A 72,089-nucleotide genomic window follows, 5' to 3' on the forward strand; every position below is an offset into this window, starting at 1 on the left:
TGCCCCCCCCCCCCCTCCCCGTGCCCCCGCCCATTGATCCTCCCCTGCTTACTCTCATTTTCTGCATTTTCCTTATCTCTACTACTCTTGACTGCTTTATCCTTCAACCCCTTCTCATTTTTATAACTGAATATATCTTCATATTTTCTCACAACTTAATATCCTGAGTTTTTCCTCTCTCCATCTCTCAGTACAGTTCTTATTGGGCTTTCTTTGACAAGAGGCTTGCCTAACGTAGCAACGATGGATTTAAGCAAAGTGGATTCCATCTAAAGAATACCATCATGCCCAAGTGAATCAAGACGATTTAAGGCGTATCAGGACAGTTACCCCCTGGAAAATTACCCCCCAGAAAATAACCCTCAAAGGACAACCTCCCCCCGCCTCGGAGGACAACTGACTCCCAGGACAATTACCCCCACCCTTAAAATTACCCCTAGGGCAATAAACCCCCCCCCCCTCCCCCTGTTCATTGAAAGCGGAAGTCTACCCTGATTTAAAAAAAATGGTTTTGATCGAAGATTTTTTTTTCCGGGGGTAATTCATTGTCCTCGAGGGGGGGGGGGGGTGTCCAAGGGGGTAATTTTCGGGGGGGGGAATTGTCCTCGGGTGTCAATTGTCATAGGGGGTAATTGTCCTAGGTAATTGTCCTCGGGCTTTAATCGTCATAAGGGGTAATTTTCCTGGGGATAATTGTCCTCGGATGGGGGGGGGGGTAATTGTCATAAGGGGTAATTGTCCTAGGGGGTTGTTCTCAGGGGTAATTGTTCTTGGGGGGTCATTGTCCTCGGAGGGTGGTTGTCCTCGGAGGGTAATTTTCCGGGGAATCATTTTACGGGGGTGGGGTAAATGTCATTGGAGGATAATTGTTCCTCTAGTAATTGGCCAACGGTGATTGCCGAGGGGGTCATTAATCATAAGGACCGTATTGATAACACGAGAAGAGGATCGCTATTCATTTCACGAGTAGAGGGTCGCTATTCATTACACGAGTAGAGGGTCGCTATTTATAATGCGGAACGAGGGTCGCTTTCATAATACGGAATTAGGTTCGCTATTCATGAAAATTAAATAAGCAAACAAAATGATAATAAGAAAAGCACGGCTGTGGTCTAGACATGTGGGGGACGACACAAGGCCCCGAATATGTGTCGGAAAAAATTATTGAAAACATACCTTTCTGAACAAATAAAGAAAAAGGTGTGTCCCAAATAAAGAAAAAGGCGTGCCCCAATCAGTCCTCCCAGCAATATATCCATGGTACATTACCGACAATTTTCGTCAAAGTAGTTCATAGATGGCGTAGCCTGTGTGTGTGTGTGTGGGGGGGGTGTAGCAGCGATGCCATCAAGAGGCTGATCTATCACGTCCCTAACCCTCAGCAAAGGAAGGATGAGACGGAGAGGGGGTTGCAGTGACTTTAGTTATATACCATATTCAACTAGCTTTACGTAAATATACATTATTGCACGATATATTAATTTTAAGTATGTAAGTAAGGAAGTTAGATTTTAAAGATTTAAAGCAAAATAAAATACGATTTTGTGACCGTTAGGCCTCAGGCGATTGATGGCGTCCCCTGTATTTTGTCTTTTGTGAAAGTATATTTTACCTCTTATCTTTGATAATTATATAGAAACATCACCATAACCTAGCCAATATATTTACCCCGCTCTTGTGGTGACGAAAAAAAAGTAAAACATACACATATTATAATCCTATCGTAATTTGTCCCCATTGTCGGAAATATTACCCAACCACCCTGCCCCCGAATGATCTTATCCTGGCTACGCCACTGAGACATTAAGCAGAACAAGCAGGCGTATTATCATAGTCATTTAAGGACTGAGTTTGGTATTTCAGAAACTAGTAATTGTTTATACGACAATATAGGACCTATGGACCTACAAGAATAAAACTATTTTGCAGGCAGAAAAAAACGCAAAAATGATCATGCATTTGCATGTAAGTGTATCATTAGAATTATTCATATTGTTTTATTACATATTGTGAAATAATGTGCATTCAAGCTTTTGGAACGTTTTGTGTGTATTTGTATGAAAGAAATCGTTTGGATCTTATATTGCACATAATGCAATTTACTGTGTTAAACGTCATGTCAAATACTCGAACTCGAGCCAATGACCTCGTTGACTCGTGATTTACATCATGTTAATATCGTCAAAACGGGCGAGAGGTATAGAAAGAAGAAATAAGTAAATGCCTTTGATTTGAACGAATTATACAGAGTGATTGCAAATCTTGCCTAGAAAGCAAATTTATCGGATTTAGTTGGACTGGTCGGATTGGATATGGAGCTCAACGATGATGAAGTCGGTGATGACGAGGAGGATGAATCAGAACTAGTTGGTCTTGATCCCAGGCCACTGACCGCTGATGACCGAGTCAGCGCATTGCATTGCGGCACCGTCTTTTCCCAAGATTCCAGGAGCTACGAGAAAAGATGAAGAGTCGGACATTTATTACCATGGTTACCATTAACACTCTTCTGTCTTTCCATGAAAAGCACGCCCACTCCTCTCTTTCTCTCCCGCTGTAGATTTCTGTTATACAGTAATCATAGTCGGATAATTGGGATTTAGTTTAAACATTATATTGGTATGTTTTTTAAGTAAGGGGTGAATATGTACAATATTCTGGCCAACGCTCTCCGTACTTTGCTCACCCTCATTCCAAATTCGTTTGAACTCGATGGACAGAAACTTCAAAGTGGATATATATCATATCAATAACTATAATAATCTTTATTAGCATTTCATTCTGAATCATATGATTCTTGGCAAAGTTCTGCATACCACAGCTTCTTTGTCAATGCTGAGTTTATGTATGAACTATATATAAATCATTAACGCATATCATTACAAAAGTAGTAAATATAATGTTCAATTTCTTTTTTCTTTTTTCCACATGCTTTATACAGGAACAAAAATCAATGAGCTACATCTCTGCCTTAATTATAACTGTAGATAAATGATACCATCGTTCATGAATAAAGTCAGTCACTTTATCAACATATACATAAGCAATTTAAACGTTTGATGTGCAGAAAATAACACGAGTATGAATAAGTGAAGCAACAAAAGTCAATGAATTTCAGCATGATATAATCAGCCCAATAAAAATGTAACAAAATGTTTTTTTCTCTGCATTGTTTTCCCCTTCATGCCGCAAGCATCAATTTAACACCTATTGCAAGAAGTTCAACTCTAAAATGAGACATAATGCAACCAAACACTTTATTTTATGAAGACCATCTTTATAAGAAGTTCAACAAAATGTTTCCATATGATAAGCATGAGGATTTGTTGACAAGGGGATACAAATTTATGATGAATAAATGCATGGTTCTTGATTTTTTTTTCTTATATGAAAAAATGTGTTATACATCATCATACAATGACCCAAAATTGCATTTTTGGGTAAAAATTAAATGGTAAAATGTATTCATTTATTATTACATCAATAAATGTTTCATGACCATTGTTTTAAAATGCAAAGTAAAGCTGAGCATAGCTGAGTATTGACTCATTGTAACACAACCTACAGGGAGTTTTAACAGACATGTGTCTACATTACAAGTTTACAAAAAAAAACGCATTTGTAGGAACATCATCTTATTCCCACAATGCAGGGGAAAATGTTCCAAGGAGTTTTTGATGAGAAGCATAGAGTACCGAAGCTGTGAGGTCATAAAAATCTATTTTTAGAATTTCTCAGTGTTATATGCTCTGGCTCCTAATGGTTAGGAGCCAGAGCATATAACACTGAGTTCCCATAGGACATATATTCATTCAGATGGTCATATCTCAGCCAATACCTAACATATTCAATTGGTTTTCGATATTTGGAAATTATTTTTGATGTTCTTTTGGAATATGAAGACAAAATTGAGAAATTTTAAAAATAGATTTTTGACGACGTCACACTTCACCACTCTATTGTCCATGTATTCTGATTTCTTTACATGGACGGACATGACCAATTCTGGTTACTTTAATCTAGTACACACATTTCAATAGGTCCTCTTGAATATCAGACACACTTGAACATCTGGCTAGTGACAACAGAAGATAATTGTAACAGATAAATTGGCAAGAAAAAAAAATAGACACTGGCTTATGGGAAGGGGTAGAATCTGACTGAAATTGATCATTGACCATTCACTCTCACCCTAAAAGGCCAGGTAACTTTGGCGTGTGTGTCTCTCAGCCAGAGGGGTTGGATTCCATCATTCAGGGCCATAAAGTAATAACAGCTCGCAGCGCAGAACAAATCGTAATGTAGTGTGTGTACAGGGGTGAATTCCGCCCCCAACCTTCCCCACCCAGGCCCCTGGTCCTTTAAGGAGTAATTTGGCTGTATTTCTTTATGTCTGAAATACTGAATTGACCTTGCTGCTTGGATCTAAGTGACTGCACACAACTTCAACATCTGAAGATATTTCTAAATGATGTGCTTACGGACACAGAGATATAATTTGTCCTCTAATGCATTTACCATAAAACTGCACGCAGCTTATAGATAATATGATCGAGGTAAAAAGAAACAGCTAACCATATATCTGACAATGAGGATCTAGAATTCCCCCTTCTATATCCATACAAAAACTGCTTGAATGTAGATACATACTTAACAAGCAAATAAAAATTACTATAAACAATACTACAGTTAATATAGAGCACTATAGAACACTTTAGAATGAAACTATATCTGCAAGAAAAAAAATAAACCTTTTCAGTGGTAATATACACTATAAAAAAAGAAAATGGAAATGGTTACGAGGTACATTTCAATAAGTGATTTATGCCTGTGTTAGATGGAAGGACAAAAATACTGTGCTCTTTAGTGATTGAAGTAATCATATTCATAGTAGGTGATAATGGACAATATAACAGAAGCGCAATGATGATTACTCTTTACATAAGAAAGAACTAAAAATGAACTTGCTATTGATTTCATGCTTTGCATATTTAACATAAGTAGCAGGTGAAACATATATTTTTGTAATAAATTAATTAATTAAAAAAGATGACATTGATATGTGGATAGTCAAGCAAGAGCTAGTGAAATGAATCGTAAAATGTAATTTAACCAAGATGCCTGCAACTTGAGGCCTTTTCTCTTCATCCTCTATCAGATAAAAACTTGACTACTTTAAAAGGATGGGCCCTACATAATGATTCAATTAAGGCACAGTAAGACAGTTTGTAAATTTGCATAATTATTGAAAGAAACAGAATCAGACAAATGAAGAAGAAAAAAAAAAGGAAAATGTACATGCTACATGTAGATCAGACATGCTAATCTAATCATCAAAGAACCTCTTCCAGCCCACCACATTTACAGCGGTTGTCACACAATCATCTTCAAGGAGTAAAATGATTGATGAGGAAAATTGGCAGTAAACTTTATTCTAATGTTTTTAACGACAGGTGAAAATGTTTGTTTTTAAAAAGATGAATGTATCCATCAATAGTCCTCATCAAACACTTCAATTCTTCCTTCATACAACATCTGACCCTTACATAGGTGAATCTTGGTAGTTCAAATGTAATTAACTTTCATTCTTTAGCTATGAGAAGCCTTTAGATAGGAATGTTAAATTCAGGTATTGAAATTAATATTTTTACAGAATTCAGCCTAGATTGGTAGATTGACCATACAAATAGAGAGAATAAAATAGAGAAAGAAAGAGAGAGAGAGATAGAGAGGAAAGTTTACAAAAAGATCATGCAGGAATGACATATCACAAAAAATAGTTATCTTGATATTTTTTTTAACACGTTCTAATCATATATTCATTTATATTTACAAAACAAATATAATTTCTCTTCAGAGAACACATCAAAGGCTCTTCCTTTTTAAATATACCTTTATTGTTCTAAATATTGCTTTATTTTATGACCTAAATAAATCAATGAAATGGCAGGATGTCATATGTTACTTGACTACACATAAATGTTTTGTATAACTATGAAGCTAGTAACACAGGGAGCATGTACTAAGAAGAGATTGCCTTTATCTTATTTACTAATATGGTGAAACCTGTCTATAAAGACCACCCAAGGGAGACAAGAAAAGTGGTCTTTACAGACAGATGGCCTTTATGTACAGATTTCTTTAGTACAGGTTTCAATGAGACACCTTTTTCATGGGAAACAAAAAATGTGGTCTTTGTAGACAGGTGGTCTTTGTAGACAGGTGGTCTTTCTATGCAGGTGGTCTTTGTAGATAGGTCATCTTTCTATACAGGTGGTTGCTAAAGCAGGTTTGACTATAGCACTTTCCTGGTTCTTCTCTTGAAATACTACAAGAGCATGTAGTGTTCATATTCAGGTGCCATCATGACCAAGATGATGTGTATGTTAATTTGGAGACTATGAGTCACACAGGTGACTGAAAGTAAGTTACTAGATGTAGGACTTCAACCTTGTGTTATCTTAGGTTTGCAAATTAATAACATGAGTCCTGGACATGCATTTATAATAAACACGAATCGCAACTATTTCCAAACATCAACTCAACGGGAATTGTAAGACCCATAGAAAACATTTTTGGATTATGTTTTATGTCATTGTTATGTTCACACACTTCAAAAGGTGACATACAAGGCAAAGTAGTTGCAAATGTTTAAAATAGCCATGTTCAGGCTTGCTTTACTATTAAATGTCAGAAGCAGCAGATCTATTCACATTGAACAACATTTATCAACAAATGTCATGAATATTAATATTGTGATATTTCTCTGTTTCTAAACCTTGGTGAAATTACACTGGACATGTTTTCTGAAGTCATGTATATTTTCATGGGGTGTATTAAATGATAAAATTGTGGTGGGTATAGAACCTGAATTATGAATCTATAAAACCATAAACTACAATGAATCACATGCCATCATGCATTTCTGAAAGGTGCAGAGAGAGAGAGAGAGAGAAAGGGTTCATATTGTTCCTAATCACGAACCCACAACAAATTTTGAACTACAATATCATCACCTTACATTCCTCTTAAGTCCTTAGAAAGTATATCTTGTTCAATTGATACAAAGAACAAGATTATAAACAAGGTTTATCAGTTTAAGGAGGCCAAAGAGAACACATCATCAGGAAAATTCTATATTTCTATATTGCTATATAGGATGTAACTTTGGTTTTCATACTTGTTCTTTGGGCAAGAAACATCCCTATCAGACATTATGCATGCAGTCATGAAGGGCATCTCATGCTGTATGATGAAACATCCCTATCAGACATTATGCATGCAGTCATGAAGGGCATCTCATGCTGTATGATGAAACATCCCTATCAGACATTATGCATGCAGTCATGAAGGGCATCTCATGCTGTATGATGAAACATCCCTATCAGACATTATGCATGCAGTCATGAAGGGCATCTCATGCTGTATGATGAAACATCCCTATCAGACATTATGCATGCAGTCATGAAGGGCATCTCATGCTGTATGATGAAACATCCCTATCAGACATTATGCATGCAGTCATGAAGGGCATCTCATGCTGTATAATCAGTCTATGACCTGCGTTAGGATTCACATGTCAAATATCTTCCTGATCTGGTGTTCAGTGCACTGTAGTCATATAAAAAGTAAATTAAAAATTGCAGGTACATTGCAGTAAGCCTTCCAGTGGGTGAAATCCAATGGGCTACAAATGGAGAGTTGGGCGACTAGTCTGCCAGTTCCCATAAGCAACACCCACTTGGGTCTTCTGTCCAATTGCAAAGATTACAATGCCATAATAATATTGACTTCTACAATTTATATGATATTCAGCAAAATGAGTAAGAAATGTCATTTCTAACCCAAACTCAAATTTTCTTCCCAATCTTGTGACTGGCTTCAGGATTCCTCCTCCCTTTGACTATAAATGGTGGCAGCAGTGGGATATGTACTATCATAATGTAGCTGAGTTTGGTGATGAGGACGGCTTGGAAGGAGAAATGTGCTTCACAACCTTGTCTAGGCTGTCTTGCCATACCTGCAGCAGCTGTACATGGAGAGAAGGTGAATAGATGCAGTAATGATGAGCACACACCAGGGAATGAGTAGGATGGGGGTAATGAATGGTATATAAATAAAAACATTGGATATACATGTACATTGTAAAGTGTGATATGGAAAATCAAGGATAGATGCAGATGTATGCAGATGTATGAGCATACAAGTATGGGTTGTATTTGTTTATGGTCCAATCTTTTCTGACAGTTTGAGGTGGAGTGTATACGGTTTGATAATACACAATTTTCATAATGAATGAATGGTAGAATAACTGAGTTGACTATCAAATGGACATGGCATACATGCTAAATATATATGTTTGGCAGTATAAGGTGTCAGTATCTTTCAAACACCACACCTAGCAATAAAAGCAAGACATATCGTCACAATAGGATTCATAAGCTTTGGGGCATGTTGTTGCAGCTTTAGATAGTTTGAATAACATTGCAGTTACATAGTTCAAAGGTTCATCTTTGGTTCCGCACCAGGGCCCTGTCTTACAAAGATTTGATATCAATCACAACTACCGTATGTACATTAGAGATGGGAGACTGCAAACTTGCAATTGAATCACAACTACCGTATGTACATTAGAGATGGGAGACTGCAAACTTGTGATTGAATCACAACTACCGTATGTACATTAGAGATGGGAGACTGCAAACTTGCGATTGAATCACAACTACCGTATGTAAATTAGAGATGGGAGACTGCAAACTTGCGATTAAATCACAACTACCGTATGTACATTAGAGATGGGAGACTGCAAACTTGCGATTGAATCGCAACCACCGTATGTACATTAGAGATGGGAGACTGCAAACTTGCGATTGAATCACAACTACCGTATGTACATTAGAGATGGGAGACTGCAAACTTGCGATTGAATCACAACTACCGTATGTACATTAGAGATGGGAGACTGCAAACTTGCGATTGAATCACAACTACCGTATGTACATTAGAGATGGGAGACTGCAAACTTGCGATTGAATCACAACTACCGTATGTACATTAGAGATGGGAGACTGCAAACTTGCGATTGAATCACAACTACCGTATGTACATTAGAGATGGGAGACTGCAAACTTGCAATTGAATCACAACTACCGTATGTACATTAGAGATGGGAGACTGCAAACTTGCGATTGATTTGGATCAATATTTACAAGAAGGGGCCAAGGTATTTACAGGAAAATCTGATCATATGTTTTCCCATGGTTCTTCAAAGAAATCATGTCAGCTTGGTGAATAGTGAATTGGTAATAATAAATAAGCAATGATAATGCTATTACAGGGTTACCACAAACTGATATGTAAACATATCAGAAAATAATGATCTTTGAATTTATATGAAGCTTAGTTCACACAGCTCAATACAGATCTAAAAATGGTCCAGCAAAAAAGAAAAATGATATGCTTCACTTATATTTCCAAAAAAGGAAGAGAAGAAAGTGCACTTAAGTGACTTTATTGCATGCAGCCATATGTTACAATGCCATTTGCTATTTTAATTACACATAACATGATTTAAATCTTGCTGCTGTTTCTTTGGGCGGTTTAACAGGTGATATGACATGTAATGTTGCCATGGGTACAATCATCAAAAGTCTGTAAGAGTTTAGACCCGGTTGATCTTGCTCATAATTAATGGCTTAATGACTGTTTAGCAACAAATGGTTATGGAGATGTTCATATGACTCATGTGTTTATAGCTTAAAGGTACTAAATCCCATTTGTAGCCACATCAAATCCTGTAGAACTTTGCAGGAATTATGAATATGTCATGTATGTCCTATCTATGAAACGTTAAAAGTTAGCAGTGTCCTAATATTCAAATTATGCAAGCAAACACATTTACTTTCTAGACTTCACTGTTAGGCACTATTGAGTGACTGACTGGCTTTTTTTTTTTCCTTTGGTAATAACATACATAAAATGAGCTGTAAAGGGTACATGAGCATTTGTCCACATCAATAACTCACTTCTTGTAATGGCCAAAATTAAACTGATTGAATCTTTGCGCAGCACAAATCGTATGACCATTCAGTACAAGGGTCTGAAAATCAGACTATTACTAAATGGATTACCATCACTAAAGTTGATTTGACAACTAATGGACGTTATTTTCCCACTAAAAGACATTTTCAAGCCCTTTCGTTATGAGGGAAGTTCTAAATTAGTATCATCTTTCAAATGCCGTTGGAATTTGGCCTTTTCATTATTTAGGGCCTGCAAATGGACATAGTACCTTTAAAGGAATTGAGCATAAGTGAATGTATAAGTTTTGAGTGTGACTAACCTCTTTCTGACTGTTGACCTCAGCTTCTGCAAAGGTTTGCATGACATCAGCAATGAGAGGCATGTTGGCATGTATTAACTGGGTCTCCATTTGAAGGCAGTGCAGAGAGAAGAAATTCCTGTTCTCCATTGTCATGATCTGACTTTCTTGCTATATATTCAAAAACAAAAATTAGATCACATTTTAAACGAGGACTGAAGTAAACAAGTAAAAAAAAAATTAAAAAATTAAATTCTCACTCGAAATAGAAACCTAGCCCAGATATCATGTTGCTTTGAGGGAGTGTCATAAGACAAAGAATACTAGGATATGATGAGGGACTGTCATTGGACAAAGAATTCATGTATATAAATAGGTTCTACAACAAATCACAGGCATAACACAACGTTAAATCCTAATTTCTTTAACTTTTAAACAAAATCTATAGGGTAATTAGTCTGACTTTTGCTAGTATGTAACATGCAATAATCTGTACATTCTTCTTCTCTTTACTAGATATCCTAACAAAAAAAACATTCATTACTTTGCTTTGATGTGTTAGAGGGATAGTTGAGTTTTGTTGCAGAGGGCGCTACACAAAATATTTTTATGTGATAATGAAAAACTGAGTGTCGAATTTGAAAGAACATACAATTTAAATGACAAAATCATCTTTGTTTGATCAAAATCGGTTCAGAGACGGCTGAAATATCCATAAATATAACGATTTCTAATATTCAATAATTTTAACCAGCAGTTGAAAAACAAAAATAGCGCATTATACGCTTTATACCAGCCAATGCTGACGCTGGCTTTTTAGTGTTGGTTATAATACGCACAACCAGCCGGCCGGTGTATTGTTATTATTAATTAATTAATTAACGGTCACCATATTTTTTAGAGGGTGGAGCTGAATGGGTATGATCGACAGCAGCTGGGATATACGATAGATTCGCCGGAAAAATAACGATGTTTTAATGACGTCGCTATATGGACCAATACTGCCCAAGCAGACAACATCCCATAAAGATTGAACATAATTGCAAAGCTATTATTTGTCAAATATTAATGGCCCGAATTCACAAAGCAAGGTTTGAGCTCAGACCAAGGTTTACGTACGTCATATGACGCGTTTTAGACCTTGGTTCAGACCTTGGTCTGAAATGCATTTCACAAAGCCGGTTTGTCCTCAGCCCAAGGTTTATGTACGTCATATGACGCGTTTCAGGTTTGAGTTCAGACCTTGGTCTGAAATTACATTTCACAAAGCAAGGTTTGTCCTCAGACCAGGTTTATGTACGTCATCAGACCCGAAATTTACAGACTGCTCAGATAGGAGGTTTGTAATTTCTCAAACCTGGTTTGAGAGCTATCAACCAATCAGGATGCAGCACTGGGTGGAGATAATTTATGCTCGATTGATTTTATCCAAATAATTCACCGCCTAAACAATCTGCGATAGTATCTGGTCAGCCCGATTTTAGTGCAATTGAAATCTCTCAATCTCTCGATCCTTTCCTTAAAATCGTAAGTATAAAACCTGTACATGTAGTCGAATCCATACTCTTCACGTTACTGACATTTCAATATGTGATATGCTTTATAACTTTCCATTTTCCATGAAATGTTCGGTGTTTACATATCCGACGGCCTCTCAATTCCAGAGTTCAGGGACTGAGTCCGAGGGAGCTCGAGTCCAACGCCCAAGGCGGCGGGGGAGCTCGCACCCTCTGACCCTGGGCTGGAGTTGGGCCTAGCCGGGCCTACAGTAGGCTATATCTGAGTATGTCAGTATGACTGTCATGTTTAATTTCGTCTTGTTGTCAGCAATGCCATGACACATGCCTATTAGAATAGGCGTAGACCTACACTAGTTATTACAAATTCATGATAATGATAATAATACCAGGCTCTAGCCTAGTATAGGCCTGGCAATGATGTCCATCACTTGACTTGTTTCACTGACACTGGTACCTAAATAAATAGAAATTAAAATGGCATCAGCAATGCCAATGTTCCCCAAAATGAATCACACTGACAGGCATGGACCAAAAGCTTCAGTCTCTCTATATCGCCGGTTGTTCACTGAGACTACGCCTGGCTCCACTAGACCTCCGATTATAGAATGTCAACAAATGTCAGTTTTAATATTATTTTTATTAAAGAAATGACCCATATCACTCAGACGGTTATTTCTGTCTATGACTAGATCTAGTATGAGTCATGACAAGCAAAGCTTAGTTTTATTAAATTTAGATCTGGTTCTGATTGTCTTAATTAACTGGCTTAGTCTCCAGAGCAAGGATCACCCACAAAGTCACAAGCACAAGTAATAACATTTCTTTAATTTAAAAACATTGTTTAAACATTTGTTTAATTTTATTTTCACTCTAGTAAAGATGGTAGAAATGCAGCTGATTCAGCATAATGAGCTGGTGTACCTGGAGGAGGAGCTGGAGCAATATATAGCAGCACAACCGGGCAGAGGCCTCTGAGTCTGAGATTGGGAAAACCCGCTGGATGATGAGCCTTTTGTTTTAGATTGAGGTAGGCTACTTTGAATTCAAATTCTGTATTGGGAAAGTTGCTGAAAACATGGCCAAACTACTTGATGAATATTGTTAACATAGCTATACAAAAAAAGGGCTTCTGTTGTAAAATCCAACCCTAGACTAGTGTCGTTATTAAAATGCAGAAATATTTCAATTCATGTTGACCGCCTAAATTCACTGTTCGTTTGCCCCGCTTCGCTGGTCTGCCTACGACCGTGCAAGCCCCCAATGCAATACACATGTGCATTTACATAAATTTATTCAATTTCTAAGCATTTTCTGTCATATTCGATACATTGATAGATTAGTTATGATATTTATTCTTTTACATGGTACTGTAGGTGATGGGAGCATTAATGTTCATAATTTGTGTGTGGGGCATTTCCCAATACTGTTATTTGGCTTTAATACATGAGGAAATTATTCAGATTATGTGTTGGAAACAGGTTTGTGATTTCTTGTTTTGTGTAAAACTACTTAACTACTTAAACTTATTTTTCAAAAGGTGAAGCCGTGAAGGAGATTAGAAAAGGCATAGACAATTTTGTCTTTTACGTTAAATTGATTCACACCACATCTAGAAATCAGGATTTTTTTTTTTTTAAGTGACAGTGACAGTTGGGGATGTAAAAATATAATAGCATAAACCAGCAAAAAAATGATTTATTTGAATGCTTGTTTTTTTTAATTTTTTTAAAAAGGTAATTCGATCTAAAGGATGCACCGTGAGGAGGTGGCATGCCGTGTCATATTCATCCGTTTGCCGAATGGAGAGTAGTGAGGGATGTTTCCGAAGCTGTTGTCAGAAGAAAGGGACAAGTCATGAAGTTTCCTACAAGTTACAAGGCAAATAGTGACTACTATTTAGAAGCAGTTTTTCCAGTACTGCAGATTTCCAGGAGTTGCTGTTGATGGGACACATGTTTACATCAGGAGCCCTGGTGGGGCAAGAGCCAGGTACTACTTAAATAGGAAGAACAGGTACTCCATCGATGTTCAGGTGAGAATAAATGAATACATCATGACTGGATCCAGCACGGCTTTCCCTTTAGACCTTTTTGTTTGTACCTTGCAAAATTTTCACATTAGATATATACACTCTCCAGTCTTGTGTGTTGTACATCCATGCTAATTCATTGGTGACCAATGCAAGATTTCTAGTGGCCAAATGGATATCATTTCACTGCCTTTGTACACAGTTAAGAATATCCAATGGATAGTTAAACTTAAAAATCCTAACACTCGTTAATATCTTTTTAACGAAAGGGAAATTTGAAAAATCAAAACTTGTTCCATCCTTCTATTGGCAATACGGATATGACCTCTAGATTTCTGATATTTTGTTGATGGCCATGGCAATTGGGCCACTGTTTTTGCCATTGATCAATGAAAGAAAAAACAACAAAGAGAAGCATGTAAATTGATCAATGGCAATTACCACTATATATTTTAAACTATAGAAAAACAAACAGGTTCATTTCCAATAAAAAGATGCGAGAGTGGGTACCCCCTCCCCCCCCCCCCCACACACACACACACAAAGCATTTGTTGTTTTAGGCTCGAAATGTTTTGTTAAAAGTGAGATTATTTTTGTTTACATTGTTACAAGATAAACAATGAAAACATGAGTTAAAAATGAAGAAATACTTCATCAGTCAATAAATATAGGGTAATTAGAATTTTCTTCCAATTTTTGTTGTATGAATAGATATTGAAAAGCAATTATTACATATTCAACTGCATTTGCATTAATTACCATAAATAACAAGTGAAATTTATACATTTCACGGCCTATCTGAAGTGTGAAATGAGTGAGTTTTCATAACTAATGAATGCCAACATGTTATTTCATATTGTCAGGTTGTCTGTGATTATGCTGGGAAAATAACTAGTATCGTTGCAAGGTGGCCTGGACTGGTAGCAGCCACGATGCCAGGATCTTTTCTGAGTGTGCACTGAATTGACAGCTTGATGCTAGGGCATATGAATAACAGTTGATTCTTGGAGATAGACTATAGGGTAGGTACTGTAGATTATTTCTTTATATGAAAACATTTGTTTATTCTTTTTCTTAATCAATCTTGTTTCCTTTTTTGTATTTGGCCAACATGTGACATGTTAGGAATGTTCATTTGGTAATATAGTAACAACTCGCATTAAGTAATTAATTCAAACGAGCTCATGTGCTTTTAAATTTCAGTTCACAAATCACAATTAATGTTTTTGATATCTGGATGCAACTTGATTAGTTTGTTGTCAAGTGGAACCTCATAGTTTTTGTATTAGTGACACAGGATTGAATAATTCCTGATTATGTGTACAATACATTGTATCCTTTCTATAGTATTACCCCCCCCCCCCCACCCCCCTCCAAGAAAAAAAATGAACAAGTCGAAATTAAGAATATTGTTTATGATATTGTTTATTTTGTTCATTCAATTTTGCAGGTATCCATGCCTTCTCTGCCTCATCAGAAGCCATTTCTTCATTCAGAGGGTCGACCACAGATGTGCTTTAAAGGCCATCTGTACTAGTTCAGCCAAAGAGGATTAGACAACCCAGCAAGGTCACTGACGGGAGGCTATCTCATCAATTCAGTTCTCAATTAACATAAGAAAAAGAGGATCATGGGGGATTAACAGGCACAGATTGGGGAAGTTTTCTATATAGAGGGAGCAAGTAGCTAGAAGTAGTACAGTGGGGCTTTAACACTTCACACACAAAAAAGGGAGATGTGTGATTGAGCGCATATTTATTAAATGCAAGGATGAGGACGTTCCATGCCTCATCAATACTAAGAGTATTTCAAAATACGGCCCCTCCCTGGTGTTCCCACAATACTTCGTAGTTATGCAGCATTACATCAAGAACCTGGGTGTTGAATATTTTTGATGTTATGTTTAGTTGATAAGTATTTGTTGTCACTCTGACGGTATTTGTAATTAAGTGTTCTCTATAGATTAAATGCACCCGATTTAACTATAATTAGCATTGTACTGCTGAGTTGAGGGGTGGGTCAATATAAATTATTTGGTTGGCAGCTAGGGGAGAGTATTCGAACAAATATTATTTACTGTACTAAGCGAAGTCAGAATTAAAGAACTTTTATGTGCAAATTTGAATTTTCGTCACCCATTTTGTTGTATTTCTGATTTTCTTTCTGCTAATAGCGCTACAGTGAGACTTTTAATTGGCCTTCCAGAGCCTCTCTTAACCTCTAGTGGGCTATATTTCATATAAGCATGCTACAAAATTTACAAATGTAAACTGCATTGTTTGAACAAACGGTAGATTACTATTGTGTTGTATGCTCAATTATGTAAAACATGAAAATACAAATACAATATTCTTGCTTTCATATATTTACAAAGATAACTGAAATAGATATGTGTCAGATTATCTCTCTCTCTCTTTCTCCCTTTTTTTTTTGGGGGGGGGGGGTGCAGATGTGTGTGTTTGCAGTTTGCATGGTTTTGCATTATGTGTTTCATTGCAAAAAAGAAGAAGAAGAGAGAGAGAGAGAAAGTTGAATAGAGAGAGAGAGGGGACAAAGAAAAAATTAATAGAGAGAGAAAGGGAGGGAGAGAGAGAGAGAGAGGGAGAAAGAAAAAGAATTAATAGAGAGAGCAAAGGAGAGAGAGAGAACAAAAATGGGTATAGAAAGAGAGGAGGGACGGGGACAGAGAAAGAGACAGGGAGGGAGAGAGGGGAGAAAGAAAAAGAATTAATAGAGAAAGGGAGGGAGAGAGAACAAAAATGGGTAGAAAGAGAGAGGGACGGGGACAGAGAAAGAGACAGGGAGGGAGAGAGAAAGAAAAGATGGCCATAGAGGAATTTTTTAAAATTAATATTATATGGAAACAAATCATTTACCAGTTACAATTTTGATGTGAAAAAAATAGCCAGTTGGGGAAACAAACGGGGAACTAGTTAAAATATTAATTGATTGACCATTCTAACAAAATAACTATATAGATGTATAGTAATTAACAATTGCAATCAAATGAATTAATATATTAATCACAATAAAAACTTAATTCATATTAAATCATTATTATTATTATTATTATTAGGTGATTTTATTGATAAGAATTTGTAACCCCCAAAACAATAAGACTCTTACAGTTAATTTAAAAGAACCCTTGACAACCTTAGATGTATTTATCTAACGAAGGTTTTCAGGTGCCGATGTCAATTTGTTCTGGGTCAGATTGAGTCACTGATCTCTACGGAAAAATCCGTAGAGATCAGTGGATTGAGTGCTTCACCAGCACCACACAAATGTGAGTACGTGGGGCACTTTCTGCATCGGCGCGCCAGTTTGGTTCGATTAATTCATGAAAATGCAATTCAAAAGTTTATTTCAGAGATGTTCTAACCATCATCTTTTCAAGATTGCTCATTAAGATGTCCGGATCGTACTAAGAATGCTTAGTTTAACAGTTTTTTCAATTCTTAACATTTAAACCCTAGCCCATAAAAATTATGTTAGAAACCCTATGGCTGAGACTAGTTTTACAAACCTTGGTCGGAGGTTTGGGAATTACAGACCAAGGTTTATACAAACCTTCCTTTGTGGAATGGGTTTGAAAATAAACCAGGTTTGAGCTCAGACCGAGGTTTGTACAAACCTTGGTCTGATCAAACCGGCTTTGTCCTCAGACCTCCGTTGTGAATTCGGGCCAATGAGTTTAGTGTATATACATGTAAATGTAATGGCATGTCAAACCATTCAAAAGGGGATATGACCCAGTTCTGATAACTAAAATCTTTTGCTTGTAAATACACAGGATAGGGGTTAATTAACAATCAAAGAAACCAGACTTTCAAATTGAAAAACCCCCAGAATGATATTAAAGTTGATACTCTAATCAAATAAATGTCCCTTAATTTGTTACCTACGGCAAGTATATGTTATTTTTAAGTTTTTCAATTACTTAGTATATCACAAAAAAATTCTGTCTACTCGAAATCCTCAATTGAAATGTTGAAAATTTCCGCCTCTCTTTGCATAAAAAATCAGTCACGGCGCTGGTCTACTATTTATGACCTCACGTCCGGGAAAGAGTATATTCACGTACCCGGATGTTCCATAGCAAACATGTGCAGAGTGATACGATTTTCTGCATATTTTTGTTTCAAAGGCTGAAAAGTCTAATAAATCATAATTCTATGTACAATTCTTTACCTTCCCCTAGTACTTCATAGTATTAATATCAATTCCCCTTTTATAAATTATGACATATACATGCCAACGATGTGCTATTAGTCGATATTTTCACCATGTAATTTTTGTTTTGGTGTTGAAATCGGCCCAGGCACGGAGTGAACAGTAGCTGTCTACCCATGCACAGTTCATTACCATACACTACAGCGATCTCCCGATGGTTTCTTCTTCCTTTTTCCCATGTCTTTCGCCTTCCTTGGCCCTGAAGATCCTTCATCTACCAATTCTGACACCGGTAGTCAGGAGCAAGTCTTTGTTTGTTTTTTGTCTTAGCTGGCAACGTCGCTTTCATTCTCTTGCAATTGCCGATAAACATATATAACTAGCGCACGTACGTTCCATCACAAGCAAGCAGCGCCTAGAGCAGCGGCTTGGTCTTACCTCCCGATTCTGTTCGCTTCACGAACGTTCATGCAAGAGCCGCATCGATCACTCGCCAAAATATTATAGAGGAAGCGCGCTTGCATGATCTCGTTCAAGTTTGATATTTTACAACATAAAATGTTTAACTGGTACTGTATCCTTTTTTGAGGCAGTCACACACATCTATGATAAGTACTATCATAGTTCTAGACCTATTCGTTTTACAAAACTGCTCCTGTACCTTATCTGATGACAATTATAATGCATCCGCCTATTCATACGTGCACGATTTAACTTTAATTCCTAAGCAGTAAACTCGCCTTAAATCTCTACCAAATAGGTGAATATGAGGATATAAAAAGAAATCAGCGACTGGAAAATGTTGCTTCGTTATTCTTCATTCAAATGAAAACAGAAAATCCATCAAATATACTCCTTAACAACAACAAATCTAAGCTCTGACAGGATAGCATTTACGTAGAGCACTGCCATTCACTCTCACTGAGCCCATGAGTCCCGTTCGTGACGTCACGGATAGAGGCCCGACTCTACGTGCACTTCCGGGTTTCAGACTTAGATATTTTGGTAGAGTTTACTCGAATAAATTCATTATTCTAAACTTGTTTTGTCGGGTGGACACCATTTGGTGTTATTATGGGGGTTAAAAGCTTTCTATTTATGTAATTATCTCAGTATTTGGGATTGTCTTAGAGTATGAACTTTAAGGACAGCATTTGTTCCCTCTTGAAACGCCGAACATACCGCGGTGTGAGCAGCTGAATATACAATGGCGTCTTATTTTGTTTACAAGCGACAGATTCCTTTATTTTTGAATCGCTGCATTTGTCATCAAAATAAAACCATGCGCGGGTTTAGAGTGAGGCAATAGACTATACATTAAGCCTGACGGTAGTGAAGTAAGAAAAAGAACTCAAGAGAAGATGAAAACACAGGCACTGAAAATGTGTGAGATGTCATGGGACATCGACTGCTTGTGCAAATCATGTCCATACTGTGATCTCACACATCTTAGCAGCCATCGGAGAGCTCTTTAGGTTCTATGCCAGGGCTGTATTTAAGCATTTTGTAATTTATAATAATCATTACTTTGAATGTTTCCAAGCATTGAATTTGATAACCTTGTCGAATCAAAGTTTCAACTTTGCAATAATGAAAATAAAGTTAGTTTTTAAAATCAATGAATATCTACTTTAAACAACTTCCTAAAACAAAGGAAAACGCTCTCGGCGGTCTCGCCTGCATAACGCAATTCGATATGATGAAAAATTGAGGTTGGAACATTATTTATAGGCAGGGTCGCCCATTAGCAGGCCCCAAAAAATGAAATCCCTGAATATAATCAGCATTTGGAAGCGAATATTGACTAAGAATCATCAGAAGAATTATTTACTATTAATTGTACCATGATCAATAACTTGAATGAAATATGAACAAATTAATTAAAAAAATTGATTTATCAATTCTGAAAACATAATCAAAGTCTCCTGACCTAAAATGACTGTTGACCTTGTGACCTGTAATTTGTGTCATTAGATCTGTGATACTTGATAACCCTCGGGTACAAGTTTCATGGAATTTGAACAAACAAATTTGAAAATTTTGAAAATATGCTAAAAATTCAAAATCTTGATGTTGATGCCACAACAAAATTCAAGTTAGTTGACCTAAAATGACCTTTGACCTTAACTTAGTGACCTGAAATTCTACTCACATGATTGGGGATACTTGATAAGCCTTAAGTCCAAGTTTCATTGACTAAGAACTTATACTTTCAAAATTATATCAAAAATTCAATAACTTAACCTTAGGTTAAGTTTTTAATGTTGACGCTGTCGCCGTCGCCGTCACCGGATATACGGCGCCTTTCTTTGCTTTTTGCTCCGCAGGCGAGACAAAAACTAAAATTGGAAATTGTAAATTAATGTACAGTAAAAAAAATATATAAAAAGTGTTACAAAAATGAAAATAAAAGAAAGAAATAGTCCTTGAAATGAACTATGTGTTCAATGATTTCCTTCTAAAAAGATTTGTCTTGTTCATAGGGTTAGGGTTAGAGTTACCCTAACCCTAAACCAATATGCATGCTCATATCAATGTCTCTGACTTCAAAGTCATGATGCTTAAATGTCAAAAGATCTTTTGGTTAGGTATCTTCTCACCTCAATAATTCTAGACTCAAGTTGTTCTACTTCATTGACATACTCTCCACCTCTGATCGTGGCAGACATCTTCTTTTTCTTTATAGCAGCCATCTTCTGAAGAGCATTTTGATGATCCCTTAGCACTCCCTTCTCATGTCGCTCACACAGGTCCTGGCAGTTTTTAAAAAAATCATTTAAAAATAGGTAGGAATTATAATAAAGTTTGGACATGTGTCACTCCATGTGCATCTACATACATGCTATTCTTAATTTGAGCATCTAACAATCAGTTATAGCAAACACAATTGCAAAGAATTTCAAAAAATAAACCCAATAGCAATTTCAATACACTTGATGACAATGAGAAATTAATAAGAACAATAGCTACATTTATGCTGCACACATATCCATAAGGGATGATCAAGTCACCTAAAAAGAAGTATTATTACTCTGGCTTTAGCCCATCTGCCCTAAGCCTCTAAAAGCATTCCAGGAATAAATTCATACCAGGTAACCATTTACTACAGCTGGATGGAGAGTAGCAAATTTAGATTAATGTCCTGCCAACGGAAAACAGTACTCGAACCATGAATAATGTGATCCAAAGTCCAGTGACTTATCCACTAGACCATAACGCAGCTTTATATAGCATCATCCATTGAGTTGATTACTTGAAGGTCTATGCAATCATGTCAATAACTTGTTGCCAGTCTTGACTTTCAAATCATTTGGTTTTGACACTGACTATAGGCACAAGGAAAAATAAGATTGGTGGATGTGACATGGTCATGTGGCCTGCTCTCAAGTCCCTTATAATGGTCTTTCCTCAAGATCAAGTCACGGTTTGATCCTGAGTAGCATATTTAATATGATTATTATTATTATTATGAGCAATTCCTAAGATCACATGCAATTAACACTCTCTGCTACCAGTTGAAACTTGCCTTGTATGCCTGCAGAAGATCAAGAAACAGCCAGAATTTCTCGGCCACTCCTTCGTTAAGCCTCTTGCCCTGGAAAATTAAAAGGAGAAGAAAAAGAAACAATTAAGATGTTTGAACAGAAAATAATTACTTGTTTTGTCGAGTAAAGCTCATAGTGCTATAAACAATTCTGTTGAACAGGCATGAAGTTTGCATACAGTTAAACATTCTGTTATCATGCATGCAGGTAAGAAAATGTAATTGTATTCTTCTTTCATCAATATTAATGATATCTGCTCAACTTTTCCCACCAAAATCATTGTGATTATTAAATAAAATGGATATTGTATTACTTTCTCTTACATTGTCAGTGTCTAATTCAATAAAACCTGTCATCCCATGTATATTATAGCCTACATGTACAAACATAGAAATTGAGTAAGTACACTCAAACTTGTATACCTCTTACACTTACCTTTATATCAAACCTCAGTTTAATTTAAATTCAATTTAATACCTTTTACTTCAAATCAGTTTAATTTCAAATTCAATTCAATACTTTTGACTTCAAATCAGTTTAATTTCAAATTCAGTGATCTATTACTCTAGCTGCAAATGTCATACTCAAGAAAAGGAAGTTTTCCAAATCATCACAAAATCACAAGCAAATGTTATAGTCCATGAGGGGGTAATCATTGTAAAAGAAAACCCATCTACATTAATTAATAGCTTTTTTGAGAAACATCTGACTCTATCTTTTTGAAATTTCCTCCATCATGTTTCTCAATAAACTTCTGCTTCAAAGAGAGCAATTGGTTTGCAGCTCCCTGTAATGATGAGGCCCATTACCTGGTTCGTGTATTCTGTACCTACTCAATGATGAGACCCATTACCTGGTTCGTGTATTCTGTACCTACTCAATGATGAGACACATTACCTGGTTCGTGTATTTATCTGAGAGAGAAGCAAACTCTACTGCTACAGACTTGAGACCACTCTTGAGATTCGGCCATGAGTCGTTGTGTCCCATAGCCCAGGCAGAGGCTGGCTGGGAGTCACCACCTAGACTACTCAACTCCTTGGCAAATGATAGGGTATCTGCTGCATTACCTGAATGAAGCAAGTCAAAGAGGATTATCAACTAATTACACTTGTTTTGGTCTTTCATGGCTAGAGGAGGCATGATGGCTCAGTGATAAAGCAGTGGTCTCATAACCACAAGGTCCCCGGTTCGAAACCAAATCAATGCAATCATACCCTTTCATAAAGCATTGGTCCTCATAACCACAAGGTCCCCGGTTCGAAACCAAATCAATGCAATCATACCCTTTCATAAAGCAGTGGTCTCATAACCACAAGGTCCCCGGTTCGAAACCAAATCAATGCAATCATACCCTTTCATAAAGCAGTGGTCTCATAACCACAAGGTCCCCGGTTCGAAACCAAATCAATGCAATCATACCCTTTCATAAAGCATTGGTCCTCATAACCACAAGGTCCCCGGTTCGAAACCAAATCAATGCAATCATACCCTTTCATAAAGCATTGGTCCTCATAACCACAAGGTCCCCGGTTCGAAACCAAATCAATGCAATCATACCCTTTTATAAAGCAGTGGTCTCATAACCACAAGGTCCCCGGTTCGAAACCAAATCAATGCAATCATACCCTTTCATAAAGCAGTGGTCTCATAACCACAAGGTCCCCGGTTCGAAACCAAATCAATGCAATCATACCCTTTCAGTGATAAAGCAGTGGTCTCATAACCACAAGGTCCCCGGTTCGAAACCAAATCAATGCAATCATACCCTTTCATAAAGCATTGGTCCTCATAACCAAGTCCCTCAGAGAGGACTTACAGCGAGCGAGGCATAAAAACTGAAGATCCATCTTTTTCCACAGCTAGTTTTTGTCTTTTTTGTATAGATTGTTTATTGTAAGCACTATGAGACTTTTTTGTACAGCACAGTATGAATTACCATCATTAGTGTTGTAGTAGTAGTAGTAATGCTCGTAGTACTCATTTTTATGATGATGATTATTATTGTTTTTGTTCTTGTTGCTGTTATTATTAATTTCATCATTAGTTATATTATCATTTTCTCTAATATCATTATTATCATTAATATTATTTGTATTAATGTGCCCAGAAGTCAACTTTGATTCAAGACACCAATGGTGAGAGCAAGAAGGATTTTCTTCATTAAAGATAAAGGTAGGTTCTAGTAATGTGATTACATTGTGAAAGAAATGGTGTGGAATGGATCAGAAAAGGTTGATCATGTAGCATGTAAGTATTGGTGTGCACTGCAAGGTTCTGGAGTCATCAGAATCATAATAAATTTGGCCCAGTCTTGGTAAAGTAACACACCCTGTACACAGAAAGATGTATATGGGACTACACAAATGGTGTCGGGGCTAGCTTGCCTTGATTTCCTTATCTTTCTATGCTCATTACTCAGCCAGCATACATTTTCTTCCAAAATTGTTTGGCACATGACATTCATTTGTAATCTTGAACATTCAGTGTAAGTTTCATTTGATTCTGTGAGAATTAATTTTCTTTTTTTTACCAGAACTCAAGTTTACCTTTAATGTCCATTTTACTTACCCATTGCTCTCATTGTAATTTGGTCCACAAATCCCTTAATAAGGTTCATACTGTTGTATAGACTCTTTATCTGTTCTCTACTGTTACCAAACTGCACTTGTGTATCCATTGGAACAAGATCCTGGCAAAGCAAAGGTAAATAAAAGATAACTCACATCCATAGTTATATACTACATCCTAAAATGTAACTCAGTGGGAGGGGGGGGGGGGGGGGAATCTTATAAAAACATGCATGACTTATAAATATTCCATTTAAACCAATAAAATGTAAAGCAATGCTTCTAATCTACACATGTACATTCACTTAATTTACAAGCAACAATTAGATAGAGAATAAGATGATAAAGAAGAACAAGAACAAGAAAATACTATAATAAAGTGAACAATACCTAAGTATATGTATGTGTACAGGCCTTAAATTTCGTCATTTTTAGGGCAAGGCCAGTTTGGCCTCGAGTACCTCATATTTTTAAGGGCACCAAGGCCAAAATATTTTTACAAAAAGGGCATCGAGGCCAAAATATTTTACAAAAAGGGCATCGAGTATGAGGCCAAAAAAATTGTTTCTACTTTTGTTAGATGTCATGTGTATTTTATGAAACTTGTGTGGGATCAATTTCCCATGACTTTTAGCACCAGCTTCTTCACAGAATGTATAGAGGTCTACGGTACATACAAACAAGGCGGCGGCCCACAAGTTAGATTTAGCAGCCAGGAGCAAGGGGCAATTTTTTTTTTAAGTCGCCCTTTGCCACAGGAATTTACCAGAGCAAGGGGCAATTTTCCAAAAACAGATAGGCCCCTTATCTAATCATAAGTTCAAAGAGAGTTGTTAATTTCATAATGTGAATAGATCGAACGATCAATTTAATAACTTTTTAATCTTAACAATATGAACAGGAAAGATTGATTAAGAACATTAAACTTGCACATTAAACAGTATTCTAAAGTAACTAAAAATATTGATGAGCAAATGAATAAATAAATTGTCAATTTCACAAACATCGAAAGTCAGAAGGACTTGGCAAGTTTACCGGGCCGGGTATCCCAAATCAAAATCGCACCTCACACACAAACCTTCCGCCACTCTCTCGGTAGTAGGAGCAAATTTGAAGAAATTATCTTTTTAACTGTTGTATAGAAAGGTCTAGATAGGCCTAACTAATGAAATAAGATGTAAAAATGTCCTTATAGACATTCGACAGCTGAAAATGACACGCTCAGCTCAGTTGCGTAACGTGCATTCACGAAACCAAAATCGTTCCTCGCACACACACTCTCGCCACTTTTGGTGGGAAGCTGTCGGGCTGGAAGTTTGCCAGCGAAACCGATGCACCCTCGGAGACTCGCAGCGCGTAATTTTACCGGGACTCGAAACGTTCGTCTTGGGAGGCTGGCGGGGTAGCTTTTTGAAGCGAGGTCGGCTGGTGGCAAAATGAGAGTAATTACGATCGAGAACATCGTAGGTGTTCTTAACTTATTAATAAGATAATTCTAAATTCTATTTGAGATAAAATAATAAACTAGACCTACAAACAAACCTCGACAGATCTCTAATGACTATTTGAATGCTTGTTTATTTCTCCATTTGACGATTTGTTTTCTTGATCCTGCACCCTGCCTGGCCTTTGATTTGTACGTACGTACGTGCGTGCGTCAACAACATGCACCATATGCATATCATGCGATCGCATGAACGTACGTGCGCTAGCGCATTGCCTATATAATAACAAAGGGCGCATTTTCACGGCACTTGCGCCTTATTAAAGCACTAAATACGAAGCTAGAAGAGAGCTCGTGGGCGGCAAACTGTTCGTGATTCGTGTATTTTTTCTGTTCTAATAATTTATGGGCGCATTTTCACGGAAAACACTTGCGCCTTGCCGTCTAGTTTTAAGCGCAATTGGTGGTTTTATGTGCGCAAATTTAAAAAAAAAGGGCACGTCCAGTTGGAAAAAAGGCACGTCGGCCAGTTTGAAAAAAAGGGCACGGCCTTTTTGGCCGTGAATTTATCTTTTTTTGGGAGGGCACCGCGGCCAGTCATAGGGGCATCGACGGCCTGGCCGTCGATGGCCGTCGATTAATTTAAGGCCTGTGTGTATTCATATTAAGTGGGTAACTGGAAGTTGGGAATCAAGGAGCATGTGGCATATTCATATTGCTGTGATTCAGTCTGAAATAGAGAAACTTAATGCTGAAACATCCTTAAACCATGGTATCAGATCCAACAGTCACTTGATATCAACACAAAGGCAGAGTATGGTATGCCTACCTTAGCCTGAGCAGCTAGCTTGCTGGTAACAAACTCATCAGGTATCCCTCTAAACTGCTCCTTGATTCTATGCTGCATATCCTGTAATATAAAAATGATTAGCCATTAGAAGGTGTCAAGATAGTATGCTCCTCTGTCCCTATCATCACAAGAACTCATATATTAAAGGTAATACAAAGTTTTGGGAAATTTTGAAAATTGGGTGGATAGAGATTCTTTACAATTTTGATGTATTTGGATGCCCCTGTGGATGTATTATAAGCACTAGAAAATTTAGCCCTTAAAACACTTCTGCTTTCGAGAAAAATCGAATATAAAAATTTACCGGTGCTCCCGTTACATTTTGATAAATTTCAAATAGCACCCTACGGCCGTAAAATGGTAGCTGCGACCATGACAATAATAATAAAAATAATAATAGTGGCTACTTGTATAGCGCACAGGTCCACCTTTCGGTGCTCATGGCGCTTAGAAAAGAGTACATGTAACAGGCATAAGAAAGAAAAAACAATAAACCGAAAAACAAATTTGGAATTCTCCTAGACATAGTAAATTAAAATATTGCAATAATTACAACGAAAGAAACAAATAGGTTTTTAGTTGTAATTTGAATGTTTCTGTCGATGACAGTTGACGTAATTTTAGAGGGAGCTTATTCCACAGTTTTGGACCCATGGCTGAGAAAGCCCGTTCACCCCAAGCATGTTTTATTCTGGGTGTATTAAGTAATAGTGTGTCTGATGAGGAGCGAAGACTTCGTGTGGGGTTGTATTTTGAAACAGAGTTGCTCAGGTATGCAGGGGAAGAAAGAGAGTAAACTGAATGATGTACAAGTAACATAATTTTAAAAATAATCCTTTTTTCAACTGGCAACCAATGGAGAGAACTGAGAATTGGTGATATGGAATCAGATTTCTTAGTGAATGTTAATAGGCGGGCTGCAGAATTTTGAAGTCGTTGCAGTTTTGTGACATCTTTTTTTGGAAGATTACAGAACAATGAATTTGCAAAATCTAAACGAGAAGAAATTAAAGCATGAATTAAGATCTCAGCCGCAGGTTTAGATAAACACTTTCTTATGAAACTTAGATTACGTAATTGGTACCTTACACTCTGTTGAACATGTGTTATGTGACTTCGAAAGGACATTTCCTGATCAAATATTACACCCAAATTACGAGCTGTTTTTGATGGAGTGATACACCTTTTTCCAATATGGAGATGACACGATTGATAGTCAACCTTCCCTAACATGTGCTTGGAACCTAATAATAAAAACACAGATTTATCATCATTCAGCTTAAGGCCATTAGATACTAACCAGGATTTCAGTTCTTCTAGACATTTTTCAAGTTTTGAAACGGCTGAGGACAGTGAAGACATTGTAGGTTTAAAAGAAAGATAAATTTGGATGTCATCTGCGTAGCAATGGTAACTAATACAATGTTTGTGAAATATGTTGCTGATTGGTTGCATATAAAGAGAAAAGAGCAGTGGTCCTCCTACCGAACCTTGGGTTACACCATACTTCATAGTAGTTTTACTAGAGGTAGAATTATCAATTTTTACATACTGAGATCGTTCAGAGAGATATGATATAAACCAATTAAGGACGGTACCCTTGATACCTAATGATTTCAGCCTTCGAGTCAGGATAGAGTAATCTACTGTATCGAAAGCTGAGCTCATATCTAACATAACAAGAGCAGTAATATTACCGCAATCCAGTTCTCTAAAAATAGTATCAGTTAAGTTGACAAGTAATGTTTCCACACTATGACCAGGCCTGTAGGCAGATTGACATGGGTCAAACAATTCATTATCTCGCAAATATGCAGTCAGTTGTGAGAAAACAATCTCAGAATACGTAGTTGTGATATATAATTTCCAAACGGGAATAGCTAATCGGTAGATTTTAGTCAAAAAACATTGTTTTATAGCTTAATTAATATCTTGACCTTGAGAGGGAGCTATACAACATAAAGATTGTATTATTTACAATTCATAACTTCGAACTTGATTTTAACCGCGACAACGATCACTAAATATTGTAGGATCGCATATGCTTCTAATATGTTCATTTGAACCAAATTCATGACCCCATACCAAACATTGTATTACCTTCGTTTGTAAATATCTTAATTTGTCATTGATTTCTTTTGTAACACAGCATTTGTATTTTTGGGGAAAGTTTGTATATGTTATGATTTGATTTCTTAATAAACACATAATTATCATAAAATAAAATAAAAAAAAACATTGTATTACCTTTAAATTAGAAATTAAAAAACAATACCACCTAGTAATGACGCAGAATTTACAGAATTTAAATAACACAATAAATTCACCATTGACCGATAAAATCCTTTAAACATCAGCAATAAACATGTTCAAGAATCGTGTATTATCATTTTAGATTTATCAAAATATTAATAAGTACATGAAACCTCTTTTATGCCCAATTCAAATCATGCAAAATTGTTGCATTATGGTCAAGTAAATACACATATGAATTAAACAGATATAAGTCTATAATTACAACATAGCTTATAAGAACATATATTTTTAATGCAATTATATATAAGGCAAACTTTGACAAAATTGCCTTTTGCCACAACCAGTTTAAGGCATTTTACTTTGACATATACAAGTGAGGCGTATGATATAAAGGATAAGTAATGCCATTTATATTCAGCATTTATATTGTACTTACAGATCCGGTGAATGTTAGGAAGAAGCGAATAACCTCACTGCCATGGAACGTAGGATGTCTGACCACTAGTGTCAGGAATCGAACCAAAGCTTTTCTCCTCTGCTCTATGAATTCTCGATTTGCTAAAATTAAAAAGAATAAAATCACCTTTTATAAGCTCAGGTTGTCAGTTAGCACAAAACTAATATAAGTGTGAAAATGAGTTATATGAAGATTTTTTCTCTTTCTTTTTCTAGTGTGTTGTTGTTTTTGATTTGCTTGCTTGTTTGTTGTTGCTGTTTTTCCAGGGTCAAGTTGGAGGGAAGGTTGATTTCAGACAAATTGTTTATCTCATTTTTTGTCAAGTCCATCAAAAATATTCATTGTACAACATCCAAGAAGTTCAAATTTGATGTGATTTACACTCAGGTCCAGCACCCTATCCATGACTTTTCACCATATAATTTTACATATCCATTAAAAAAAATGTTATCATATTGTAAGCCTGTAAATGGGACATACGACAAAACCTCTGCATCAGCTTGAAAATCTAGACTTAATGGTTACCATTTCTGTACAGTTGTAATGCTTACCTCCTAACATCTTTTTAGGGGGGAGACGAGGCACCATTCTGTATGGATAGCAGTTGATTAACATGTCGCTCATGGCTGCAAAGTCACTGTAGCGCCTAAATACAGTAGACTTGTACATCTGGAACAACAAAAAAACATAGTTATCAGTAGAATGGATTGCACATCAATTAAAAAGTTTTCAATCAGAATGTAAAAGTATTTATTCAAATTCACAGGGAAAAAACACTTGACACTTCCAGTTCATAGACAAATAATTCATGCCTGAATATACAAAAATATAACTTAACTTCTATGATTGAATTATGCATAAATCCATTCTAAAATGATATCAAACAATAATAGAAAACTTTAAAGCACCATTATTGTTGCTGAAATGCATAAAAGGCAGAAAATGTACTTACCTCTGTACGACTTATTGAGTGAACAGGTAAATGCCCCCAAAATACACAAATATACCATCAAACTTTCCTAGTTTAAACTCCTGTTTTGGAGTGGACAAATTTATTTAGTAGTTTTCCAATGGTAATCTAGCTCTTTCCTAAATATAAAATGAAACTTTGAGCCTATTTCACATCTTATATAACTACTGTAGTATTGTACATGCACAAGAAGTACACCTCACATCCCTTATAAAATAAGGGAAAAGGCAGATGAGTAAGTTAGATAAGTTCTAGTAAGAGACCTTCATTATGTGCACATACTGTAATTCTTTGTCACTAGCAGTTGCCATTGTTTGACATGTTAAATGTGTTTTGTCTTTAATACGGCAGAGATGTTCTTAAAGGATGTATCTCACTGAGCAGTGAATGCTTACAAACGATTACGACTGTTTTGCAAACGCTTGCAACTATTTGCAGAACAATAAATTTGCAAATAATTTTTGAACATGTTCAAATTTTCTTTGCGACAAGAAAAACTATTTGCGATAAAGAAAACTGTTTGAGAACTTTCTTGCAACCATTTAGGAACCCTGGCGAAACCCCAAATTTGAGTGAGTTACCCCCTTAAAGGTGCTTACCCTGCTAAAGACTTCATACTCCACATGTTTAAGTAGTAGACCTTTCTTCTCAGGTATAAGATCCACCGTCACATGATCTAGTGCACTTAGCTGGGCGTAGTTGTAGTTAAGGATGTTAGGGGCTCGTTCTCTTCTCACATCTTGGCTTAATTTCCTCAGATCTGACAGGTCACCAAGAGAGGGCTTAGGAAGCTCTATATCAATCAAATAATAACATCTATTGTGACTCAACATTAAGTGATTAAAAAAGAGGCTGCTTGCATGACCAAAAGAAATTCAGGCTCTCCCAAGAACAGGACAGAGTAAAAATACTTAATGAATGGAACATGATGAAATAAGGATGTACATGTACAGTGTATGCAATACATTAAACCAGGGAGTTTTAAGAGCTGGAGTCCTATCAAGCTTATTCCCTTTGTACCATCTTCGATGCTGCCAGGAGAAAATATATCAGGCATGTGCTTAAAGGTAAAGACCAGTTATGGTCATGCGATTGCATTGTGAAAGAAACGTTGTGGAATCGATCAGAAAAGGTTGATCATCTAGCATATAAGTATTGGTGTGTACTGCAAGGTTCTGGAATCATCAAAATGATAAGAAATATGGCCCAGTCTTCGTAAAGTTACAAGCACTGTACACAGAAAGATGTATATGGGACTACACGCACACGTGCGCGACACGTGCGTTTATCTCTCACAGACCATGTAGATAAACTAATTTACCAAATATATCAATTAGTAGGTGGTTTCCCGGCAAAATTTTTATCATCATGTATTAGTCAAAACATATTCTTTCACATGATTGGTAATAAGATTTCTCTGCTTCTATTGAAATTAAGTTATTTTTGGAGTGGACTTGCCAGGCTTTAAGTTAGTTTCAATAAAAACAGCAAACTTAGTGAAACAGATCAGTGAAAGTTTGAGCAAAATCTGAAAAAAAAATAAGGAAGTTGTGAATATTTGAAGTTTTACTCAGTCAAACACAAATTGGCAACACTGTTACATATCTTGCGAGGTCCTTTCCCATTTGCTCAATGTACTATAAAAAATAAAAAAATTGTCTATAGAGATATTTTATCATTTTAAATATGTCCACTTGAATCGTTCCACATGGTTTCTACACAACTCCTGTATGTATGGAAAAGAATATATTCCTTCATCAGCAACTACGAAAACTTTTCTGTAGAGAGAAAATGGAAGAGGACCTTGTTAGATATGTCACAGCATTGCCAATTTGTGCTTGATAGAATAAAGTTAGAAAATTCATAACTTTCTTATTCTTTATCGGATTTTGCTCAAACTTTTACTGATTTGTCTGCTTTTATTTAAATCAACTAAATATTAGGGTGGACACCCCCCTTTGAAGCTGCACGCATTATGTGAATGAATGTAATATTTCAAGACATTGAGATAAAATGACAGATAACATCTGAGAATAAAAATTGTTCTCAGAATACCTATTACATTTAAAAGAAAAAATAAAATATTTCAGAGATATAATTGTGCTCAAAATACCATTGCTGAATACTAAAGAAGCAAGCTTATCCTATAAAAGTTTCTGAACAGTGCAAGAACTGAAATGGTTAACAATTTCTTTACCTTGGCCGGTGTAATTCTCCAAGAGTTTGACATTTGGCTGCTTCCCTTGTTGAGCTAGAGCTGTGAGGGCTAGAGCTTTGTATAAACCCCCTCGGTAATGAAGCCTTGCTTGCTATCCACAGCATCCCATATCTGAAACCAAACCATGAGAAAAGAGAGAGTGAGAGATTGTTTGAGCGGGTTGAGATGGTCAGAAAGACAGTGGGAGAGAGGTGTGGGGGAGGGGGGGGGTAGACAGAGAGAGTGGAGACAATGCAAATATAGAGTAAAGTGTTCATGTATTTTGTGTTTAAACTATGCTAAAAGTGTACAATCAACATGTACATGTACATCATGTTTATTTAGATAAATAAACTAATATGTACAGTACTGTGCCCTTTTCTCTTTCATTGGTGCAAGTTGAGATTATAAATAAAACATCAATAAAATATTTCTTTCAATGAGCACATTGTAATTGCTTTCTCTACCAGTTTCATGAAACTAAATGCAAGCTGCAAACTACATCTTTGCAAAGTAGAACAAAATCAAGACTACATGTATCTTCAGGTCTAAAAAATAAGTCTTCAAGGTCTATGACGTGTGATTCTATTTTCTTTCTTATCATTGAACATATACTGCACATTATCTGGATAACATACATTCCTGACGTATTAAGCACTATATAAGCAATAATATTATTATTATTATTATATGTACACAAGGCTTGTCGTCATGTGATTTGATATCATAAAATAACTATGTACACGTACTGTACATACACATACATGCCTATAAAATGATAATTTATGTTGTTGTTTTTGTTGTTGTTTTATTTTATTGTGTGTGGATGTGATTGTGTATGTATATTTTGATGATGCTTACCAGTATCAAACATCTTGGGAATCTACATTAGTACATTTATAAACAACATAGAAACTACATGTAGTTCATGCTTACATTTCAAATCATTCAGATAATAACAGTTTGCTTTTCAGAATCCAAGAGTTGTTACTTTGCAAATTACATTGCATCCAAATCTATGTTGCCAGACTGGTAGTAGCCAAAGGGAAATAGGATCATATATCTCTAATCCTATCTGAACTATACTTGTTACCTATAAGATACATGCAAGATCCAGGAATGAAAAATAGACTACCATACTTGTACTGGTATTCAAATGTATGAATGGTATTTCACACCTGTTATCTTTGTGAACTCATCCAACTGTACGCACTTTAACGTAATCTCTCTTTAAAGTGTAAAAATCGGCTCTGTCAAATGTCCGTGGAGACACAGACCCATTCATATGGGGATAGGGCGTTTAAAAAAATATGTGTACATGAAGCACCAATTATTATCATTATCACTATTATTATTATTACTATTATTAAGTTTTTGTTCTATTTATTCATCTTTGTTTGGGATCACCACTTTGGATACATCCCCCCCCCCTCCCCCACCACCCCACCCCTCCATAGAACCCTAGTGCCACCCTTGTACATACAGTACGTACATTAACACAAAGATGTACATGTATGCAACTTACCATATAGAGAAAAAAGGAGTCTTTCTTTAATGCCCCACTGCACTACTTATAGCTACTTGCGCCCTCTATACAGCCAACAATGCCTTAGCAGTACCCGTTGATCCCCCATGATGCCCTTTTTCTGATGTTAATTGAGAGCTGATTTGATGAGATAAACACCTGCCAGTGACCTTGCAGGGAGGTCTAATCCCTCCTGGCCAAACTAATGCAGATGGGCTTTAAGGGCATGATTTTACCATGTAAATTTCTGAATGCTGAAAAGCATTATTTTATGACATTATGATTTTTTCCTCTAATCGGCTGCATGTATGAAGTGACTTCCTGATATTGTACATTTCCTGGTTATCAACCTTGTTTCCTGCTTTGACTATAGACCATTTATCGTATACACAAACAGGTTGAGTGGGAAACACATAAAATATCAGCAGTGAACATTGAAGAATAATGTGACATTAAACTTGCTGAGTTACTCATATTAAATCTCTCACTTAAAGACGCTGAAAGAGTATGATAGATAAATTATAAACTTTCAATGCTTCATTTTTATTTGCAATCCATGAAAGGATCTATAAAGGAAAAAACTCTAAACCAGATGGCTGGCCAGGTCATCCAAAGAAGAAAAATCCAGAGATATTTCTAACATAATATAAAATTTGACTGAATTGTAGCTCTAAATTTGCATTGCTGAACTTTCTTTTCTTTCAACAAACTCTTATGCGCTTATCAATCCTTTGCAAAGAATCGCACTGTAAGTTGACAGGCCTGAGTTGATTTTTATCCTTGGTTTAAACCTCTAAAATTGTAGAGTGTGCATGTCCTCAATATATTTATTCTTATTTTTTTATTCCATGGTGGAGGTTTAAACCATGGTTTAGACAACATTTGAATTAAACCTGCTTTGTGAATATGGGTTAATCGGTAAGGACAGCGTAATAGTAGTCTAATATAACTAGTTTGGTTAACATGAGGGTTTGAATCTCTGTATTTATTCAGTTGTTTTTTTGTTAAATAGTGAGGCAAAGGAATAAAGTAATCAGCGCTAGTTCAAAAGTCTATCCAAAATTTGACTCGTAACTCCGGCACACAGTGGGCCAGAATCGCCTCAAAGTGTGCCAAAATTCAAAATTGGCGAATGTGAATTTTTATAATTTTTTCATTCGCTTGGGGAAGAAAACATTCTAAAGAATATTTTTCCACCCATATTTTAATATTTAGCGAGTTTTAAAAGTGTCATATACCCCTGCGAACATGGGAAAATCTATATGTTGCTCCAAAAATGATAAAAGAGGCAACTTTACAATAGGTGTTGAGAATTTATGAAGGGAATAGCAATTGGTAACCCAATTAGAAAATACCAAGACCAAATTTATGGAAGCTTCATTTTGGGAAAATGAGCATTAAATTTCACAAAAAAAGGAAAAAATTGCAATTTTTTTATAAAAGTAGCATGTTTATTAAGATTCCGGCCGATTCCCGCAGTGATGTTAATCTCAAAACGTTTGCCCAAACCTAAGCTTTCCATGTATGGTATTTCTTTTTGCTAGTATTTGCTACACTGCATGTGCAGGCGCTTTTCCTCCCCACGTCAATCGATTATTATTAGGCATAATCGGTACACATTTGTACTGTTTACGTTTGCGCACAGCCAATTCAACGCTCGTCCGCGTAACCATGGCAACGCACAGTGGGCCAGGGAGGAACCAGTGCGCCAAAACTCATTTTGGATGATTTATTTTTCTTCAATTCTCTTCTTGACCAGTTGAACTGTAATACATTGAGGAATACCTCAGTAAAATATGTAATTCCGGTAAGCACAACTAGGGTATAAATTTACTCCCTCAAACAGCAAAATCCTACATATTCACAGTTTTAGTGCAAAAGTGACTTATTTTATAAATCTTTCAATTTAACATGAAGTTCTTAAGTTATTGATATGAAATTGCTCTCACATATTCCTGATAGTTCAATTCGTTGCATGAATTGGTTAAAATGTATAGAAACACAATCTTCATGATATATTAAAGGTTAATTCACTGAAAAATGGACTAATTATCCATGTTTTTTATAAATCCAGAGGAAACGTTTATATTTCCGCAGAGTTCGGCTTATATTTTAATACCACCATTTTGTCTGATGTCTAAGCTTTAAGTAGGGTGTCTGAACGATTTTTCAATTTTCAATTTGGGATCGTTTTTCACCATTTTTGTTTGATATTTGAATTAAAAATGTAATCAGAACAATATATTTCAAATTTCAAGTCTCACCGATGTTTCTATCAAAAGATACAGCCCCTCCGAAACGCTGGAATATTCATAGCATTTTGATCAGAATTGACGAAAAAGACGTACATGCAGAATTATGTTGTTTTGCTACATTTAGCCACACAGCTGTATCGTGCGATATGAAAGCGTATGCATAGCGTACGCATGTCATGTGCAACTTGAAGCTTGAGCCACGCTGTCTCCGCGACATGTGCCATTGACTAGTATGGCTAGCCGTTCGTCGCACAATAAACCCGGAAGTGAATACACGTTATAGTCAATGGCAATATCGAGGAGACAACGTGCATGTTGTCTCCACGATATTGCCATTGACTATAACGTGTATTCTCTTCCGGGTTTATTGTGCGAACGGCTATCCATACTTTCATTCACTATACGCGCAGATGTTACGCGATGTAACCATGGTTTGGACTGAGCGGAGCTCACGCTTCCCTAATTAGCTGATCCGAAAAATGTGGAGAAGGGTATTTTCAAACTGTAATCAGCTGTGATCCCTGGGGGCTAGCGAAAAAATAAGCGCATAGATATATTCCTTAGGACTGGGACTACTTATCGATCGGGGCGTTATATCTCAAAAGTGACAAACCTCAGAGTTAGCCAGGACAAAATATTTAAATTGCTGTTTTGACCAAGATATTTTTAGAATTTCGGGGGTGACCCCCCTTTGGAAATATTGGAATTCACCTGCTCTTTCATATGACACCTCATTTATTGAGTATCACCTACAGGATCACAACAGATAAAGGTTTGAATCTCAAATTGAAAAAAAAACTTGACTTTTTTTGCATGGTCGCGCAATGCACATAGACTGCATAGGGATGCGTGTAATCTCTATGGGAAGAATTTTAGCACACAACATCGGGTGCGCGATCAGACACCCTACTTTAAGTTGATACCAAATTTGGCTGCCCCATCTTGCCCGTTGTCATGTTAGAGCCGATTCCCCTTGCCACATTGTCCCAAAAAATATGTTTGTTTTTAGTCCGCGGCTGAATCATGAAGGATTCGCGGTCATAAATCACGGCGCTTGGGGGCACGGGACACTTGTTCTGACACCGCGGACCAAAATAAACACATTTTGGGGGGCAATGTTGCAAGGAAAACGGCTCTAACATAATAACGGGCACAATCGGGCAGCCAAATCTGGTATCAACTTAAAGCTTAGATATGAGAGAAAATGTTGGTAATACCATTTAAGCGGAAATCCCTGGACATCCAAAATTGCCTATGGATTTATAGAAAATAAATCCCCAGAAATTAGTTTTGGCACACTTTGGTTCCTCCCTGGCCCACTGTGCGGCGTGGAGATACCCTACTAAAACATACTAAAGTCAGAATATTTACTTCATTTTTGGTATGTTTTAGTAGGGTATCTCCACACCGGAGTTACTGGTCAAATTTTGGATAGGCCAAGACTTCTGAACTAGCGCCAAATAATCAAAGTCATTTGTTTGTGACCTCTTTCGTAGCTTGTTAAGTATGAAAATGGGTCCATACTGGAATCTATGGAAAATGTGATGCATGCGGCAAGGGTTAAACTCTATGTAGACTATGGTCTTGGAGTAGTTTATGTCGAGTATGGATTGGGTACTAATTAATGGGGAAGGTTGAAGAAAAAAAAATCAATATTACTAATAAAATATTAATATTATTAGGCCTAGAGGTCTAGGAAGTATTACCACTGTTATTTCTGTCTAGTTCTACTTCTAGGCCTAGACCTTAGGTTAAGCTTATCAGATGCATCCTCTACACACACACAGACATGTTACACGCTACTTTAAAGGTATTACAAAGTTTTGGTATGGGGTCATGAATTTGGTTCCAATTAACATATTTGATGCATGCATTCCTACAATATTCATTGATTGTTGTCGCGGTTGAAATCGAGTCTAAAGTTATGAAATTATAAATAATATACTCTTTATGTTGTATAGCTCCCTCTCAAGGTCAAGATATTAATTTAGCTATGAACGATGTTTCTTGACTAAAATTGACCGATTAGCTATTCCCATTTGGAAATTATATATCACAACTAGGCCTAGATCTACATATTCTGAGATTTTCATGGTCGCAGCTACCATTGTACGGCCATAGGCGCTATTTGAAACATATCAAAATTTACCGGGAGCACCGGTAAATTTTTATAGATCTAGAATCTATTCAATTTTTCTCGAAAACAGAAGTGTTTTAGGGGCTAATTTCTTTTAGTGCTTAGAATCTCTATAGACCCACCGGGTATCCAAATATATCAAAGTTGTAAAGATTCACTATCCACCCAATTTTCAAAATTTCCCAAAGGTCTAGACCCTACCTTTAAATCGTATAAATGACGAAGGACCTTACCGTGCTAAGGGCTTGCTTGGGTAAGCTCGACTTGATCAGTATCTTGACGAACAAATCTCGATCAATTCGATCTTGTTCAGGACAAACAATGTCGTAGACTTCACGGTAGTACGGAGGCACGGAGCCTGAAAATACAAGCAAAGACATATCATTAAAAAGAACAACATGGACAAGCATATATTTAAAGGTCTTCAAATTCTCCTTCATGGTCCAAGTTAATCTTTCAATCATAACCTTAAACAATTAACAAGCACAAAAGGGAAACAAGTGGTCTGAAACACTCACCGAAACTCAATTCATCAGCCATGTTTTCAACCACTGAAAATAAAATTGGCAACGCAACGAATTTAATGATTGCCTTCAATATTGGTATGTAAAATGTCAAATTACCTTAAAAAATAAATACATTAAGTTTATACATTATTGTTTACAGCAAAATATTATTGTAAAATCTTTATATTTGTCCATATTATTTTTTAAATCAAAATTATGTTCTCGATTGTTAAATTGTATACCGATTCTTAAAATACAAACGAAGGCCACTGCTCAACTTCCTGTGGGGCGGATGCTGATAAACGCGAACCTGATAATGACCAATATGGCACACGCCTACTTTTAATCGGCTCATGTGAGCATTGCGAGCTTAATGTCATCCAAATAAGACTTGCTATATAACAAGTCATAAATAATTACAATGTTCAGTTTTTTATCAGCTATAATAATTAAGCTACACGTACTTCTTTGCTATAATTTCGCAAAATTCACTTGACTCTCAATCCGCAGGATGCGGATGCAGGGGTTCCGTACGTACGTGCCGGGCACCTTTTTCTTTTAATCCACATTTGTCACTCTGGGTACGGCCGGTACCTGCCAATTATTGCTGACTAAGGCCAAACAATAATTACAGGGCCCAATGGCGGATCCAGGGGGGGGGGAACAGGCAAAAACACGATAATTTGTAACTTTATATTAGTATTAAAAAAGCTGACGACGGCCCCCTCCCCTGGTGCTCAAGGAGGGTGGGGGCCGGGTGGGGGGGGGGGGGGGTAGTGAGCACTTTTTTTGTTTTTTGCCCCCGAAAATTTGAAAATCGTTCCCCCCCCCCCCCCTCCTTGCAATATTCCTTGCAATTTTCCGTGCAATTAACCGTTTCAAATTTTCGGGGGCACTGAAAAAATAGTGCTCGAGCACTACCCATCCCCCGGACAACACTGTATCAGCTAGGTGATGCTCGAGGCTTCCATATATAGTTCAGTAAAAGTATCATTATCATTATTATAAACGTTATCTTCTTCTTCTTCCTCCTCCGCTCTAATCAGCAGGCAGGAATGTCATGTCAGGTAGAATGTATATTGGAGATTGATTGCTGTTCTCACTCTCTCTTCTCTCGTTCATTCCCCGTTTCTTTTGTTTCCTTTTTCTCTTTTTTCTTCTTTTTCTTTCCTTTTCTCCTTTTCTTTCTATTCTTTCTTTCTTTCATTTCTTTCCCTCTCATTTTCCCGACGCCAGTGCAATTTTACTGACAATATCCGACGTTTCTTTTGTTTCCTTTTTTCTCTTTTTTCTTCTCTTTCTTTCCTTTTCTCCTTTTCTTTCTATTCTTTCTTTCTTTCTGTTCTTTCCCCTTTCTCTCTAATTTTTCCCGACGCCAGCGCAATTTTACCGACAATATCCTGACAGGTGGGAGTGTCACAGTGTTACTGTTAGTGGCCACTAATGCCCATTAGTGAATAGTGACTATAAAAACATTGCTCTTCCTGGCTATTTGCGAATACTGATGTCAGTTTGCAACAGAAATGGAAAAACGCACATTTTGTTGAAAATCATGTTATTATCACGAACATTTATAAATCACCGTGTATGGAATTGAACATAAGTCATGGTTTAATTTTATTGGGGGGGGGGCTGGCGCGCACCCCCCCCCCCCCCACCAGTACGCCAGTGGAGATTGCTGTTCTCCCTCTCTCTTCTTTTTCATCCCCCGTTTCTTTTGTTTCCTTTCTCTTTTTTCTTCTTTTTCTTTCCTTTTCTCCTATTCTTTCTATTCTTTCTTTCTTTCTGTTCTTTCCCCTTTCCCTCTCATTTTCCCGACGCCTGCGCAATTTTACCGACGATATCCTGACAGGTGGGAGTGTCGCACTCCCCCCCCCCCCCCCCCTCTAGCGACGCCCCTGAGTGCAGCAGCATCAGCGACGCTCTTCGGGTCCTTATCATGCTCTACTGAGAGCTGATGAAATATCTCCAACTCTTTGCATCGCTCCAGGGCCTGACTCAGTTGGAAATATTCAGCATAAAGCCTGTATCTACAAGATCTAATATTGGTTGAAGCAAGAAATACGATGGCGGATCCGGAGGGAGGGAGGGGGGGGGGGTTCCGGGGCCGGACCCCCTCCCCAGGCAAAAAAAGGAGTAATGTTTGTGTGTGTGTGTGTGTGTGTGTGTGTGTGTGTGCGTGTGTGTGTGTGTGTGTGTGTGTGCTCAATGGGGGGGGGGGGGAGGGTGTTGAGTTTTAGGCACTTTCCCTCCTCTCTCCTCGTTCAGCACAACAAAATAATAGTCTTGGACATGATCTTCATCATGCATAAACATGATGATGTCCACAATAAAATCTTGACAAAAAACCTTCTTCAAAAGACCACATGCCTGAGCAGCTGGGCCCCCTGGGCTTGTACCTTCGAATCAGAAAGAGATGATTTCTTTCAGCGCACCAATGACACCATAATAAGAAGACCAAACTGCTTGTAATGGATTCAGCTCTCGCTGTCCAACGTGTTGGTTCCGCAGTTGTAAATCATTGGCGATCCCTTCCAAACACTTACAAACACAGCATGCCTCTTTTGTAGGCTGCTGCTTGTAAAAAAAAAAAAAAAAAAAAAAAAAAATCCTCGACGATGGAAAACATTTCTGTGATGAGATGACTGCTTGCCCCCTTTTTCAAAAATTTGCAAACACCCGAAAATTTGGGAAAATGGGCTTTATTTCAAGAAAAAAAATCCGCCAAAGTGACCCTTGAAAATTGGTACACGGGTTTCGAGGCCTCAGCGGCACACCCCCGTCAAAACCAAATCTTAACCCCCCCCCCCCCCCACCCCCCACAAGCGGGCTCCACCAGAGTAATACGTCGGTGTGCTCCTTTTATCCTAGTTTTTCTTTCTTTTCCTTTCTTTTCTTTTCTTTTCTTTTCTTCTCCTTTTTGCTCTCCTTCCTCTTTTTGTTTTGCTCTTTCTTCCTTCTTCTCTTCTCTTTGCTTTCTTTTCTCATTTTTTCTTTCCCTTCCCCCCCCCCCTTTCCCTCTCATTTCCCCTCCCCTTTTCTCGACGGAAACACAATGTCCCAATAGGTAGGGAGTGTTGCATCCCACACCCCAGTCCCCCCCCCCCCTTACTACCCAGGCTATCCTATGGAAATGATGTGTCTCCATATACTGCGTCGGCCCATATTCATAAAACGTTACTAAGTGTAGTTGTCAACTAAAACGCTCGGTAATCATCGTATATTAAAGGGAAGTCTAGGAGAGTTATGCATTTTTAAAGTTGTAATCAGTGGAACACAAATTGGCAACACTTGAATTGAATTGAATTGAATCAAGGTTTATTAAAAAACATGTGTCGCAGCCCAATGGCTGAATTGATCATGTGTACAAATAAAACACTCATTGCATATTTCAAACATAAAATACAGTTACAATTAATTTGACAATATTGAAATACATGTATATGTAGTTACTTTGATTAGATTGCTTGGGCAGCAAAATAAGAAAACAGAATATTACATGAGGTCAGGAAAACGGAGGGGAGAATCATGAAGAAAAAAGTATAAGAGGAAGTTGTAGAAAATGCATGTAAATCAAAAATATAAATTGCATACATGTATTTTTAAAGAGTCATTAAGACAATATACGAAAATAAAAAATAGAAAAGTACATATTCTTTTCATTACATTGTTGAAGATTGATATTGCAAGTCTTTGTATTATTGCTGAGAGAAATGATATAAAAAAAACAGAACAATTGTGGCACACTAAAATTCCTTTTCCTTCAGATATAAAGTGGCTATTGAAGGGAAAGGGAACAGAATTGTGTTAATTTGATTTGTTATTATCTTATGGAGGGTAAAAAAGTAATTCAACATCTGTGAAAAAGAGTATAATACGAATAAAACAATGTATATTAATTCATCTACTTTGATTAATTGGGCTTGGCTTTATTGAGAGTGTCGACAAAATAAGGTATGGGGCTATTTCGGAAACGATTGGTTTTGCACTTGAACTGTTGATATAATTATAGATGCATGGCGTAGGAGATGGGTACGTTTTTCCGAAGAGGTAACCAGGTACTACATGTTGGGTGCTTAGCTAAGGATGTAGCAAAATCCAGACAAAGCTTTACCCTTCTGGATTCAAGCGTTGAGAGTCCACATATTTGGCAGGCATTAGTATAATTTGTGTATCGTGGACCCAGTATGATTCTACATACCCTTTTTTTTAACTTGCTCCAAGCTTCTTATGTGTTTCTGTGTAAGCCCACCATAAAAAACTGGGGTACAGTATTCCATGACAGGACGAATATAGCCCGTATATGATACCAGTTTCAGATCAGCTAAAGACAATCCATATCGTTTCAGAAGCCTAAACAATCATATACAACTTTCTGTTACATTTTTGAGGATTTCAGTGACATGGAGATCCCATTTCAGATTCGATTGCACAATGACACCAAGAATTTTGACAGATTGGAAGTTTTGCAAGGGTGAGTCATCAATATATAAAGTTGGCTCGGCAGGGAGATTTTTGGAGAATGTCACACTAAGTGAAAAACACTTTGAAGGATTTAACTTCATGTGATTTTGACAGGAACAATGATCCAAACTGTAGAGGACAGCTGGTAAGTCAGAGGGATCGGTAACTTTTCGACATTCCAACAAAGTAAGATCATCTACATATTTATAGCAATCGATTGGTATGTTTTCACAAGCATCGTTGATCATCACTAGGAAGAGGATTGGGCCCAATTTAGTTCCTTGGGGTACACCAGCATAATTAGGTAAGTATTGAGATAGAGTGCCTTGGTATTTGACACACTGTTGACGGTGTTCCAAAAACTAATTATCCATTCAATGATGCATGGCCGTACATTGAGTTTGATCATTTTCTAATAAGAATGTTATGATCCAGCCTGTCGAAAGCTTTGGTGAAATCAGTACACACAACAGTGGATAAGCTCTTGCTCTTTTCGCCATTTTCATAGAGATTGTGGAGTAAAATAGCCAGATAATGAGTGGTGGATATACCAGGGCGGTTTCCAAATTGTCGGGCGTCAATTTTGTCGACGATATCCTCAAGCAGCCATTTGGCTATGAAAGATTCTGCAATTTTCGCAAATTGACTTGTTAGCAGGCGCGGATCCAGGGGGGCCGAGCGGGCCTTGCCCCCCCTCCCCCGCAAAAAAAAAGGAGAGAGAAGGAAGGAAAGGGAAAGAAAAAAGGAAAAGAGGAGATAAAGGGAAGGAAAAAAGAGGAAGAAGAAAAGAAAAGAAGAGGGATATCAGTTGCAATTTTCCCGCCAACAAAGTGTAGATCGGGGGGGGGGGGCACTGGCGTACTGATAGGGGAGAGGGGGGGGGGGGCTTTGGTGAAATAAAATTCAAACGTGGTTTATTTTTAATTCCATAACGGTGGTTTACAAATAATGCTGAAATGGCATAATTAGGGCCCTTAGATGCTCATCTGACGGTAATTTAATGCCTAAAACCCCTGATTTCTGGGGGCTCTGCCCTCTGGACCCCACGCCAAGTAGTGTCCTGCAAGTGTCACAAAATAATAAGGTATACAAAAATGCTCATCTGATCGTAATTAAACGCCTAAAACCCCTGAACCTCCGGGGGCTTTGCCCCCTGGACCCAACCAAGAGCCCTAAGGCGGGCCCCCCCGGCCCCTTGATACTCATCTGACCGTAATTGAGTTTCTAATACCCTTGGGCTTCCGGAGGCTCCGCCCAGTGGCGGATCCAGGGGGGGGGGGGGGCCGGGGGGCCCGGGCCCCCCCCCCCCTTGAGAAAAAAAAAATCATGTAAAATCACGTGATTTTTACCTTTTTGGGGGTTGGGCCCCCCCCCCCCCCCTGGCGCTCAAGGGGGGGGGGTGCAAATTGAAATTTTTTTGAGGACAAAAAAAAAAAGTGCTCACTCCCCCCCCCCCCCCCCCCCCCCCCCCCCCCCCCCCCCCCCCCCACTGAGCGAATTTTTGGCCGCCGCGTTTTTCAAATTTCCGGGAGCAAAAAAAAAAAAATTGTGCTCTGTACCCCCCCCCCCCCCCCCCCCCCCCCCCCCCCCCCCCCCCCCCCCCCCCCCCCCCCCCCCCCACTGAGCGACTTTTCGGCCGGCGCGATTTTCAAATTTTCGGGAGCAAAAAAAAAAAAAAAAGTTGGGCCCCCTCCCCTAAGAAATCCTGGATCCGCGCCTGGCTCCGCCCCTGAACCCCACGCAAATTAGTGACCTGCCAGTGTCACAATTAGGTATCAAAATAATGCTCATCTGACTGTAATTAAATGCCTAAAACCCCTGAACTTCCGGGGCTCTGCCCCCTGGACCCCTCCTAGGGCCCTAAGGCGGACCCCTGAATGCTAATCTGACCGTAAATTATTGTCTTAAACCCATGAGCTTCCGGAGGCGGCCAAGGTATTAACATAATCATCTGACCGCAGGCGCGTAGCCAGGGGGGCGGTAGGGTGGTCCCCACAAAACACGCCGGTCCAAAAAAGAGAGGAGTGAAAAGTAAAAGGACGTAGGAAGAAAAGGGAGTAGAAAAAGAACATTTTTGAAATTCAGACAAGGATTAAGAGTCGAGAACGGTACAACGAATCGTCTTCTTTTTCTAATAATTTAATAAAAGTTCAAAACTTCCGCGCTTTGCGCAGGAGGGGGTGGAACTGAATTCGGACAAGGATTAAGAGTCGAGAATGGTAATAAGAATCGTCTTCTTTCTCTAATGATTTAGTGAAACGTAAAAGCTTCCGCGCTTCGCGCGGGAGGGGGGAAACTGAATTTAGACGAAGATTAAGAGTCGATAACGACGCAAAGAATCGTCTTCTTTCTTTAATGATTTAATGAAACGTAAAAGCTTCCGCGCTTCGCGCGGGAGGAGGAAAATAAATTCAGACGACGATTATTTTCGAGAGCAGTACAACGAATCGTCTTCTTTCTCTAACAATTTAATGAAACGTCAAAGCTTCCGCGCTTTGCGCAGGAGGGGGGGTGGAACTGAATTCAGACAAGGATTAAGACTCGAGAATGGTACAACGAATCGTCTTCTTTCTCTAATAATTTAATAAAACGTAAAAGCTTCCGCGCTTCGCGCGGGATGGGAGAACCTGAATTTAGACGAAGATTAAGAGTCGATAACGACACAACAAATCGTCTTCTTTCTCTAATGATTAAATGAAACATAAAAGCTTCCGCGCTTCGCGCGGGAGGGGGAAAATAAATTCAGACGAGGATTAATTTCGAGAGCGGTACAACGAATCGTCTTCTTTCTCCAATTTTTTTTAAAATGTAAAAGCTACGCGGAGGAGGGAGGGGAAAAACTCGCCCCTCCCTGTACCATACCCCCCCCCCCCCCCAATTACGTCACTGCTGGTCACCATTACGTGCCAATATTTGGCTCGCATAATTTCAAATTTGGGCCCCCCCCCCCTAAGAAATCCTGGATCCGCGCCTGCTTGTTAGTGCAATTGGTCGGAGGTTATTAATGGTTGCTGGTAATGATTTCGGAATAGGGGTTATTTGAGCTTGTTTCCACTGTTGAGGTACTTTTCCTTCACTGTAAAAAAAGAATTTGTTCATTGGTAATTTTTACGTATTTTTTCCATGTAGAATTTACTTGAAAACATTAGTTTTGCCACTTACGCACTAAATTTAAGTCTTGCTAACTCAAACTTTCAATTTAGTAGAACATACGTGGAATATTTAAGTAAAATCAAATACATAAGAACTTTAAGTAATTTCAGCTCGTATTAATTTAGTAATTTTAACTCAAAATCAGAAATTATACGTATTACTCAAACAATTTATGTTGATTATTCTTATCTTTTTAAAGTAAGAACCGATGCAGTGCGTAATAGAAATATTTACATAATTTATGAATATTCATTAAGACCAAATTAAACTCTTTTTTAAATAAAACAATTCTTTTTTGTGGTTGAATGAAAATTTAAGGACTTTAAAACATTTACTAATTCATTTAACATGGCTAAGCAAAGACAAGACAATTTTTAATTGTTACCCAGTTCAAAACAAATCAAAACTTGATATTTCAGGAAATTGTCAACCAATTTTCCTTTTAAGATGCTACGATCAAGTATATATAAAATTTGGAGCCTTTCAATATGCGTCGAATTGAAGCGTATGTAATAGTTTGTGATGGTGGTAGGATATATATTATATATACGGTTAAATCTTAAATAGAAGGTAGTGTCAGTGATTAGTGATTAATCTTAAATAGAAGTAGTGAATGATTGATGGATGTTATTTGTTAGATTAGATGGGTACCAAATCGTGCAATATTTGGTTGGGTAATACCTTTGGCAGCTCACTCAGGAAGCTATACTGAAGATATGTAATCCTATCATAGCTTTTTTTTAATTATCTAAAATGATTACAATACTTAAATTATTTACGTTAATGTAACTCGATTTAAGTGAGTTGTTTTGTTTGTTCATCTTTATTCAAGAAAGTATACATGACTTGTAACATAATAATAAAGATGTGACATAAAACCCAGGACAGAGATTTGTATTACATTAAATGCATCTCATGCAGGGTTGAACAATTACAATACACAAAAACAAAACGGAAAAGAGAACATTATAACATCAGTGTTTTAAATGAAAACATTAATAATTCCTAACAAAATAACAAAAACAAAAATAATTATTACTTTCTTAGTTAGCAATGCCTCATAATACATTTACATACCGTTCGAAGATCAAAGATTACAGTAATCTTGATCTAAGGAGACACGAACGAACGAACCACGGGAACCTATCTCCATAGAGAGAGAGAGAGAGTTGAAGAAGGGGAGAGAGCGAAAGAGAGAGAGAGAGAGAGAGAAGGGGGGAGAGAGAGAGAGAGAGTGAGAGATAGAGAGGGAGTTCCCGTTATAACAATTTATATACGTATCCTAATTTAAAGCAATTACACCGCCAAGTGTTGTAGTGATTCCAAGTGAGTTCAGATAGGCTGTAAAAAACAATATAAACCCACAGAATATACTTTTGAAATATTACTTTTCCCAATTACATAATTATGCCACACCTTACATTCAGGTACCGTCATCATATCTGTCAATATAGTAGCATGCGTAATCAAACCACGAGAACCTGTCCCCCATAGAGAGAGGGGGAGATAGAGAGAGAGAGAGAGAGAGAGAGGGGGGAAGAGAGAGAAAGAGGGAAAGGAAGAGAGAGAGAGAGAAAGAGGGAGAGGGAGAGAAAGAGGCCTCGCTATTGCAAGTCATACAAAGTAGTTAAACCACTTACACTCCCAAGTGATATTGTGATTGCCAGGTGCGTTCCGACCGGCTGTAAAAAATAACATACGACCCAAACAGTACGGTTTTCAAGATTTCATTTCTCAGTTGTGGATACCTTACTTTGCATTTACATGTTTTCAACATATCTATAAGTCTTTTCTTGTTGTCAGGAGTTATCAAACCTCGGGAACCTATCTCAATACACAGTAATTTGGGAGTCCAGCCGGCCTCTGAGATAGCATGTATAAGTCCGGCGTACCTGTCAAGCTTTCTTTGGTGAGCCTGTTGAATGTTGGTTTCAAATGGAATTGTCAACTCAAATACTAGTATTTCCTTTTTTCTAAAATTAATGAAACATAAATCAGGTCTTTGTTGTGTTGGAACAATGGTTGGGGGAACCGTCCCTCCACTGATTGTCTCCCCTTCCACGTCAGCATATACTTGGTGATCACTTTCAAGGCCGTTCTGTTTGATGCTGTTTAGCAGATTATGTACAATGTTATTGTGGCGCCACGTGTATCTATTTAACATTTCCTGACAATTATTCAATACGTGATGCAAAGTACCTTTGGCTTGACATAAACTACACAAGTCATTTATTCGCTTACCCCATCTATACAAGTTTTTATTACTCGGCAGACTATCAATCGCTGCATTTATTGCAAATTTCATAACTCCTTGTGGTAGATTGAAGATGATGGACTTCCAGGACAAGTCACAGTTTTCTATTTCTAGTACCTTCATGAATTCACCTTGGACTAGGAGAGGTTCTATTTCATTTTTCCACTTTTTCCTGCTTTCCTCTTTCAGGTTCATTTTGACTGATTTTTTAGTATCTTTCCAATTCGTTTGTAAACTGGTTTGATGAATTTGGTGTGCAACCTGAATTGTAGATGACTTTCTGGTCCAGTTTTCCTCTCTGGCCAGTTGTTGATCTAGGGCATGAACTACCATTTCGTCGCCTTTAACTTTCGATCTACTGTAGGCAAGGCAATGACATGTTTGGTAGAGTTCAGAGATAGTGGGAATATTAAGCCCCGCTGGGGCATGAACTACAGCAATATTGGCACCACACCGGGGGATGCCCATCCACTTTTTAATGTATTTGTCTAGAAGTGTATCTAGTTGTCCAAGGTGAGTTGCATGAAGGTCATGTACAGTTAACATATATCTCATAGAGGAGAGAGCATAATCATTAAGAATTCTTAGCTTATACTCGTTTTTTATGTTTACACTATCTATATTCGTGAGGGTACTATCAACCTTATCTCTGATGAAATCGTATGTTTCTGAAGTCTTCATCCTGAAAGTAATTTGAGATCCGAGAAATTTAATAGGATTATTTTGTACAGATGCAATTTGTTCCCTAGCTAAGGAAAAATCAATAACTGTTGGTTTACCGCCTGAAATTGATAAGGAACGACACTTCTTAGCTTTGACTGTTAAGCCCATACTACTGAGAAGTTTATCTACTTCTTGAACAAGTTTTTGATGATACCTTTTATTTCCAGTTATCAGGTTGAAGTCGTCGGCATACGGGGTAGTTATTAATTTCTGGCCGGCGAAATCGTAACCATATTGCTGCTTCTGGGTTTCAAGATATTCAATAATTGGGTTGAAGCACATGAGAAATACAATTGGGGATAGAGGGTCTCCCTGAAAAACCCCTTTCCTGAAAGCAAAGCGTTCCGATTGCCACCCCGGACCGCATACTCTGCCATTCAGTCTTGAGTAGAGAACATCAATGTAACGGGCTACTGGTTGGGGTATTGCGTAACGGTTTAATGACGTAGAGATCAGCTGATGACTCAGGTTCTAGGACAATTACCCCCTGGGCAATCACCCCCCGGAAAATTACCCCCCGGAAAACTACCCCCCAAGGACAATTACCCCCCGGAAAATTACCCCCCGGAGAATTACCCCCCGAGGACAATAACCCCCTAAGGACAATTACCCCCCGGAAAATTACCCCCCGGAGAATTACCCCCCAAGGACAATTACCCCCCAAGGACAATTACCCCCCGGAAAACTACCCCCCGGAAAATTACCCCCTGAGGACAACTACCCCCCGAGGACAATTACCCCCCAAGGACAATTACCCCCCGGAAAACTACCCCCGAGGACAATAACCCCCCGAGGACAACTACCCCCCGAGGACAATTACCCCCCGGAAAACTACCCCCCGAGGACAATTACCCCCCGAGGACAACTACCCCCGAGAACCCCCGAAGGAGTACCCCCCGGAAAAATCCCCCCCCCCCATCCCGAGGACAATTACCCGCCCCGAGGATAACTAATGTACCCCCGAGGACAACTACCCCCACCCCCTTGAGGACAATCAGGATTTAATAGCAAAAGACGATCTGACACATTGAGAGATGTTGTGAAGGCTACGAGCCCATACAATCCCGTGCATGAACCCACATTCGTTCAAATACTTACGCGTGATTATCCTCATTACTACACATTTTCCTTTAACTATAATGTATGCAACACCTGGTAGTTGCTGTTTTCTACGAAGAATGTAAGTTTTAGGGAATTGTCCAGCGCGTCTCAAAATGCATAAAAATACATTTCTCTTGAGCAGCGTTATTTTAGACACAGTGCCCTCTTAAATGAAAACTATTTATTTTGCATCACTCTGGCACTCGTCAAGTGCTATGTACACACGTATGGGCACATTTGATTCTTGATTTATCGAACGAGCAAGAAAAAAGAAGGACAAGATTTTTTCAAAATGGTAAAACATAATGTTGTAATCAACACACTAGAAAAGATTTAAGATACTGTATGCAGGTGTGACCGCGCCGTTTGTCCTACCAGTTTCGTTTGTCCGTCAGACATTATATGCGGGTTTGCTATCCGCACATTCTGTCCCCCCATTGTTTTACGTGTATATTTGATAAAAGGAAGCAACTTGGCAAATCAATGTATTTAAACTCATTGTAAATCATGTGGTTGACATTTTTTCTAGAAATTACATAATAATAACTCTACAATATTTTTAAAGCAAATGGGCCAGTCCTTTTGAAAGTAGAAGTGAATATTTTCTTTAAAACCTTTATTCTATGAAGGCATACTCGTGATATCGGCCCCATAACTGTTGTAATCGATTATACTTTTGTACGTGGCTTCGTACATCAACCAACTCACTACTAGTATAATTATACTGGTGATACAGGCCCAAATCTAGGTCACTTACTAGGAAATGAGGAATATATAGGAAAGGTGGTAGCTTTTTTAAAAGGCAGTGGAAGGTACAATGAACTGTGATGCTCAGCTATAAACATTAATTGAGTATTAATTAAGTATTAATCGAGTATTAGTTACGTTTTGCTATTATTAGTGACAGTGGTACTATCCTCGGTATAAATTGCTTCATTGTATAAATTGTATAAATTGCTTCATTATACGGAGAGAGGTTTTAAACTAACGTCCTAACGTAATGAACTGATCGCAACTAATATTCGACCACTACATCCTTTCTTTCCTAATGAATTCTTTAAATAACAAGCCGAATAACAATACAGAAAATAACTACTAACAATTTACTGACATTGTTAATTGCACAACACAACGCCACTAGGCTATCGTAGATCCAACAGTAAAAGTATTAAGAGAGGACCAGTAACTACGCCCTCTCACATTGCCTGGCGGAAATCATCGAATGACGATGGAAACGCCATTAATCGCAACAACAACAACAACAAGCCCCGCCCCAAGTATTTGGGGGCGTTTCGAGGGTTAATGTAGGAGTTAAATGGGAAATAAAAATGATTAAAAATGGGGTTGAAAGTGAGTGGGGGAGGCTAGAGTATTTAAGATAAGGTAGAGCGTAGCACAAATTGGCGGATGCTCAGGGGTAGGGGCATTTAATTACCGTCAGATGAGCATATTCTAATACCTTATTCATGAAACTGGCAGGTCACTAATTGGCGTATGGTCCAAGGGGCGGAGTCCCCGGAAGCGCAGGGGTTTTAGGCATTCAAATTAAGGTCAGATTACCATCCAGGGGCCAGCCTTAGGTCCTAAGGTGGGGTCCAGGGGGCAGAGCCCCCGGAAGCTCAGGGGTATGGGCATTTAATTACGGTCACATGAGCATACTTTCTTTTCTGTTTCTTTCTATTTAATTTTCTTATATATTGTTTTTCAAAATTGTGTGGGGGGGGGGGGGCTTGAGCCCCCAAGCCCGCTGTTCCGCGGGACCTGACATGTAGGCCTCTAAATAGTAAATAAGCACATTTCTGGCCTGACTGTAAATTTTGATATTTGTCATTCTCCAACAAACGCATAAAAAGTATAATTTACTAAAAAGTGAGGAAAAATCCCGGAAAATTAGGCCATTTCAGCAACATCTGTAAATCACTGGTATCAAATTAGAAAAGAAAAAAAAATCACTTTTAAAGTTTATTTTGGTGAGGGGGGGGGGTAGCAACTGACTGAATACTTACACCTATGGTGTCGAGGAGCTCTTTCTTTATTTTTTTGTTCGGTAATAAATAAGGTTAGTTTATGTGGGTGTCACTCAAGCGCGGATATACGGGGGCGACAGACCCCCCCCCCCCCCTCTTTGAAAAAAAAAAGAAAGGAATGGAAAGAAAAAGAAAGGAAAGGAAAAAAGTAAAAAAAGAAGGGCTAAAAACACGAGTTAGAAGTGGACCCATCAGGGCGCTCACTTATCCGTATCAGGGGAAAAAATACACGGGGGCTCGGGGTGAATTACCCGAAATGCTAAAAAGAGCCCCCGAAAGTCATAAAAGTAGCCCCCGAAATTGTTTAAGTATTTTTTCGCCTGATCCGTATATAGAACAAGGCCCTGGGGCAGCTAGCCATACTCCGATATTTGGGTCGTTTTCCGATCAGAACTAGCCCTAACTATCATTCCAGGATTTTGTTTCAGAACCTGAGACAAAGTTACCCAATCCCTTTAAGTTTCAAAAAGTAGTCTTCATTGACCTGTACATAGGCTAAGGTTGGCGGGAAAACTGCAACTGATATCCCCCCTTCTTTTCTTTCCTTCCCTTTATCTCCTCTTTTCCCTTTTTTCTTTCCCTTCTCTTCCTTCTCTCTTTCTTTTTGCTGGGGGGGGGGGGGCAACAGCCTGGGAGGCAAAGCCCTTTCGGCCCCCCCCCCGATCTCCTTCTTTCCTCTTTTTTCTTCTTCCTTTCCCTTTGTCTCATCTTTCCCTTTCCCTTACTCTCCGCTTTACCTTCTCTCTCTCTCTCTCTCTTTTTGTTGGCGGTTGGGGTCAAGGCCCTCTCGCCCCCCCCCCCCCCTCCCCCCTGGATCCGCGCCGGGAAGACCTGTAGTGTCATCCCCAGCTAGCTGGCAAAGCTGAATATGGGTTATCCAGTCGTTTCATTCATTAAGTATAATTATACTTGTATTGAATATGTATACGTGTGGACTAGAGTACGGACATTCGGTGCGGCAGGCGGACTATTGGTGCGAGACCTCTTCCGCACAGATTGTCCGTCAGACATTTGAGGCGCGCACGGAATGTCCGACACGGACATTCTACGCGGATAAAATCCGCACCGATCGTCCGCTCTCGATCGATCTCTAATAGGCGGACGATCGGTGCGGGTTACATTCTACGCGGTCACACGGGCACCTCGCCGCCGAATGTACACGAATATAAAGTGATATATTCGGTCATGACCTTGATACACGAATATGAGGATATTCGGGCCTCTCGTTGCCTTGATTTATCATGTTTATAAATATAATGAGAGTATGGTAACAATTTAATTTCGAAATAAAAGATATATATTCGCAAAATATTGTCAGCGAGCAAGGAAGAAAGACATTTTATTATTTTTGTTACATTTTTTTTCTCTTAAATAAATACTCTTACCGTTTCTGATATTTTTTTCCTCACAAATTCAACGTTTTCCAAAAAAATGTTGTTATGTAACTAACATTCTCTTGCGGCACCCTAGTTGAAAAACGCTGCTCTGGAATTACAAAATCATTGAGATGAATGTACCAGAGAGCGGATACTTATTTTCTTTTAATATGGCACCGTGCATACCATATATTTAACTTGACTGCAATTTTTATTTCAAAAAAAATTACAGTACAAGAAAACATATTTTAGTTTACCATGACAACAGAAATATATATATATATATATATATATATATATATATATATTTATACATTACATTACATCTATAAACATGAAGAAAACCTTAATTTTGGAATAGATCATGGATGAGGGCCCATTATACATACAAAGACAAATATACGATCAGCTGATTAGAAAAGTTACAGAGGATGCATAAATAATGAAATCTTACATCCTAATTTCTTTGTTGTGCCATTTTGGGGAGACTGGCTGTAACGCGTACTCATCTGCGCGCAATGGATTGTTAAATTTCTAAGAAATGTAAATTCCGTACTTTGATTTGATACATGCGTCTTCTGGCAATTGACTTTGATTCAATACATGTGGCATAATAAGTCAAACTTCACAAGGATGGAATGGAGGTAGTGGATGTTTCTAGCTTTCATATGGCCTAGAGTTTGAAGAAGTTTCACCAATTAAAAATTAGAAAATTATGATTTGTTGAAGGTGCAAACACAAATATGCAACTCCGTGACGTGTCTTGTGAGCTCCCCGCCTATTTGCACTGTAGTACTAGAAAACTCTTCCTTAACAATATTTTTATCATACATTCACATAAAATATAATTAAATATGACTATTGCAAATATGTTTATACACAACCCCTCTATGAAACAAATCTATTCTGTCATAAATAAATTAAAATCCTCGGGGGTAATTGTCCTCGGGGGGTAGTTGTCCTCGGGGGGTAGTTGTCCTCGGGGGGTAATTCTCCGGGGGGTAATTTTCCGGGGGGTAATTGTCCTCGGGGGGTAGTTGTCCTCGGGGGGTAATTGTCCTCGGGGGTAATTGTCCTCGGGGGGTAGTTGTCCCCGGGGGGTAATTGTCCTCGGGGGGTAATTGTCCTCGGGGGGTAATTCTCCGGGGGGTAATTTTCCGGGGGGTAATTGTCCTTGGGGGGTAATTGTCCTCGGGGGGTAATTCTCCGGGGGGTAATTTTCCGGGGGGTAATTGTCCATGGGGGTAATTGTCCTTGGGGGGTAATTCTCCGGGGGGTAAATTTCCAGGGGGTAATTGTCCGTGGGGGGTAGTTTTCCGGGGGTAATTTTCCGGGGGGTGATTGCCCAGGGGGTAATTGTCCTGATACGGATGACTCACGCTGCCAAACGCGTCAGCCAGGTCGAAGAATGTGATGTGCAATGTTTTTTGTTTACATCGAGCATGTTTCAGAATTTCATGTACGACTTGGTTGTGTTCTATACAGCCGTTCACTCCGTTAATGAATGCCTTCTGGACCCGTTTATCTATGAATTCATTGGCTGTGAGATAGGTTGACATTCTCTCCGATAAGATCTGATTAAATATTTTACCAATGCAACACGTCAAAGATATCATCCGGAAATTTTCTGGTTTTGTTGTTTCACCAGATTTGAAAATTAAGGCAACTTTTGATTCGGACCACATTTCGGGGGGATCACCACTTTCCAAAATCTTATTATATAATGTTGCCAGGAAGTGGTGGGTACAGTACAAGTGTTTTAGCATACCGTACATCAGACCATCATCACCGGGTGCTGATCTTGCTTTTTTCCGTTTCAGAACATTCTTAACATCCTTGGGTTTGAACGAGTTCATATCGAAGCTTTGGTAGTTTTCCGAATTCACGTTGACGTACGGGAACCAGGACAACGACGTAAGATCAATAACATTGGGGACGCTGTACTTTGTACAAAAATATTCGTCCGCTTCTATCTGAGAAAACGTTGGCCGAGGTGACTTTTCATGTAACGAGCCATTACAAACTTTCTTCGAGAAATCATAGAAGTTATCCCGAAATCTTTTCTCCAAGTGGGCTCTAGATTTTTCGTCCCTGTGTTCCTTTGTTTTTTTCTTTAAGTACGATATTGTTTTTATTGCAAGTTTAAATGCTTCCCGGTCCTCTTTGGTTGCATTTTTGCCGAATGCTTTTTTTCGTAGTAGGTTTTTCCGTTTCCTAGCCTGAGTAAGCGTTTTTGGTTCGTGTTCAATATACATCTGGTTGGTTCGATTTTCCAGAAATTCATTTTGCTCCTGAAAATATTCAGTCACGATATCGACAAAAGAGTTTGCTGCCACTTTAGGGCTAACAATGTTGGAGCCAAGATCATAATGAAGGGGGGCGATGCGATCTTTCACAGCTAGGTTGTGAACGTTCCATTCAGAATCACTCAAGTATGGGATAGTGAATCTTCTACCTTCTGTTCTTTTAATGGCAGCAATGCAGAGAATGACTATTGAGAGTACGTACCTGAACTCCATGGTTAGGCCTATATATCAAGCGGAGTCTTAACGAAGAAGCACGCCTGACGTAGCGGCGCAATGGAAGGTAATCTTCCGATAGGTGTAAATGATTCACAGTGAGATTTTTGTCCTCGTAAAATATCAAAATATCCACAATTTCGCACACTAATTGGTCTGCAATATACCTGTATACGAAGAGCACAATACAAACTCACAAGAAGTATCACACAAAACACGATGAGGGGCAGCCTGCTGACAAAATTTGCAAATTTGCAGTGGTATCCTGGAACCGTGTCAGTGGCGCCGTATCCTCAAAAATCAAACTTTATTCAGCAAAATATGTAAATTCTACTTAAGATGCCGTAGGTAATATTTACTTAATAAAAATAAGGCAATTCTTTTCCTCAATTTTATTGAGTTATTTCGACTATTATTTTTTTACAGTGTTGTTGAAAGGATGAGTTACAATTCATATGCATATTCTTTCAAAATCCGAAAAGGTAAGTAATTGGTTAATCCAGCTTTACCAGTCTGTAATTTTCTTAATTTTGAATACACCTCATAAACTTGAGCCTGAGGACATGAACACGGACATGGTAAATAAGCAGGTATAAGTCTCTCTCTGTCAAGAGATGGAAGGTCAGATGCTATTGACACTAAAATGGTTGTTAATTGCATTCGCTGCTACTCTAAGTTGTTTTGGATCAGTACCAGGGATATCAATAGTTACTGGGTCAGTAATTCTATTAGTAAGTATTTTTATTTGTTTGTACCAAGCTGATGGGTTTTCAGTTTTTAGATTAATGACACGAGTGCTATAATGATGACGTTTAGCCTCAGATAGGGAATGAATAACTTTGACGTAGGGTAGAGGTCAGTGCTGTGAGCTCCTCTCCAATTTGCTCTGTGAGTACAGAAAATTTCATAAACTTTCTTCGTTACTGATGACGGACTAGATCTGTTCAATACAGGGGTTGTATAACAAAAATAACAATTATATTTAGGGGTGAATGTAAGTATTTTAGTATAGGGCAAATGGGAGGGGATTCCGCAAGCCAGGTCACAAAGTTGCCAGTTTGTTTTTTATTATTGCACCTTCAAATATTCATAACTTTCTTATTTTTAATCGTTTTTAGCTTAAACTTTCACTCTCATGATTGTAACATATGCTTCTACTAAAACCAACTTAATATCAGGGTAGACTTCCCCTTTAATAAAACCGGTAACTTCAATTTCGGAAGTTGAATGTTGGCCTATCACAGGGGCGGATCTACGGGGTCTATGGGGTTTAACCCCGGCCCCCCCCCCCTTGGGCTAGCTGCAGTGAAAAGGTGATGTGCAGTGCCATTGATTAGTTGGACACAACATAGGGACTACTGCTTTGTTATGGGCAAGCACAAAACAAAAGAATATACGCCATGCTGTGACCCAGTGAAACCAAGTTGGCCAAACGGGGCCAAACTCTGTGTAACTGATGGTGTGCATAAAAAAACGCCATCATGTGTCCAGACTTTTTATGGTCATCATTAGTTGATGCCAGGAAAACATCATTACGGGCTCCAAAATAGCCCCCCCCCCCCCCCCCCCCCCCCCCACCAAACGGCCTCGCCGTTACACGGCTCGGACTTCGCGGCTCGTGGACGATGCATTGTCATTGGGTCAAACCTAGTCCAGCCTCTGTACCGTTTTCGTTTCGCGCACCCAATCAGCTGATAAAATAACACACCCTCAACGTTGAAAGTAGACCTAGCCATTCCTCTAAATCTGGGTCCTGGCGAAAATTTGGGGATTGCGCGATCAGTGGAGAGACTGCGCTGTGTGTGGGGGATAAAAAGAACGAACGGACTGAATCTGGACTAGGTCAAACCCAGCATCTCGCTGCTAGCTCCCTCGCTCGCACGCACGATCCGATCCTTGGCCGTGCGCGTGAGATGTCTTATTAAGTATATATCTCTATGTGTCTAACGCACTTGTCTGCTACAAAGTACCGTATCGTACCGATATATCGTCTTTACATAGGCCTACGTTACATTATATATGGCATGACGCGAATAAGTATATCTGCGAGTTCGATTTCTTTTGCGTTCCGTAGATCGACATCGACTGCATGCGCGGAATTTGTCTTTTTACTACCTAAGGAATGGAGCTAGCGACCAAATTGGTACGTAATATGCTTATTTGGCCCCTTCTCTGTCCTGAATGTTAACATGGACGATGCAATCCCATTGAAAATATTGTAATTTCGTTTAAAATTGTGTTATTTATAACTTTGACCATTAAATGTGGGCACATATTTGTTACTGTTGTCCCACATACCGATATTTTTGTTAGTCTATAGGCCTAAGTACGAAACATGCATGCATTCACCTGTATTCACCCACATAGTCTAGGTGCATTACTATCCTGGCGCTGGCTGTGTATTAAAAGCTGTGCTATTGATTCTCAACATTTCAAGCACCACTGTACAAAACTCAACTGATTTCACTTAAAATCGGTACTTTAGTGACGATTGATGACAGTCTAGAATCTATAGACTAGACCTAAGTCACCTAGACCTAGATCTAGACCTCTAGATCTAGTAGTACAGACTAGCCTTAAGGGCTCTCTCGAAATGTTTTTTTAATGATATTATTCGAGAGAGCCTTAAACGGCTCCCATACCCCTGCACGGAGAGGCATGTAAACAAAACTCAAAAGTGGTCCAAAATCACACTTTCGCGCACCCGACCAATATTGGACAGTGGCTTTGATAAATTTTGTCGTGGTTTTGGTCTTAATTACCGCTTTAATTTCAAAATCGGATCTAAAAATAACAAAATAAGAGCAATTTTCTTACCAGACCGATACAGCTCAGCTCCCTTTTCACGTGTACCGTGTGAATTCACGATGTCTACACAATGGTGATGACCTCTGACTAGCACTTCCGTAATTGTGGGTAAATTGTGCTGCTTCCGTATAATGCGCTGTATGAGTGTTATTCAGCGCATTATACGGAAGCAGCACATTTACGAAGTGATTTTGGACCACTTTTGAGTTTTGTTTACATGCCTCTCCGTGCAGGGGTATGGGAGCCGTTTAAGGCTCTCTCGAATAATATCATTAAAAAAACATTTCGAGAGAGCCCTTAAGGCTAGTACAGACTAGACCTAGACTGTAGATCTAGGTGACTTAAAATAGATCTAGACCTCTAGGTCTATTCTATTTCTAGACCTAGATTCTAGATCTAGATCTAGATTAGATCTAGATTTTTAGGCCCCTAGATCTAAATAAAATACAATTTTTTCAAATTTTTCCGACTTTAGTTTAGATTTTTGTCTAGGTCTAGAGTCTAGGCCTAGATCTAGTCTAGTATAGATTCTAGATTAGAATTTAGAAAGAAAAAAAAATTCAAATTGTGAGTGTGAGTGACTGTCTGCTGTCAAACTTGCCGATCAGCCGCATCGCGATGATTGTGTGCATCTGTGTGTTCTCGATGAGCATTTTGACCGACAGAAATCCAAATGGCGGCTTATGAATATTCAAATTCGATATGCGGGATGGTTGACCTCCGCGCGTCTCGTCGAGGATAGCGCGTGCACAAACGTGAAGCAGACAAAAGAAGAACTCAAACGCGCACGTCTATGAATGAGGTCAATGGGTGGAGACTCAAAAATTTTGTCATGATTATTCATTACTTTGATTCAAGATGGCTGACGATAGTCACAGTCTGAAGACAGTCAAGTGGAAGAGATAATAACACTTTTTTGAAGAACATTGCATATGCAGAGGTCCCTCTCTCGTGTTGTCTGCTTCACGTTTGTGCGCGTGCTATCCTCGACCAGACGCACGTAGGTCAACCATCCCGCATAACGTATTTGAATATTCATAAGCCGCCATTTTGATTTCTGTCAGTCAGAAGGCTTAAAGTGGATCATAGAGAAGCAGCCAAAAGCTTGGTAAGTCCCTTTATTTCATTTACAAAAAGAACTCTTACCGACAGTCATGATATCTAGAAAATTACTGCAAAATTTTGAGGAGAAATGATGCATTTTATCCTCAGGTTTTTCTTGTTTGTGGGAGGGGCCTAACTACTAAAATCTAGTTGTGATATCTTCCCCACACAGCCTAGAATATATACCTACGGTCATACCATCTGGGTATAGGGAATGACGACAAATGTCAGTTTTATTAAAGAATGACCCATACCAGACAGTTATTTCTGTCTAAGAGAGTCCATGCTAATGCGTATTGAACTCTAGCGCTGTACTACATGCTAATACCGGATAGGCACCAATTGCACACATAAATGGGCAATTCCACTGTAACGGAAGGACACTCAGACAAGATTTTTGAACTTCAGGTTCATACTAAAAGAACTGTTTTATTAGTATAAGATGTGAAACAGTACAGATATAATACCTATATAAGTGCCTTTAATTCTCCCCCAAAAAATTGTCATTATAGTTAAGTAGTTTAAGAATGTGCATATTAATTATCTCTTCTTCTTCTTCTTCTTCTTCTTCTTCTTCGGGAGTACTCCTCAACGTTCCGTTAGGAACCAAGCGAGGAGGAATGAGGGGGTGCGCACTGTGCTTGTTTAGTTCTTATTGCTTGAGTCTTGGTTGCGGAAAAAGTTGGTTGCTTGGAGTTTGAAGGTGTCAATGTTCGTGGTCCTTTGGATGTCGGAGGGTAGTGAGTTCCAGTCCTTGATGGTATGTGGAATGTAGGAGTGTTTAAAACAATTGGTGCGGGTGGAGTATTGGATGAAGGAGTTTCCTGAGGTACGTCTGGTGGCTCGTGTAGCTGGACGCAGGTAGTCCGACACCGGCAGGGCCAAGTGCCCCCCCCCAAGGCTTTGTGCAATATACAGACCCTCGAAACTTTCCTTCGAATAGAAAGCAAGTCCCATCCTAACCCCACCATTAGTTTTGTCGCGCTGGTAGTTTGCCTGTAGTCATTGCATACCATTCTGGCTGCCCTTCTTTGGACCTTGCCAATTTCCTGTGTATGTTCTTTGGTATATGGGTCCCAGACACTAGAACTATATTCTACAATTGGACGGACTAGGGTTGTGTAAGCTAAGGATTTAGTTTGTTTAGTACATGATATAAGGTTTCTACGGATGAATCCATTGACCTTATTTGCAGATGATGTTATGTTAGAAATATGTTTATCCCACTTTAGATCATTGGAGATCTCTACCCCTAGGTACGAGTGAGAGGGGGTTTCCTGTAATACAGTACCTCCGATGGTGTACTTGGTTGTTACAGGGGATCTAGAAGCGTTAAATCTAAGAACATGACATTTTTGGGGGTTGAGTTGCATTTGCCACTTATCCACCCATGCAGAAAGTCTGTCAAGGTCGTCCTGTAGTCTGGTAGCGTCAAGTTGAGTTTTTATGCCAGAGTATAAGATACAGTCGTCTGCGTATAGTCGTACGGTCGAGGATAACTCGTCAGGTATGTCGTTAACGTAGATTAGAAAGAGTAAAGGTCCGAGCACTGTCCCTTGAGGAACGCCCGACTTAACCCTAACCCACTGTGAATGTTCTCCCCCCAATACTACCCGTTGGTGCCTGTCTTGTAAGAAGGGTGAGATCCACCTGTTGGTTTTCCCATTGATACCGTACTGATTAAGTTTAAGGATGAGACGATGATGGGGCACAGTGTCGAACGCTTTAGAAAAGTCAGTAACGATCATGTCAGTCTGGGTCCGTTTGTCGAGAGAAAGGGTAAGGTCGTGCATGGTTTGGATTAGCTGTGATTCACAGGAATGACCTTTCCTAAATCCATGTTGGTATTTACTGAGTATGTTGTACGACTCAAGATGGTTCATTATATGAGAGTGTACAACATGTTCTAGTAGTTTACAGCATACAGAAGTGAGAGATATTGGTCATCTCGGTAACGGAAGGACATAAAAATGGACATGGTTTTTCCAGTTAATTAGTGTTTATCCAAACTTTGTGAAGTTGATGAAGCTTTCCACTTGACTGAAACACATTTTGTTCCCCATAGTTTAATACATACTAATAAAACATTTCTTTTAGTATGAACCTGAAGTTCAAAAATCTTGTCTGAGTGTCCTTCCGTTACCGTGGAATTGCCCATATAGTCAATACACACATTACACACAAATGCACACAATGAATATGATGTGGCTGATGGACAATTTGACAGTAGACTCGTGATTTGAATTTTCAAATTATTCTTTCTAACAAAGTAACCGGTAAGTTGAACAAATTATATTTGCCTTGACTTTTACCCGAGATTCTGAAAGAATGCTGTGTTTTCAGCAGTCAGGCTTCCAGTTCAATTTCATTTTCTTCCTTCTCATACTAGTTGGGTGTCTTCATCTTGGTAAGTTTTACTGCTATTTAGGTGTCATCATTTGTCACTAAAGTCACTCCAGCAAAGCATAGAGAGTCAATGCGAATGCGTATTGACCTACAGTGTACGTGTATAGCACTGCACTACATGTTAAAAGGCAGCATTTGCACACATGAATACGGTAGTCAATACACTCTCAATACACAAATGCACACAATCATGCCGATGTTTGACAGTAGACTTACAATTTGAATTCTTAAAAGTTACTGTGCATGACTAACTTTCTTGTTTTGATTGCAGAGCCTGCATTGTATGATGGAAAAGGATTGTCTACTCAATGTTTTGGGGATTTAGGCATTTTAGATTGAAAAGCAAAATGGAGAAGACGGAAGTGCTAAAAGTCTTCTTTCCTGAATGTCTGTTGAATGCAGGAAGTGGGATTTGCCTTGGAACTATACACCCAGCCAAAAGGTCCATATGCATTCTCGCTATCATACACCCATCAAAAGAAGAGGATGTTCCCAAGCCAGAATTTGGCATCCCCGTCATTGGTACTTACACAAATATATGCAGAGGCTTGAGACAATCATCAGACAAGAACAGCTGGCACAGCAACTACATCATTGAAATGGAGCAAAGACATCACAATGAGATCCCAGCATGCAAGATCATCCAATCACCATGGCAACACTCGGCTGATACTGGGGATACCAGCCTCCTTCTCATACTGTTTAATGATTTTCATGTAATACATGCCCAACGTATCTGTTTAGATAATGGCAATCCAGGTGAGAAGAGTGCTGCTTATGAACCTACCCTATCTTTGCTTGAAGAACGTCAGAAATCCACCACTCATCAATGTGAAGCAGTGGATTTCTTATTCTCAGCAGTCCAGCAATTTTGTAGAACTTCACACTCCCTCTTTGCATCTCAGAGTATGCCCATGTCATGTTTAAGAACAGATTCCAGGAGTAAAGGATTCCAATCATGCAGTCAACTGTATGGACTTTGCTGTATCTTACCTGTCTTCATCACAAGATCTCTATTTCACTGTTTGAACAACATCAAGAAAAAAAGGTAAGTGTGAACACAGACATGTTTCGAATTAATAGTTTGTTTAATTTCATTTTAAAATCGTTGCTGTACTCTAGTCAACCTATGGCCTTCAAATATTTCTTCTACAAAGAGATATAGTTTAAATGCACTTGCATCTAGAATGGGGCACCAGTTGGACTTGATAAAGTTTGTTTAAGTTGTTAATCTACATTCTACCTATAAACAAATTATTTCTTCAGGTGAGCTGATTGGTAAACTTTAAGGGTAAATTTCTGTAACTGCACACAGAGGAAAGTTTAAAAAGTAAAGCATGTTCCAATTATTGTTGACAAAAGAACTCAGACTTATTTCTCATGAATACACATACACATGTACATGTATGATGTACATGTCATTGCATTTAGTCTGTTCTTCAATACAAAACTATTCTTGAAATAAATGTGAATTGTTGAGCCATCTACATGTACAATACTACAATGTCATGTACTAAACTACTTCGCATTATTATAGATTCTGTCAGAATGACTGGCTGTACGAGTTCTTCACATTCCCAACGACAGGATCTCATCTTGCTAACAAATCACATCAGTTCTGTGAGTTTATGAGAAAGGAGAAGGATGATGGGAAACAGGGATTATCCCAAGAGGGTATAAGATCAAACGATCATTTCATCAGGTAAGAATTTCATGTCGGCTCAGATGAATGCAAGTATTGCTCAGTCAACAATTGCTCTCACCTCAATTTTTAACACTCGTCGTAATAAGAAACTTAAACTCTGGACCATTTTTCCTAGACCTGCAAAGCACAGTAAAATACTTGTTTAGTAAAACCCAGAGAAAATTGTGGAGCAAAAGGATTTCTGAAATATTCTTCACATTGCCCAAGTTATGAGGAATATTTTTGATATTTTTTATCATTCATAGAATTGGGATTTCTTTTCTTTCCAGATAAAATAATAAAATATTTATATTTTTTAACTGATATAGAGTTGTATGTCTATGTCTATGAGATCAAATGTATTAACGGATATTCAACTCTGTTTATCCGGATGTGATGGATAGATTACATTTATAAGAACTTGAATCTTTCAGAATCTTATGGCAGATGAGATTAAGCTAGGGTACAGCATTATTAGAAAGAGGTCACAATTTAAGTGTTTGTTTTTTGTTAGTAGTAGTAGTAGCAGCAGTAAAATATTGGTGTTACCTGTGCCTAGGAGGGGAACAGCAAACTAAATCGCTTTGACCCTCGGGTCTCTCATACTGGTATAACTGATTGGAATGTGCAGGGAGACCACTACACCAGGGTTTCCCCTAACTCTTATACAAATAATACAGTGGGTAATAATGCATTGGGCAAAGCTAGTGACTCTCCTGTACTTGAGACCTTCATTTAACATCCTATCAGAAGGACAGTGTTATCCATTGTAACCAACTCTGCATCTATGAATTAGGAGGGGCGTGTTAACGCACAATACAGGCTTCACTTGTCATACTCCAGGGCTGGATTCAAACCTAAGATCCTTATCATCTACATACATGTACATGTACATGCACATTAGGAATGGGATTTTAAAGTTGATACTCTAAGCAAATAAATGTCCCTTAATTTGTTACCTACGGCAAGTATATGTTATTTTTAAGTTTTTCAATTACTTAGTATATCACAAAAAAATTCTGTCTACTCGAAATCCTCAATTGAAATGTCGAAAATATCCGCCTCTCTCTGCATAGAAAATCAGTCACGGCGCTGGTCTACTATTTATGACCTCACGTCCGGGATAGAGTATATTCAAGTACCCGGATGTTCCATAGCAAACATGTGCAGAGTGATACGATTTTCTGCATATTTTTGTTTCAAAGGCTGAAAAGTCTAATAAATCATAATTTTATGTACAATTTTTTACCTTCCCCCAGTACTTCATAGTATTAACATCAATTCCCCTTTTAAAAATTATGACATATACATGCCAACGATGTGCTATTAGTCGATATTTTCACCATGTAATTTTTGTTTTGGTGTTGAAATCGGCCCAGGCACTGAGTGAACACTAGCTGTCTACCCATGCACAGTTCATTACCATACACTACAGCGATCTCCCGATGGTTTCTTCTTCCTTTTTCCCATGTCTTTCGCCTTCCTTGGCCCTGAAGATCCTTCATCTACCAATTCTGACACCGGTAGTCAGGAGCAAGTCTTTGTTAGTTGTTTTTCTTAGCTGGCAACGTCGCTTTCATTCTCTTGCAATTGCCGATAAACATATAACTAGCGCACGTACGTTCCATCACAAGCAAGCAGCGCCTAGAGCAGCGGCTAATTGGTCTTACCTCCCGATTCTGCTCGCTTCACGAACGTTCATGCAAGAGCCGCATCACTCGCCAAAATATTATAGAGGAAGCGCGCTTGCATGATTTCGTTCAAGTTTGATATTTTACAACATAAAATGTTTAACTGGTACTGTATCCTTTTTTGAGGCAGTCACACACATCTATGATAAGTACTATCGTAGTTCTAGACCTATTCGTTTTACAAAACTGCTCCTGTACCTTATCTGATGACAATATAATGCATCCGCCTATTCATACGTGCACGATTTAACTTTAATTCCTAAGCAGTAAACTCGTCTTAAATCTCTACCAAATAGGTGAATATGAGGATATAAAAAGAAATCAGCGACTGGAAAATGTTGCTTCGTTATTCTTCATTCAAATAAAAACAGAAAATCCATCAAATATACTCCTTACCAACAACAAATCTAAGCTCTGACAGGATAGCATTTACGTAGGGATATCACTGCCATTCACTCTCACTGAGCCCATGAGTCCCGTTCGTGACGTCACGGATAGAGGCCGGACTCTACGTGCACTTCCGGGTTTCAAACTTAGATATTTTGGTAGAGTTTACTCGAATAAATTCATTATTCTAAACTTGTTTTGTCGGATGGACACCATTTGGTGTTATTATGGGGGTTAAAAGCTTTCTATTTATGTAATTGTCTCAGTATATGGGATTGTCTTAGAGTATCAACTTTAAAGGTATTCGAGTGTATGTTGGCAGTTGATTTACTCATTTTATGTTATTTTAGATTCATTGCCATGTAAAGTTTGAAAAATTATTTAATTTCTTTCTTTCAGGATAGGAAATTCATTTTCTACTGTGATGGTTGATCTTGTACTTGGTGTTTTATTGTTGATATGGATGTACAGTGCCGATCTACCCGTCCTATTGGCAGACATTGTCAAAGATAAGGCTGATGTAAGTATATTGTAGTAAGCAGCTTGCCCCCCCCCCCCCCCCCACAAGTACAATTGATTCCCCAAATTAGTTTTATTACACAATCATTAAAGTATGACAGGTTGGTGCAAAAGTATGTTAATTTACAATGATCAAAATAGAAAAAGGAACCACATGTGACAAAAAGCAGAGCTTGTACACATAAATAGTATAGTAATAATACTAATACAGATAAATGCAATCAATGCATAGTGCACAATGAACTGGGCAGTCTCTCCATGGGCTTAACAAGGTATGTTAGAGATGTTAGAAAAATGGTCTTTTTCAGGGAAATGGTCTTTTTCAATGCCATGAAAAGGTGTCTGAATGTAGTGCATGTGTGTCGTTTCAGGCTATTGTGGCGGACCCAATTCGCCACCTTGGCTTGACACGGAGTATTTGTCAGGATGCCCGTGTCTGGCCTGGCGCTCCCCGTCGTTCGTTTGGACAAAATATATGCCCGTAGCAACAGTCAATTGGACATCCTTCGAGCAATCAATCAATCAATCACCAATCAGTCACCATGCTTTGTCAACTCCTGTCACTGATTCTCGATCTCATTGGCTAACTACGGTTGCACTGTTCTAAGAAATCAGACCAATCATAAGTTGCATGTCGAATTCCTTTAATGCGAACCAACCAACATTCAGGGTAAACTCGATCAACACAAGTACAAGTGTAGACTAGATGTAAGACTCAATTACTAAAGACTAAGGCCAGCGCCAACTATAAGGCCAGCCTCGGTGAGGCTGGCCTGTATCGGATACAGTACAGTGGAAAGTCCTAATTACACAATCCTGACCATCCTCAAAATTTCCCTATACATAAACGTATAAAAGAACAATTATGTCCTCGTTAGTAAAACAACACTTCAACCCAACATTTCTGCTAATCCCATTAAATCTTCACATATAATCTTCAGTATAACCCCTTATTCCTGATTAGATAACTACTATACAAATAATATCCCCAAAAGAAACATGATAATTGCACCAACATGATTGTTATATGTAATTTATGCTCATTTTCCTTCAGTTTGGTAATTGCTAAATCAACGATGCGCCATATTGCTATAGCGCATGCGGGTACAACAAAAAATGCTTAACCTTCGTTCAATACTAAAACCCTGATTTGTTACATGATTCCCTTCCCTCCCAAGCTTGGTCCCCAAGCTAACTTATCTATAACTTATTCAACAACAACAAATCATAACATGTTATCAAAACAAATCAAAACTAAAATCCAAGTCTTTTCTGACAGTTCAAAATGGCTCTTTCCAAAAGTGTTCAACTGTTCAAAATTTCAAATCATTAGGACCGCCGACTGACACCTCGTTGATCACTTCGCCAACTGCTAGGCCAGTACCTGGTGGATCTTTAGCTAACGCATCACCGGCTAGAGGATCGACATCCGGGAAGCAATCAACAGGCTCTTTGTCTGTCTGGACATCGTTTGACAACCCTGTATCTGTGTCGTCAGCTGCTAGGCTGTTGTCCGGTGGGTCTCCAGCTACTTCGTCATCTGTTGGGATAGCCTCTGACGGATCTTTGGTTGCCGTGTCCACTATTAGAAGGGTATCTGGTGGATCCCCAGCCGTCTCCTCGTCTGGTAGAATGTCATCTGCCGTCCCCCCAAGTTCATCATCATTCGTCGAATCCTCATCTGGTGAGTCTCCTGCTGCCCTCTCTTCTTCACTAGGCTTGGTTGCTGAATCTCTTGCCTGTAACACGGGACCGACACTCTCGTCTCCTTTCTCTAGCTCGCCAAAGTTGCTTGCAGTCTCAGGAACAACCTGCCTTTCAAATCCTTCACACGGAATAGACTGCCAAGGTGTTCTTAGGTCCTTCATCTGATCGTTGTTTGTAACTGAACCACCAACGTCTTGTCCAGGGTGCTTAGTCGCCACCCCATCGCCTCCAGCTGGATTATGAGGACAGTTCTGAAAGAAATGCCCAGCTTCATTGCACTGGTGACAACGTCTGGTCTCTGCTTCCTTCATTTCTGGACGGTCATGTGCGTACAGCATCTTTGGATGAGGACAATTCCAAGAAAAATGTCCTTGTTGGCCACAATCATCACAAGGCCCGTCCTGACGCCTTCCCCGAAAGTGTGGCCCTGTATTGCCATACTGCGAAGTACTTCCTACTTGGCGGGTCAGTGCTTCCAATCTGGCTGTAAGATCAGTTAGCGCCTTCTCCATTTTCTTCACCATTTCGGATGTATAAGGGCTATCAGGGTGCTGAGGTCGATCGCTACCTGTCAGTACCCGGCTGTGGCTGTGACGGTGAGAGTACCTCAACTCTCCCCTCTCTACTTCCATCTGAAGAAAGGCCTCCGTGTTACGAGCTGCTTCAATAGCCTCATCCAGGGTATGTGGCTGAGCCCGAAACAAACCTTCTCGGATGGCCGGATTCATTATTGCGTCAAGGAAGTGACCCCGAGCCAGCTTATCCTGCCCATCGGCACCAAACTCCTGGTAAGCCATTGCTGCCATGTATCTGATACTTTGGCCCAATTCCTGAAGGGTCTCGTTCGGCTTCCTTCGTCGGGAACGTAGTTCTGCCAAGAATACATCAGCTTTTTCTGAAGGTCCGAAGTGATGTTTGAGCCTGCTGGTCAATGCACTGTACGTCAGTTCTGCCTCACCATTCTTCCCCAGTAGCCTCAACGCTGGCCCACGTAGACTGGCTGCTAGATAATGCGTTGCCTTTCTTTCCGTCCAATTATTGATGATTGCGCATGCTTCGAAATGCTCCAAGTAGTCCAGTATGGGAATTTCCCCGTCAAACCAGTCTGGCAGCATGTTTGGTTCATTATACGACTCCATTGTCGTTCCGCAATTTCGTCAGCTCGACCAGTTGCAACACCGTCAATGCTAACTTCCGTCGTCCCCAAGCTCCTTCAGCTCGACCAGCTGTGACGCCGTCAGTCTTACTGCCCGTCGTCCCCAAGCTCAGCTCGACCAGCTGTGACGCCGTCCGACCTACTGCCCTTCGTCGTCCCCCAGCTCCGTCAGCTCTACCAGCTTGTGACGCCGTCAGACCTACTGTCCGTCGTCCCCCAGCTCAACCAGCTGTGACGCCGTCAGTCTTACTGCCTGTCGTCCCCCAGCTCCGTCAGCTCTACCAGCTTGTGACACCGTCAGACTTACTGCCCTTGGTCCCCCAGCTCCGTCAGCTCGACCACTCCACGCCATCAGCAATCCCACTTCTGACACCATGTGTAACGGACCCGATTCGCCACCTTGGCTTGACACGGAGTATTTGTCAGGATGCCCGTGTCTGGCCTGGCGCTCCCCGTCGTTCGTTTGGACAAAATATATGCCCGTAGCTTGATGGCTGGAGTTCTTTCACTGCTCACGTCACAGGGCGTATTAACAATCATGCATCCTTCGACTGCAATCGGTCACCCCAATCGTTGTGCACAGCAACAGTCAATTGGACATCCTTCGAGCAATCAATCAATCAATCACCAATCAGTCACCATGCTATGTCAACTCCTGTCACTGATTCTCGATCTCATTGGCTAACTACGGTTGCACTGTTCTAAGAAATCAGACCAATCATAAGTTGCATGTCGAATTCCTTTAATGCGAACCAATCAACATTCAGGGTAAACTCGATCAACACAAGTACAAGTGTAGACTAGATGTAAGACTCAATTACTAAAGACTAAGGCCAGCGCCAACTATAAGGCCAGCCTCGGTGAGGCTGGCCTGTATCGGATACAGTGCTGTGGAAAGTCCTAATTACACAATCCTGACCATCCTCAAAATTTCCCTATACATAAACGTATAAAAGAACAATTATGTCCTCGTTAGTAAAACAACACTTCAACCCAACATTTCTGCTAATCCCATTAAATCTTCACATATAATCTTCAGTATAACCCCTTATTCCTGATTAGATAACTACTATACAAATAATATCCCCAAAAGAAACATGATAATTGCACCGACATGATTGTTATATGTAATTTATGCTCATTTTCCTTCAGTTTGGTAATTGCTAAATCAACGATGCGCCATATTGCTATAGCGCATGCGCTTACAACAAAAAATGCTTAACCTTCGTTCAATACTAAAACCCTGATTTGTTACACTATCTTTGATTGTAAATGTGTCAATTAGTGGGAATCAAAGCATGAGAAGAATAGTGTATTGAAGATAATCTGCTGGTCTTGTGAAAATGATGGGGGGGGGGGGTGAAATAAGAATGAGCAAGAGGCAGCCAGGCATGTATAATGTTTTCATTCATGTACATGTGAGGAACAATTACATTTGTTTATTGTTTGTTCATCAGCAAACAGGCATTGGTCTTCAGCACCTGTTACACTGGTTGATGGGAGCACCGGCTGGTCTCAAACTCAACACATTCTTGGCTCATTTCTTGGGAAACTTCTTCCTTTATCATGTCTACCTATGGATTGGTGAGTAAACCTTTCTTACTTTTGATGAGAAATATTAAATCAACATTGGAAATCCATAGAGAGTTTAAAAAGCACCAAGGTTTGTACATGATTCTAGGCATAATTTGGCGCTCTGGTTTGGTGTTTGAGTTTAGAGATTAAAATTCTATTATGATTGAGCTCTATTAAACATCACTGTTCAAATTAAGAAGTTGTTATCCTATAACACTAATACTTTGTTAATAATTCATCATGTTTTAACTGTAGATCTCATTGTATTATATGAGCATTCCATGATATCTATTTACACAATCTGTCTTTGATTGAGACTAGAGTGATGTAAGAAACCTCACGCAAATGGATACTCTCTAGCCAGCGGAACAGTACTGGTACAGGGTGTAGGTTTCACTCCTGGAGGGTAAATACTATGCAACTATGGTAGCTACTGCAGCTAGATACTGGATCAGAGAGTGCAGCACATCTACTGCAAAGAGCCACATTTCACACATTGTCTTAGAGTAGTCACTTAGTTTCCTGTCTTTTGCTTTGTAAATGTTGATTTAGAGTTTATCATAAATAATGATGTAGACTTGCTAGGTCTTTTTCTACAGAAAATCTAAAATCACATTTATCAAATCTAATTTATGTGAAAATTAGGATTTCCTAGATACTCTGTGCCTCTTTGAAAAGC

The 72,089-nt window shown here is 38.7% G+C and overlaps 2 protein-coding genes and 1 long non-coding RNA gene across 4 annotated transcripts in view; 2 read left to right on the top strand and 1 right to left on the bottom strand.

Moving 5' to 3' along the window:
* Positions 1-4,845: 4,845 nt before the first annotated feature.
* Positions 4,846-38,816, bottom strand: LOC575600 (sorting nexin-8). The gene is given in 14 exon segments (XM_030983892.1): positions 4,846-8,029; positions 10,343-10,492; positions 20,645-20,797; positions 21,571-21,639; positions 22,487-22,659; positions 24,161-24,281; positions 26,433-26,513; positions 29,146-29,267; positions 29,718-29,835; positions 30,736-30,929; positions 32,334-32,423; positions 32,426-32,465; positions 38,484-38,608; positions 38,769-38,816. Coding segments are annotated over 14 exon segments (1,551 nt in total). The 5' UTR covers positions 38,791-38,816; the 3' UTR covers positions 4,846-7,936.
* Positions 11,546-15,487, top strand: LOC115923419. 2 transcript variants are annotated; one of them, XR_004063870.1, is made up of 5 exons: positions 11,546-11,848; positions 12,716-12,868; positions 13,575-13,873; positions 14,735-14,893; positions 15,322-15,487. It is a non-coding gene; the product is annotated as an uncharacterized LOC115923419 (long non-coding RNA). The 2 variants fall into 2 exon arrangements; XR_004063871.1 differs by having other exon boundaries at positions 12,721-12,868.
* Positions 38,817-58,423: 19,607 nt separating the features above from the next.
* The window catches only part of LOC105437949 (phosphatidylinositol N-acetylglucosaminyltransferase subunit Q-like), a 19,676-nt gene continuing 6,010 nt past the window's right edge, over positions 58,424-72,089 (top strand). The window contains exons 1-5 of the mRNA XM_030983893.1: positions 58,424-58,516; positions 63,094-63,739; positions 64,229-64,393; positions 66,853-66,973; positions 71,293-71,419. Coding sequence (XP_030839753.1) covers positions 63,291-63,739; positions 64,229-64,393; positions 66,853-66,973; positions 71,293-71,419 — 862 coding nt within the window. The 5' untranslated portion in view covers positions 58,424-58,516; positions 63,094-63,290. The remainder of the gene's footprint in view (positions 58,517-63,093; positions 63,740-64,228; positions 64,394-66,852; positions 66,974-71,292; positions 71,420-72,089) is intronic.

This window comes from Strongylocentrotus purpuratus, unplaced genomic scaffold (genome assembly GCF_000002235.5).
Source record: "Strongylocentrotus purpuratus isolate Spur 01 unplaced genomic scaffold, Spur_5.0 spur5_scaffold_14, whole genome shotgun sequence".
NCBI lineage: Eukaryota > Metazoa > Echinodermata > Echinoidea > Camarodonta > Strongylocentrotidae > Strongylocentrotus > Strongylocentrotus purpuratus.